The sequence below is a fragment of the Lycorma delicatula genome, chromosome 3 (genome assembly GCF_047948215.1).
Source record: "Lycorma delicatula isolate Av1 chromosome 3, ASM4794821v1, whole genome shotgun sequence".
Taxonomy (NCBI): domain Eukaryota; kingdom Metazoa; phylum Arthropoda; class Insecta; order Hemiptera; family Fulgoridae; genus Lycorma; species Lycorma delicatula.
Window position 1 is genome coordinate 91988481 of NC_134457.1, and position 72089 is coordinate 92060569.

General features: G+C 31.3%; 2 protein-coding genes across 2 annotated transcripts in view; both read right to left on the bottom strand.

Annotated features, from left to right (window-relative positions):
- Positions 1 to 1267: 1267 nt before the first annotated feature.
- Positions 1268 to 40955, bottom strand: LOC142321792 (rac GTPase-activating protein 1-like). The gene is made up of 13 exons (XM_075360187.1): positions 40860 to 40955; positions 36274 to 36382; positions 33473 to 33720; positions 31847 to 31991; positions 29746 to 29900; positions 24565 to 24739; positions 22733 to 22919; positions 19093 to 19222; positions 15502 to 15648; positions 14374 to 14627; positions 10108 to 10246; positions 6016 to 6158; positions 1268 to 5588 (listed from the first exon to the last, which is right to left on the bottom strand). The coding sequence occupies exons 1-13, from the start codon at positions 40884 to 40886 to the stop codon at positions 5558 to 5560; spliced, it is 1890 nt and encodes a 629-aa protein (XP_075216302.1). The 5' UTR covers positions 40887 to 40955; the 3' UTR covers positions 1268 to 5557.
- Positions 40956 to 45951: 4996 nt separating this feature from the next.
- LOC142321794 (pyruvate dehydrogenase E1 component subunit alpha, mitochondrial-like) overlaps positions 45952 to 72089 on the bottom strand; it is a 29504-nt gene continuing 3366 nt past the window's right edge. Inside the window, exons 2-7 of the mRNA XM_075360188.1 lie at positions 70227 to 70298; positions 68317 to 68490; positions 54577 to 54795; positions 50481 to 50729; positions 49050 to 49298; positions 45952 to 48114 (exon numbers count right to left, since the gene is read on the bottom strand). Of these exons, the coding sequence (XP_075216303.1) occupies positions 47929 to 48114; positions 49050 to 49298; positions 50481 to 50729; positions 54577 to 54795; positions 68317 to 68490; positions 70227 to 70298 (1149 nt within the window). The 3' untranslated portion in view covers positions 45952 to 47928. The remainder of the gene's footprint in view (positions 48115 to 49049; positions 49299 to 50480; positions 50730 to 54576; positions 54796 to 68316; positions 68491 to 70226; positions 70299 to 72089) is intronic.

The window sequence follows — 72089 nt, forward strand, 5'->3', positions numbered from 1 at the left end:
ATCTTTCAGATGAGGTTCATTTTGGCTTGATGCTTTAAACAAAATTGCCATATTTGGTTTGATTCCAGTCCTCAAATGATTCAACAGCAACTATTACATTTGAAAAAATCCCATTTTGGTGTAGATAATGGGCTGATAACATCATTGGGCCTATTTTTTTCTTGGAAAATGAGTAGATTCTGTTACAGTATATGGTGAATGCTATCGAGCTAAGATCTGTAATTTCTTGTTTACATGACATGTGGTTTCAACCAAATGGTGTCGCATGCCAAAAAGCTATTTAAAAAATTCAGTTATTGCATCAGAAGTTTGACAATTCAATTATCTCACCATGAAATGGTAATGAAAATTGACCAAAAATATCATGTGATTTGACATGATTTTATATATATATATACACACATATAAAATAAAATAAATTTCACACACACATGAAATAATAAATTCCAGTAAAACCCCCTAATTTGAACCGGCAAATTTTATAACTTTCCCAGATTTAAATATATATATATATCCTGATTTACAAACTTAAGAAATATCTCAAAACTAAAGGAAGCTGTTCACAAATTTCAGTTACAAACCACTTCGTAATCTTCCCAAGCATTTACACTTATAAGCTATGAATGAAAAAATTAGGTTCTATCCACAAAATTATACTCCTCAATACTTAAATATGTAAATAGTGTCTACACGTTGATTTCTGTGATTTGAAAAAGATGGCCAACACGTACAGCACAAAATAAATTGAGTTGTGTTTTTATGTAATTTTAGTTGTATGCCATCATCCTAATCTGTTTATGAATTTTTATCTTAAAGAAATATTTTCACAAGTTATGATGTTTACTGTCAAGTTAATAATAAAAATAATCTCAGGAGATTTATCTAAGCACAATCCCATCTGTTCTTTTCTGATCTTGAAAAGTTAATGAGCTTTTATTATTTTATAAATGTTTATTTGGTTATGATATTTTAATTTCTCCTGAAAAAAATATATGCCTACGTGAGAAGAAATACTAACCAGGCATTTCATTTAAAATGTTTTGGAAGGTTATTTTCTCAGTCCTCAATAATGATAAAAGGTAGAGTTGTGACATTCTTTAGTGTAGGAAGTTGTATTTTACTTAAACATAATAAGCTGATTTAAACACTGTTTCATACTCAATTAAGACAAAATATTTGTTTTTTAAAAATTAGATTTATTTTCAAAAAGTTCATTTAAATAAAAATTACTAATATCAGCAAACAGAAAAAAAATGGTAGCTACATTTTGAACATTGTCAAAAAAGCATATATAACGTATTATTATAAAGCAAACTTTTTAAATTAAATTCATTGAGAATGTAGGTTAAATTAATTTCAAGCTGACAATCATGCAAATTTAAACTTTGTGAACACTTGAAACACTGTGAATCATTGAAAATAAAATATGAAAAAATAACCATACGTTGAAAGTAAGGTTTAAAAAATATCAGTAAACAATCATTTTATGATAACCATGCACATTTAAAATAATTAAAATAAATACTGTATTTCATAATTCTAATAACATGCTTATATGAGGCATCTGGAACACAAAGTGTATATATATAAGTGACACTTTAAAAAAAATCAGGAGTTGAGTGCTTAGGTTAAAGTGATTTGTTTGTCCTGTGCTGCATTATGTCTGTGTTTCACTTAACCTCTAACTGAAATGTGTGTTTTTATCAGAGGGAAAGAGGTACAAGAACACTTTTATCCCTTTTCTACTAAAAGCAATCAGCTGTGGATCTACTTATACCCCTTTACTTCCAAGCTTTATTTTATTTCACATTACAAGGTTAATTGTTTACAAAATTCACAGTGCTCTATATTGAGACTAAACTGTTATTATTTTGATGGTTATTGTTTATGGACTGTTTTTCTGTATATTTTAACATCTAACAATGTACAAATGTTATATTTTGTTGGATATCATCAAAACAAACGATGAAAATGACCCCCTTAACCTAAGCACGTTTTGAGTACTTTTAGTAGTTATTTGCTCTATATTTAGTATTATTGATTATTGCTGAAATATTCAAGACAAAGTTAAAACCTTTTGACAGTGGTTATTTTTATATTAATTTTTATTGATTTTACAATAAAAATAATTTTGATAGAAGTTTGCTTAATTTTATAACGGTTTATTGTTTTTCTCAAAATATTATTTAGCATAAATTAAATTTATTCAATTTCAGATGAACATCTGCTGTTCGCTGAAGGTTAGACAGTGATGCTCGCAAAGATTACAACCTAAATGAAGACAACATCAAATGCAAGTGATTGTTGATTGCAATTAACTTTTTCTACGTATTCATAACACTCTTGTAATATTAATGAAAACTAGCTAAAAATTTACTTGGAACAAAGTATAATTTTACTTTATCCTCAATCAGATGTTTTTGACCAGAAAAAAATAACTAACCTAAATGTTAACAAAATATAATAATAACATACCTTTATTTCATCATGTCACATACAAAAATTAAAAAATCGTTTCCTTCAAAATACTACACATCAAATTGGATGGCTAATCAAGAAAAATTGAAAATAAAAGAATGCTGTTCAGATAAAAGTATTATAGGCCGAATTTAAATGTTTTTTATTCATTTCAACACAGTTCATAATCAGTAAAAAGGTGAAATAGATATTATAATGAACACTCTGATAAAATATTTTGTTTAAAGTTGACTTCAGATTAATTTTGTTTATTGTAATTCACCTTATACTTATCTGGTCTTGCAAAATATGATAAATCATATGAAACTGTATTTAGTAATATCCGAAGAATGAATCGCCATTTAAATCACTAAAATGTTTGAGTTTCTTAAAATCCTGTTCACTTTTGTTTTGTTTCAGAAATAATAAGATTTACAAAGTAATGCCATACGTCCAGGCCCAACTTCTAAAAAGAAAGTCAGAAGTGTTGAAATATGTTAAAAACGAAGAGCAAAAAAGCTAAGAAATAAGGGTGAAGGATACATAGACCATAGAGGAAAGATTCAAGAGTGAAATAAATTACTTCAATATGATTCATCAATGCAGGTATAACTGTAACATTCCAGCATTTCATTGCCGAGAAATCTTTGATAAATACTGGAATCTTGGAAAATGGAAATTACAATCGTCTTTTTTGAATGGTGCAATTGAGAAAAAGTAATGTCGCTGAAAAAAAAAAATTGTTTCGTGTACTTGCGAGATTCAGTGACAAATTTTTTAAGAAAACTCTGCGTCTTAATAAATTATACAAAATAAGAACATCTGTTTTTGGTATTTCTCCTCATAAAAATAGGAATAAGAAAGTCCCAACACACAAAATTCCACTAGAAAAAATAGATCTCATAAAAGAGCATATAAAAAAGTTTCCCAAATACACTACACTATTAGGGCTAAAACTCCTAATCACAAATACAACTTTGTGTAGAAAAGGTAAACCCTAAAAAATTCATGAATATATAATATAATACTAATATGATATATAATATCATTGACCATGGGTACACCTGAACAAAAATGACAGAGATAAAGAAAGAGCTCATCTTTGAAATCTATTTTACAACTTCCTTCAAATGTAAAGCATATTACAGCTTTTAGAGACAATTGCAGAGGCCAGAATAAAAGCCATCTAACCATAAAGTTCTGGAAGTATATTATTAAGAACGCAAATGTTGAAAGTGTTGATCATCAGTTCTTTTTAAGTGGCCACTCTTTTAATAAATGTAACAGATTTTGGATAAATTGAATTTAAGAAAAAGAATTTCAAACAGCATTTTTGTGCCAGAACCCTGGGTGCAACTTGTCGGTTTAACAAACAGAAAGTTTATTGTGGTACAAATGACTTCGTAAATTTTGATATCTTATCCCTAATTTAGGAAAGCAGTTATGTAATTGTAATCCGTACAGAGGCTACACTTTGAAAAGGCCTCTCAAGATATACTATTCTACAAGAAATATTCAGGTGGCAATCTGGAAAAATGAGCTGAATATGAAGAGTAAACATTCCGAAGAGAAGCAAACTTATTGCCACACCTGCCAAAAGTTACTGAAAATAACTACTTGAAAAATGCAAAGTAACACAGACATGATAGAACAACTGGTTTTCATACCTCCAGTTTATCATGCTTTCTTTCAACATCTGTCTAATTCAAATAATACAACCAGTTGCAAGTACTGACAAAGAACAAGAAGATGAAATTAGTAGAGTAGACCACATCTATGATACACTTATGATTAAAATAAATCCTCAATTGTAAAGTGGTACATCTTTTTATGTCACAGATTTCCAAAGTAGTTGTTGCAAATTGAAATTACTTTTTTTAAACAAAGGCTTTCTTCAATATTACACTTATATCTGTGTGATTTATTTACATGCTTTAGAAATGAAGGGGAATATAAGTGAATTGTGCCTCTTGATTTTCTCTCTTTATAAATACCAAATTTTTTGCAGACTTTAATGAAATTTTGCAAAAAAAAAACACACTCAAGGTGCAATACGCATAAGAATGTGCAAATAAGTTTCATAATGTCTTGTTTCTATTTATACGAAGCTGAAACTTTGAGCCTAAATATCTCAAAACTTAAAAATGTCACTTATACCACTTTGTGTTCTCAACAGCTCATATAATTTTAAAACTTTGAACTAGTAACATTTTTTTTTTTTATTATAAACAACAATAACAGAGTAAAACAAAAGAACCACATTTATCAAAATTAAATACATTAAAATCACAATTCAATTAAAATGTTATCTAATTTTTTCTATTATTTAATAGAAAAAAAAAACAATTGTGTAACATGAACATCATGGAATGTTAGGAAGAACGTCATGGAATGCTTTATAACCTACCATTTAAATAGTAGATACGTAAATAATCAGTTAAATAATGAAAGAAAAGTTACAACATTTCTAGAAGTTAGAGAAGTTAGTGTAGAAGTTTCTAGCCAAAGAAATTTTTAATACATTTTTCTAGGAGCAATAAGTCTAACAAACTGATTTTACTTACACAGATTTCTTTATAAATGTATCTATATATTAAATTAACCAGAAAAATCTTTAAGAGAACTTCACTTTTAATCAGCTCAATTGAGCTGTCACTGAAAATAAAATTAAAATATAAAATTCATGGACTATATAATTTTGTTTGGCATCAATTATTACCTTACAACCTTCTATTTTCAATAACCTACTCTCTGAGACTAGAGATCTGGGTCTCCTACAAAACAATCAGGGTTACAGATTATACAATCAGCAATGAAGTTTAGATTTTCACAGAATCAACATTTTTTGATGCTACTAATAAACTACTATACAAACAAAAAGTTTGCTCCCTTTCCCCCCCATAATTCACAAATATTAGAAATACACAATATAGAATAAAATTATTATTTGAAAGGACTACAAAATAAAAAAAAAACAAAATGTATTATTAGAAAAAAAGAAACTGAATGGAACAGTAAAATTCTAATTTTATGGCTCCAACAGTTTTCATTTAAAAATACTACACACTTCTTCCATATAAAAATATATGCAAATCAAAAGTTAGCAAGTTTTCTTCTTTCGAACTGTGTACCTATAAAAAAACAAATTATAAAAAAAATAATTAAACAACAATTTCATTGCAACTGATCATTTTATAACACATTATTAATAAATTAAAAAACACTTTTCTTTATTATCCTGAACATGTGATTTTAAAAATTTAGCATATTTTATGAAAGAACTAACAACAGATATATATTTAAAATACATCGTTTAATGTTAAGAATACCTTCCTTAATATTACTGCTAAATGAACTCATTTCATTTAGAATGCTCTAAAAAAAATTTCTTACTCTCACCAAAACATAAAATAGACAAAAACTCTCATCATATTGTTAAAAAGGGAATTTTCAATAAAAACAAAAAATTTATTAAAAAAAAAATTAAAACATATCTATGACAATACTTCAGATAAAAGTTATTTTCAGAGTTCATTGCCAACATAAAATTTTTCTTACCATCCAGAACACATAGGAGAATCAAGAAAACCACATTGGTCCCTAAGACTGCTGGTAGATGGAGTGCAAGGCTTAGCAGGAGTGGAACGAACCAAAAAATTCTTCCAGTATTCAGATGGAATTGACAAAAGCTCTTCCATTACCTGCAGAAATAAGAATCATTGAAGTAAAAAGATCAAAAGAGTTGGTTTATTGTAGCTGAAAGGTATTTAAATAAATTTGGGAAAAGATTATTAAGAAGCATTATGCACATGTTACTTTTATGAGCAACATAAGTTGATATTTTAATTTAAAAAATTAGGAATTACAGAAATAATAATTTTGACAGGTGTATCTTACAGACATATAAGCTATAAAAGACTCAAATCATTCATATGGAAATAAAGTTAACACTAAGTATAAAATGATTAAAAGAACAGTCACAAATAGGAAATCTTATTAAGAAATAAAAACACATTAAATTTAGAGCAAACCAAAACTGCTAGACGAAAGATTACAATAATACACAAATAACTTCAAATAAGAAAAAATACCAGAGTAATGAAAGTTAGCGTAATGTCTTTTTTTCTTCCTGTTTAGCCTCCAGGAATTAAAATATTCAGGTACTACTTCAGAGGATGAATGAGGATGATATGTATGAGTGTAAATGAAGTGTAGTCTTGTACAGTCTCAGTTTAACCATTCCTAAGATGTGTGGTTAATTGAAACCCAACCACCAAAGAACACCGGCATCCCCAATCTAGTATTCAAATCCATTTAAAAGTAACTGTATTTACTAGGATTTGATCGCTGGAACTCTTAACTACCAAATCAGCTGATTTGGGAAGACACGTTCACCAATAGACCAACCTGGTGGGTTAGCGTAGACGTTTATATTAAACTAACTTTCAGGCATTAATATGTCACAGCATAATAGATGCAACTAGTAATTTAAAGGAGATGGAGGGGGGAATTATATATTTCCAAATATTTTTAAAGTTTACCGAATTTTCTTTCAATCTGGTCTTTAGTTACAACTCAAAAATTTACAGTAATATGTTTTCAAACATGCTTTTTTATTCCTTTTCTGAATTTACTAAAAATAAAATTTCCTTCATAAAAGATCTTTGTAATACAGCTGATACAGTTAATACTTAGAAAAACTAAAAACCATATGATATATAAAGGAAATAGATTTTTTCAATTTGTAGTAGAAGAATCTAGCTAGAAAAACTACAAAGTTAGAATTTTATAAACAAACTTTATGAGCTTTAAATATATCATTTATCATCCATTAGGCTACTTCCAACCTATTCCTTTCTAGAATTAAAATCGAACAATTAAGTGTAAAAATTTTTAACTTTAAAGTAAATGTAAGTCTATAGCATTCATTCTCAAAGTTGGCGATAACACCTCCTTGTGAGCACTAGAGGCTCACAGAAAATTGTGGGCGTTCTAGCAGTCTAGTCATTTCCTTCAGGAGGCAAAAATTATGTTTTCCTAATATTTCAAACTAAAATTAAATACATACTACAATAGTACAAAAAATTAAAGGGACACCTTATATTTTATGATAAAAAAAAATTTTTTCAAACTATTACAACAAAGAGGCTTAGAAAGAGAAATAAAAAAAGATTAGCTTGAATATTCTACTTTTGACAGTATACTGTCATGTACCAATTGCTCTCAGCTTAACCCAAGATCATGTTACAGTCTCAATCATTAGATTTCAATATCTCTGCACAAAATGAACAAAATCCAAAAACTACAACACTACGTTAAAGACCTCACAATCTATCATTAAAACTAGATCAAAACCATTTAATTTCCATATTTATTTGTATCAATGCCTGGCTTAGATCGAGAGATATGCAGCATTAAAGACAAAACTGGCCTTTTCTCTTTAAAGTAGAATATTTCAGTTCAGAAAAATCATAGACATACAAAAAAGGAAGTAAAAAATGCTAGTCTTAAGCTTTCAAACGATTTTAATGCAGTTTACTGAAAAAATTTTGTTTACCCCACGCTCGATCAAACACAAAGAAAAACATTAAAATTTAAAAAAATTTTCTTCTCGCCAACTTTTTTTTTAATTTGATGATTTTTGAAATCTGAAGTGCACTTCTAAAAAGTAGAGTATTCAAGCTTTAATTTCTTTTTTTATTCATCTCTAAGTTCCTTGGTTGCAAAGTTAAAACAGTTTGAATACAATCATTTTTTATCATAATATAGATCTCCCTTTAATTTTCTGTACCAGTGTAAAAAGCAGCAGTAGTACGAAATAAAAAAATAAAACCAATTAATAATCTTTGTTATAAGCCACTTTACTAACCTTTACTAAGTTCAAACCTTTCTTTGTTCTATGTAGCTCCAATGTTGTCACCAATTATGTCATTTTGATGACTATGATAAATAAGTCAAAACAAATGAGTATTTATTATATACAAAGCATTGTTATTCAATCAACAACGAAATGAAGAAAAAGCAACAGGAAATATATACACAACACAAAATAAGATTGAAGTAGAAAAAACAAACATATTTTTAATTTTTGAACATGAATTTTAAACAAACCAGTTATTGGATATTATGTTTTTATACCAAATTACAGCTTACATGATCCTATTTAAAATGCCATTTAGTTTACAATTTAGTTTATGCCATTTAGTTTAAGTCATCAATGCTCAAGTCAATTTTTATATGAATTTAGGTCTGTAAGAGTTAAACATGATTTGTCCAATCCTGCATGAATTAACAGGATTATCAGTGCTTGTTTAACTTGCTCAGGACAAATTCTGTCACATGCAGTAAACGAGTAATTGCACGTTTATTCCTGTCTGTGCATGTTGCATTTCAAACCTATATAAAAGCAGTAATTGTTTCTTTTATTTTCATAAGCATTTTTCCGTGCAATCAATAGCAGGTTTTTTAAAGTCGATCTTTTACTCACGTTATTTGTGAAGTCAAAACCATATCGGAAGCAAAAAAAGAAGAAACAACAGTACAGTGCGGAATATATTAAATATGGATTTATCAAAAAGCCCAAAAATCTATCAATGCCAATGTACTTTTTTGACAAAAAACATTTTTAAATGAAGCGATCAAGCCTTCCAGGCTACAAGATAATTTTAATAAAATGCACTCACTCATGTTAGAAAGACAAAGATGTGGCCTATTTTTAAGACCTGGAAAAGAAGTATGTAGGTAGCTTAGCCAACTATATCAAAACTATTTTCAGCGGCTTCCAAACAAGATTGACAGACTGAGCTTCATACAATATCTCATTGTTAATTGCTAAAACAGGCAAACCAAACACTATTGGAAAAGATTCATTTTACTGGCAGTAAAATAAATAATAACTACAGTGCTCCATAAACCAGCGGCTGATATCTGAAAAATTCCTTTCAGTAATAGTTCTGTGCAAAGATGAATTGATGAGATGGCGGAAAACGTTGAACAATCATTATGCAATCATCTGAAGACTTCCCAATTTTCAATTCAGTTGGACGAGTCCATTTTACCAACTAATGAAGCACTGTTGTTGTCACGTGTGAGGTTTATATCAAAGATGAGTAAATATGACAAGAACTATTATTTACTAGAAATTTAGAGACAAATACAAAGGGAGAAACCATTATTATACACTGGTAACCTTTTGTGACTAAAAAGAAATTCTTTTGAAGATTATGTCAATTGCCACTGATTGCACTCTGGCATGACAGGGCATCATAAAGGCTTCACAGTGTACTTAAATAAAGTTCCAGACATACTTGCTGTACATTGCGTCATTCATCGCCAACATTTAGTTGTGAGAAACCTGTGTGAATGCCTACATACACTGCAGTCTGTACTACATTATTTATTTAATATTCTATAGAATTTGAATACAATTTAACAATACAGAGGAATAACAAGAATCTCAAAGATTAATGTCAAAATATATTTATATGTAACTAGTTTAAAATGAGTTGTGACTATGAAGATTTTTATCAACAATATAAACACAATGTCGCTTAAAGTTAAGTTCTTATTTTATTTTACTGCCAAAGTAATTGCCTGATTAGAATAGCCTAAATTAAATGTTAATAAATTACAGAAATTAGAAATGTTTACCTGTACATCTTCTTCAGTTTCTTCAAACATATGCATTTTTATCATTTCAGGATCAGCACGTGAATAACCAATTACTGTTGGTCCCATGATTTTACTTAAGCTGCTGAGACTCATTCTGCATTCTTTTACTTCACTTATTCTGTAATTGGATTAATAAAACAGTCTGTAATGAACAATTAATTAACTGCTTAAGTTACTATAAAACGTAATCTAGTCAAAGTCTCTTAATTTTTCAATCTCTGTGAGTGAAATTGCTATAACCATATGCAAACATTCAGACACAAACATAAATCCCAGAAAATAAGTCATACTCGCAACACAACAATCTTGATGCTGACCCTACCAACTGCAGGTGACACAATCATCCATAGACTGGTTTTATAACAAATGTTATGACTCAAGGAAAACAACTCTGACTGGTACCGCTTGTCTTAATATGACTAAGAAAATGGAGGAAACAAAGAAATTAATTTAATACAATTAAATATATTCCATATTGTCATAAAATGTTTCTTTAAATAGATAGCAACTTCAAACTAAATGTAATTTCACTTTTCTAAAAGTGACCCTGCACAAAATAGTAATCTCAACTCTTTCAACAATACTCCCAAAGTTTTCCCAGTTTTGCAAGCAATGCTGTTTGTGAGTTACAGCCAGTGAATTATTTGGATATTTTACTCGAATTAAAATCCTTGGTGAATTTCCAACTTGATATACAAATACAAGTTTGAGAACTGATACCTTAAAATAGTAAATCACAAATTAGTGTAGCCTAATACTTGCTAAAACTCAACCACGAAACGAAATGTCATCATGGTAAAACAAAAGTTTTTCTCCCAACACGAACATCATTTATTTGTAATTAAAAAATATGAATAATATTTTGGATGATACACTTAACAGTTTTCCAATTCAAGTGGGAGAAATTGCAAATTTCATTATTTTGTAGGGTTTGTAGTTCAGTCATAATATACTGTTTCTCAACAGAAAGAGTCATATTAATTTTATTCCTTCCTAATACTTGTCTAAATCTTTTACAAGTGTGACATCTGAATTATGAATAAGCAAAGCATTCTTCAATATATTATCTTTATGTAAATTATCAGGTCTCAATTCTCTCCCTAACGATTATCTTATATCTAAACATTTGATATTACATTTTGGTTTCCCAAACTATTCTTTATGCTCCACATATAAAAAAAGAATGTTTCCTGTAATTATTTTCTTTTCTACATTATTACATATTTCCTTCAATCAAACCAATTTCCCCACTTGGCTACACTGCAATTTTCTATAATATTAATTATAACAACTTTCTTCATCAACTTCTACTTTTTTTTTTACTTTCTACAGTCATTTATCAGTTCATATATTTCTCAATATCAAAGGTTTTCTAACAATTTTTACCTTTTAACCTAAACTGTTACTTGCATTTTTTTTAAATTTATCCACTCATTTTCTTCTATATCCTCTTTACAGTAACTTTTAGGCGTAAGCTATTGTTTTGTTGTTCATTTTAAATCACATCAGTCTCTTTTAGTCTGTCTGTATCTCATCTCTGTTTTTAGATTATTTTTATTTCTTTAATGTAATTATACTTCATTGTAAAATTTTGTCAAAACTAATGCTGCTAATGTTTCACAGTCACATTTTGATTTCAAAATTTCTGTCAAGCCATTATGTAATTAGTCATACCTGATACACTACAGTTAACTCTTGATCTCAGTTATGTGAATTTTTTGTTTTATGATGTTTAAACAGAATTCTGGATTACTGGTTCACAGCTAGTTCTCTGGATGTAAAAGCTAGTTCTTGTTCAATTTGTTTAACGTAGTCAACACGCCCAGACTACTTTTTCTCAGACTCCCATTACCACTACTACTACTACTCTGTATAAAGTAGTGCACTGACTTTTCCTTTTAATAACACACACTGTCCTGTTTCTTATTCATTACTTTTCTTTATCATGTTTCAGTTTTATAATTTTGTGTTAACTATTATCCATAATTCTCCAAACTAAAATCCTACTCATCCCTGCACCTTATCTACTTCATCAAGCAGTTATCTAACCTACCCACTTTAATTTAAATTTCTAACTTTCAAGGCCACTTAAAGAATCTACTGATTTCTTCACCAGGTATCTGAAAAATAACTCCAAGGTTTCAAGAACAATTATAGTTTTTATTTTGCAACACTCAGTAGTTTTATGCATAATTTTGAAGCAATAATTGACTTTTAATTTACACATTCTCAGTCAGATAGCAGTTGCATTAGACTGTTGCATCAGATCAAGCTCTTATCACCCCAGGTTTCAGTACCATGGTGTCACAAGAAAAAGCACTGTGTAGAACCAATTTGCAGAAACAAAATCAGTGACTGTTGTACAAAGAAATTATACACAAGTCTATCTTATAAATTTTTCAAGTGACAGAATCATATTTAAGTGATGTGTATAGTTTTTTGGCAGCCAGTAGTCTTTTAGTAGGTAGGCCTAAAAAAAAAGTAACAAAAACATAGAAAGAATTAAACTATCTATCCAATGTTCATATTTTATGAACATCCAGTTCATAATTTAATCGTCAAAAAACATTCCTGAAAGTTCTATCAATGATGTACACAATTGAAATTTTGTGCTCCAATTCATGAAATTAAACCAAAAAATAAGCCACAAACAGTTCAATGTATAACAACAATGTTAGGCTTCATTCCTGCTGATTTAAACGACCTCATTTCAGTTTCTTATGAAGCAACACTTCATGTAGCTTGGAATTTTGATTCACCATAATTGTTGAGCATGGGGATCGTAAAATCCATCCAAATTCATCTGTAACTGTCCAAAAGTGAATGTCTGGTGAGGTTATCATCAACAATCAAAATTTTGGGTCATTTTTTCCACAAGCAAGCTATTATGGGCACAGTGTACTCAGTTTGTGAACTTTGTGTTTCTGCAGATTGAGAATATGGAGAGCCTAATTTCCCAACAGAAAGAAGCCCCTCTACATAATGCAGAAGTTGTGCAGATTTCGCTCAAAAGCAGGTTCCCAAAAGGCTAGTAGGCAGAGAAACTTCCATCACTTGGCCACCACCAAGTTATAATTTGACATTATTGGATTTCTACTTTTGGAGCTATGTAAAAGACATCATACACCAAGGAAACAGCCATTCACTTGACCAACTACACCAAAGAATAACAGCATCTATCAAAGTAATTCCTGCAGGCATGCTCAATAGTGTGTGGAATGATAGATTTTCAATTTGACGTCTGCAAGATGTAAATGGTGCTTATATTGAATTAGAGGTAAAAAAATTTAGACTTTTTACTTTCATGTAATAAAATACATACATTTTTAATTCTTAAATATCATTGTAAATTTAATTTAAAACTCCGGAGTTCTTTTTCAGACACCTGGTATTTTTTTGACCTCTTGATTAGTCCTTTTGACCTGATATTTTTTTTACCTCTTCCCAGAGACCTCTTCCCTCTGGGGAACTTTAAGCAGACAGAACATTGTACTGAGGAGAGTAGAGAACATATACAGAATTTAATTAATTTTATGGTTATAAAATAAAAATTTTGATTGCCTATATAAAAAAAGTTAAAAATAAATAAATGAAATGAACTCAACTAAATGAAATGATAATGCAACTCAAAAGGATTTACTTCTAGTAAGATAATTGTTACTTATTTGTAAATTCAAATTTGCTTTAAAAAAAAAAAAAAATAAGCGCTTTCTTTTGTTCTTTATCCATTAAAAAATTTTATTCAGGAATCACAAAAATATTAAGGCTATAAATATATTTACAAGCTATCTAATAAGAGAAAAAAAGTTCTTTAATTTTGTACGAATTTAAATTTAAAATGTACTTTCCCCATACAAAAACTGGTTTGTTGAATTTTTGAGAAATAGATTAAAAGTATTCTTTTGGGAGTTTTTAAAAATATTTCTATTACAAATAAAACTTGTCGTAGTATAAATGAATTTAGAAAGAACTTCATTCTCTAAGAGCATGTATAATTTTTGTGTTTCTTTCAAACATTACAATTTACATCATGATCATTAAAATGCTAACAGTCATATAGGTGAAAAACTAAATTGTAAAAAATTAACAACTATTTTGTGTATGTTACCTGTATGGAAGACTGAAGGGAATGGAGGTCCTGATCTTTATATTTTGGGTCTTTAACCTGCTCTTGAGGTTTTTTTCTCACTTAACTCACTCTTTGCTCACTTAGCTCATAAATTTATAAGAAAACAAAATTGGTACCTCTGAAGATGTAGTATCAGGTATGCTAATGTGTCTCTGTTCGGCTGAGGCAATTCAGTAAATGCTTGATATAATGCTGCACGTCTTGTCTCTAAATCACCAATCTGCATAGCTTCTACAAACTTTGGCCTCTGAGAAAAAGTGGTAAGCGGCTCTCTTAAAGAACGTAAGAAATCTTTTAAGCAACCAGTAATTACATTTATATCAGATATATTAGACAGATTTGGAACAGCTCTTCCTCGCAAGAACCTTTCCTGTTTTAACATAAAACATTTCAGATTAGTAATATTTTTTCACCTTCAATTGAAATTTTATAATATAAGAATTAAAATATAATTCTATTGATTTCTAATGGCCTTACAAAATTGTTTTTTAAATCTCACTATCTACATTTCTAAAATCATTTCTTTAGCTTTCTGAGGTCTGAACTAGGCATGTTCAAACCTACGCACCTGGAGAACCCTCAAAACACAATCTCATGCGTGGGTATTCTGTGTTTGAGATTGCTCATACAACTACATATCCAACTGATCAAATAGACTATTTTATATTTGTTGCAATATTTGTTTCATGATGTTTAAATGTGAAGAAAGAAAACATAATTTTTCTGAATTCTAATAAATAATGAAACTTCTAAACTGACAGACTGAATAAAGTGTAATTTTTCTTTTTGAATTTTACTGTAGGCAAAAGTTTGTACATTTCAGAATCCATATGAGTTCTCAAGATGCCATGAACACAATTTAATAATGTAAACATACACATGCATTGCATGTATAAATAAAACACAATATTCAAAACTGGTTTTCATTGATTTTACAAATAAATAAAAATTCCAAAACAAAATATCATGGCTTCTAGAAAATTAAAAAAAAGTAAAAACACAGTTTACATATACCTTCCTTTTTTTTGCTTTTTATTTTAGGGAGAAAGTTAATCTATACAAGTTTCGATATCATGTATATATAAAAACAGCCTCCATGAACAACTTGAGATCATTTCCTACCTGATGATTGCATAAAAATCTAATGATTATAAATAATACCTATTAAGTAAACCCAGTCCTAATTCTTCCTAAAATGCAAATACACAACACATGAAATAAATAAAGTATTTATCAGCAGTCACCCTAAGAGCTTTAACTTCTTTGTCTGATCCTGAAACACGATACAGGCCAACTTCATTAAATCCTCTTTCTTCTATTTCAGTAATGCAATGTACTATAATTGCTGGCACCATTGGAGAATTTGGTGGCGCATAATCAGCAATAAATCCCTGAAAGATTAAAAATTAAAACATACAATTAATCTAACAACTTTAATTTACAAAAGAATAAGAAATATTCATATTATATACATTTTTTTAATTAAGAGAAAAGTTGACTAAAAATATACCTAATAAAATTTATTCAAAATTACATTTTTAAAATAATTTATAAAATAAAACCTGTAAAACAAATAAAAATCATTAAAGTTACAGTGTTATTAATATTAGTCATTACGAGTCATTCTGTTATGAGTGTTTCTGTTATACAAACACAAATTATATTAAATAACTAATAGGTGACGTTCCCCAAAACTACATACTAATCCAACCTGCATACATGCTGTATTCCTTGACTAGCAGTCATTTCATGCTAAATTAGAAAACATGGATCTGTTTAAAAAAAAGACCAATATTACAGAAATACACTAAAAATATTATTCTTACAATTTAATTTTTTTTTTAGTGTTAAGAAAATATGAAAACGCTTAATAACTTTTTAACAATTTAACATAGGAATGAAATTTAACAGATACTCCTATCTCAAAATGATCTATTCTTGGTTAACACCCTATCTCACACCCCAATCCACTGTGAGGAGATAACTCAACAATTTTAAACAGAAAGGGCGGAATTGTGAACACTTTGATTTTAAAGGACATTAATAAATTTAATAAATAAAAACTTAAGGCTATGGCACCCCTAACCAAAATGGTGGCCCCATTTAATGCTTTTTACAGCTATTTTCAAACATGGTCAACATTTTTGTTAGGGATGTTATAGCCTGATGTTATTTTACATTTTACATACAAATTTTTGAGTTGCTGTCCCTCCATGGGAGACACTGGGTGTTTGGAGTGTGGTGGTTTCATACAAAAAAATTGATCATTTTGAGGTAGGAGCAACTGTTTTTCTATATTTAATTGTTGAAAAATTATTATATCAAAATAATTATTATTATTATTATGTGTGTGTGTGTGTGTGTGTGTGTGTGTGTGTGCGCGCGCGCGCATAAATATAAATTCCAACATAGATAAAATTATATTTACTTGCTCATGTAAATGTATCTTTTAAATATCATAATCAATATTCTTAAAATTATTACAAACATTCTTGAGCGGCCCAAAAGATGAAAGTTGGGAGGGAGCAAGATATAGGGAGGGCTATATATCCTGTAGTGCTGGAGACTCTATATAGGGACGGTGTTTCAAAACCTCAAAATTCAGCTTGTTTACAGTTTGAAAGGATGTTGCAAGCCATGTGCAGGTGGGTGTTGTCATTCAACAACAACACTTTCGTCAACAATAGACACCTCACTGTTCATTGTGAATTGCTGGCTTCAGCTTATTTTCCAACATTTCACTGTAAATCGGGCTGTTGATCATAGTCCTCTTTTCCATGCAGTCTTCTAGTAAAGTACCTTTTGCACACCAAAAAACTGTTAGCATAACCTTTCCTGCTTATGGCTTATCATTATATTTTTCTTTATCAGAAATTCCAGGTGTTTCCACTCTATTCTCTGGCGTTTCGATTCTGGCTCATAGTGATAAACCTACATTTTATCACTGGTGACTATTCCATTCAAAATTTGTCACCTTCCTTGTTGAAGCAATCTAGTAAATAATGGTAGATATCTACACATTTGAGCTTGTAATCTGCAGTAAGCTGCCTTGGTACCAATCACTCACAGACATTACGTGCTCTTGTGGATGATTTGATGGACAGAACCATGACTGATATTAAAAGAAAATGCTACCTCATCAATAGTAGTAATCCGTCTATTCACCAGAACAATCTCTCAAGATTGAGAGTTTAAACTGAGGTGGAGACTGACAGGCACTTTACTCCCTCTTCATGTGTAACACTCATCTGGCCACTTTTAAAGTTCTCAACCCATGAAAAAAATTTTACATGATAAAGCCCTGTCCCCATATTAAAAGTTGTATATGAATTTCAGCCCCTTTCACACCCTCGAACCAGAGAAATCAGATCAATGCTAGTTCCTCCTCAGTGCAAACTAATATAGCGGAGACAAGTTTACACAGTGATAACCCGCAAGGCAAATGAGGCGATCGGGATCAAATTCCGCAACTGTGACCACAGTCATACCAACTCTAAGCAACCATGCGCAGAAGACAATATGACAACCTTCAAGGTGTGTACTAGCAAATTGTAGTGTAGATAATTTTTGACTCACCTTCACACATCATTTAAACATTTCTGCTATTTTACAGAACAGTTCACTTCTAGTTTTCTTGTGAACTTTTTTACAAGCTTTTAAACTTTAATACTGATGTTTTCACTACCAATTAAGTTTAGTTTTTAAGAGTCATTTAATATATTTTATTCATTTTTGTGAAATTCTTGATGAATAAAAGGAAACTCAACAAATTCATTCTTGTTGGATAATATTTATGTTGCATACATTTATAAATACTTTCTCAAAAAGATTCATAGTTAAAAAAAGAAATTTCCATTTCTTTTTTAACCCAAGTAAATTCCTTATATTTCTGACACAATCTTCTTTGGTTTTTATTTATTTATCTTTAAATAAAAGTAACATCTTTTTTTTACCTACAAATCATGTCCTAATAGTACAACATCTCTAATAGTATGAATAATACGATGTATAAAAATACACTTAATCCTTTTTTGTAAAGTATCTGTTTTAAAATGATCATACTCGTTTCAGATATGAACATTTTAAAAAGAAGAATCATCCTTTTCAAAAACAATTTGAAAGAGGTCTAACAACTAAATTTGAAAGAGATACATCACAACTGCTAACAAACTATTTTATGGACTGTACATTAACAATGCCAGGTTGAACATTATCTCAATCAGAGTAAATTATTTTCACAAAAGGATTAATAGATTATTTTAAGGTTATCTACACTACAAAATATAAAAAAATTTCTACTCCAGGATGTAAATATTAAATTTGTTTCACAGGAACATGTTTCTATATTATCATTTAACATAATTTTTTTTTTAAGTGCAGAAATGAAATTTAGTCAGTAGGGCTTTTAATTGTGAAGGTACAAATGAATAACCCTTGATTCACAACTAATTAAGATATCTTCTCTATAGTAGTAAATAAATTATTCTTAAAACAAAGAGACCAATAACAAAAACAATTATATTAACAAAATCAAAAAAAGCTAAATAAACAAATTTTTAGATGCAAAACTAAATCAGTTAATTTAATCACATCTTCTATGGGTAATTTCTGTTTACCTGCGTGCTGAATCATCATAAATAACTTATCATTAAGATGGGTCTTTTATGAACATAACTTCAAAAAAAAGTTAATATAACAAAACTACTTTAAATTTATTTTTGATTTCATCTTTTTTTTTCAAGATAGTCCTACATAATCTTTAAAAAAACAAACGTTTGATTTTGTAATTAAACAACTGTAATATAAAACCTATTAAAATAATGTGTTTCACTTACAAAATTATCTTTTGAAGTTGGTGTACCACTACCAAGAGGAATACATGGAGTCCTAAGTTTATCTTTACATTCAACATGACATAATGACTTACAATCTGTACATTTGTATGCAATTTTTCCAAACTTTATTCTGAAAGAAAATAAAAAAATATTATAAATTGAACCATGGTAAATAAAAAGCTAAAGTCTTCATATTTTTCATAATTCAACTAATTCTAAACAGACATCAACAACCTAAACAAAAACTGAAAGAAATTCAAATTCATAGATTTATAAAAATTTCAACATTTCTATGACTTTGTAAAGCGTTAAGAATAATCCTGAAGCATTTTAATTACAGGGACATTTATTTTTCATTGCAATACTAAAAGTAGAATTTTATAATCCATTTGTCATCTTTTACTCTTCAAATCAGATAAATATTTAGTTGTAACACTGTAATTGTAACACTGAGGAACAATTGTGGAAAAGAGGCAAAATACTTGAATATGAATTACTTGGTGCCATATAGACACGATATAGAAAACGCCACTTTCATCTCCACCACCATGGGCAATGAAATTCATAATGTTGTAGTTAAAATCGGAAGTATAACAGTGTCTAATATCTATAAACCACCAGCTATCTCATGGCCAACGTCAATAATCCAAATACAACCTCACCCTGCGGTCTACTTGGGTGATTTTAATAGCCACCATGAGCAGTGGAAATATAAGGATTGTGATGCGAACGGTGAGGCTCTGGTGAGATGGGCTGAGGATGAGAATCTTAATCTTGTCATTGATGCTATAAACCGATTTACTTTTAAATCAGCGGGTTGGAGCCAGGAGTATAACCCAGATCTATGTTTCACCTCAACTGACAGCAAAAGCCAGCCGCTGCTAGTCACCCAAAAAGTTCTTTCCAACTTTCCACACAGCCACCACCGTCCAGTTATTATAGATGCGGTTAGCCAAATTTCACTTGTGACCTCTGTACCCCGCCCTAGCTGGAACTTCAAAACGGCTAATTGGGAAAATTTTTCTAGAGATCTGGATAAATGCCTAGGCTGGATATCACCAATCAGCAAAAACTATAGCAGATTTATTGGAGCAGTAAAAAGTACCGCTAAGAAGTACATCCATAGAGGGTTTTGCAGAGAATATATCCCAGGGTGGTCCCAAAACAGCGAAGTTCTCTACCGAAGCTTCCTTGAGACAGGCGATCAAAAAGTGGCAGATGAGCTTCTCCACAGCCTTGATGCTGCAAGACAACAGAAATGGTCAGAAACGGTGGAAGCCTGAACTTTCAGACCTCGAGTCGTCATGCATAGACTCTGCTAAGAAAATTAGGAAACGGAGCTCCTATTCAGAGACAAAAAGCAAATGTCTTCCCAAACACCGTAGCATTCCACATAGTGACAATGTCCAGGGCACCAAGAGACAGGGCGCACACAATTGAGATAAAACACAAACTATGAAACTTGAAGAGAAAGGCGGTAGAGACTGAGTACTCTCACCCTTTTACACTTGAAATTAAGTTGGCGCTCAAAGATGTCGCTCCAGGAAAAGCACCAGCATTAGATGGCATCAATGCGGATTTTTATTAAACTGCGGAAAATACGCAAAATTTTGGCTGGCCAGATTCTTCACTGATATAATGCAGACCGGTAGCGTACTCAAGAGAGTTCAAGCAATCAAAGCTAGTAGCCATTTTAAAACCAGGGAAACTGGCAAACTTACCTAAGAGCTACAGGCCTATAGAATTGCTATCAGTGACATAAATTACTAGAAAGACTTATCTACAACAGAATCTGTCAGAGAATATTTGATGTTATATTGACTGAACAAGCAGGCGTTAGGCCAAAACGAAGTTGCACCGACCAAGTTCTTTCACTCACAACGTACATTGAAGCAGGGTTCCAAAGAAGTCTTAAAACCTTGGCTGTATTCATTGATTTATCAGCCGCTTACGACACTATCTGGAGAGAAGGCATGATTTGTAAGGTCCTCCTTGTAATCCCATGCAAATTAACACCTCACCTTCATAATAACATGTTGAACGACAGAATGTTCCAAGTTATAATGGGATCCGATATAAGCTCACAAAGGAAACTCAAGAATGGCCTGCCACAAGGGTCGGTACTTGCACCTCTCCTTTTCAGCCTCTATGTTGCAAACATGCCAGAGACAAGATCTAAAAAGCATGGCTACACCAATGACTGGGTGCTAACAACAAAATGTAGATCATTTGAAGTCGGAGGAGGTCCTGATAGCAGACCTGGAGAAACTGGGAAAATACTTCCAAAGATCGCGCCTCCAACCAAATGCTAGTAAAACAGAGGTGTCATGCTTCCATCTAAGTAACAAATTTGCTAATAGGGAGAATTATATTAGAGAATACATGCATGGCTCTTTCACATAAGACACCAAAATACCTAGGCATGACACTTGATAGAATTCTTTCATTTAAGGAGCACCTAGTGAAAACTGCAGAGAAATTGAAAGTGAGAAACAACATTATACATAAACTCTGTGGAACAATGCGGGCAGCATCGGCTTCCACTTTGCACACATCGGCTCTGAACCTCGTCTTCTTGGCTGCAGAATATTGTGCGCCAGTGTGGCTTAACAGCCCTTATGTTCATAGAATTGATGCTCAACTTAACACTATGAGAATAATTGCCGGAGTTATCAGGTCTAGTCCTGTGGAATGGCTTCCAGTATTGAGCCACATACCACCCCTAAACCTGCGCCATATGAACGATCTTATAAGAGAGTACAAGGAGATTATGGATAATCAAAACCTGCCAATACATGAGGACATTGAGGATGCCAATTATGGTCGCCTTGAACCTAGAAAGCCACCTATCAAAATAGCAATTGCTGCCATAGAGGAAGGATTTAACCTAACTGAAACCTGGCATCAAGAATGGACCACAAAGCAGAATAACCAAATCCCATGTATTACCCAAAAGCCACCAGGTTTTAACTTGCCACATAAAACATGGTCAACGCTAAACAGAATACAAACTCAGCATGGTGGTGCGCCTATCTCCTGTATAAATGGGATAAAACACAGACGCCCCTTTGCAAGTGTAGTGAAAATCAAACTGTTAAATACATCACAGAAGTTTGCCCTAGGACAGCTTATGAAGGGACTCCTGAAGATTTCCTGATAGCGAATAAAAAATCAGTAGTTTATATTAATTTGTTAGTGTCTGTAATTTTTGACTGTAATTGGTATTGTATCTTGGTGCCATACTCTAAATAAATAAATAAGTTGAACTGTTAGAAAAATCTTCAATTATCCAATTATAATTAGTGAAAAGGTTAATTTATTATAATATAATATAAAAAAATAAAATTTTAATTATGTTTATTATATTCTGAATACTAACTTTAATTTCAGTAAAAAATTCACAAGCCTTGTTAGACCATATCAAGAACAATTTCTTTCTTCACAAAGGATATTAGTCAGAAATAGATAAAATCTGAAGATCTAAAGATTTCTTTCTTAGTAAATTCTGTTCAATTTGACTCAATGACTCGATTTTTAGAATGTATTCAGACTTTTATAATAATTTCATAATTAAAGAACAAAGCAATGTCTAAAAAATCCATAAAATGTTGATAAAATTGATACAACATTAACTACTTACTTTTTTCCACATGGATAACAAGCCTCAGGTTTAATTATTGTTTTGCTGATCAATGAGTGAGTTCTGGTGTTCACCATGTTCATGTTAAATGGAAACAAATTACTGCCTGGACTCTGAAGCCCAACATTATTTTTACCATGTTCTGAATTGAATTTCTGATTCTCATCATTTTCAGATTCCCCAGAATCTGCAAGAAGTCAAAATTATTAGTAACCCCAGGAAAAAACAGACTAATAATAAGATCAATAAATTAAAAGAAAAATTACCTAAAAATGAAGCGTAATCCTGGTTAAATTAACCGTGGGGGTTCAAAGACATTTTTTGTTTTCTAGTTAGTGAACATTGATTTACTAAATTATTGATAGACAATTTATGAAATTTTATTATCATAAATATAAAATGAATAGTTTTTAAAAATGACCTTCAATACAGCCAAAACTAAACATTTTAAAATGAAAAATTTGTTAATTTCACACTTAAGTATGGCTCCAAACAGGTAACAAAGGATCCAAATCATTTTAGAACTAAAATATCATAAATGAGAAGAGAGCTTATGAAAAAAATAAAATAATTACCTAAGTTTTAAGAATAATTAGAAATAAATATTAAATTACAGGTAATAAATCTATTTCATAAATTGATTATAATATGAAAATTTCACTGAAGAGTTTCTAATTAATTAACTCTGATAATTTCTCGCATTTTTTCTATGACCTTTGGAATAGAATTTTATAGAACCTGAAATCTCTAAGAATTCTTTATGTATCTCTTAAAAGTTTTCTCAAATTTTGAATTTCTCAATATTGGGACCATGGATGTGGTAGATTTTTAGAATAAAAAATCTAATAAGAATATATAATATCTGGACACCCCTCCACAACATTTATTTGGCTGAAATCAGTTGTAGAAAATAGAAATTCCCAATTTATCACAATTTTCTTCACTTTTTTCAAGTAAGTTTACCTACTAAATAAAAATTTAAATAAAATATGAAGCAAATTTGTACAAATTTACATAATTACTACAGCACTAAAATTTACTTTTGCTTGTTGATAGTAAATGTTTTAATTTCAATAAGCAATTAGGAACCAATATTTCCTGTCTGGTCTCACATCTTAAAATCTCATATGTTATAAACTCTTAGATATCAGATGCTTCTGCAAAGCTCAAATTAAACTCCAAGCAGTAGTAGATCTAGAATTTGAAGTACATAAATGATTTGTATCTAATAGAATTCATCATATTTTGGTATGGAAACAGAAAAAAAAAACAGTTTTCTTGAAAGTGTAGGTTCTACATCGACAAATAAATAAAGATATATTATTCATTTGCATCATATTTTATAAACCTTGCACTTATCCTGCTCAGAACAACAGCAGAATTAAAAAATCTCAGCATAAATAAATAAATAGCTACGTAAAAATAACATGTTAATCTTGTAATTACATTTCATTTTATAAAATCTATAGAACCCAATACCTTCACTGATAATGAAATTGATTTATCAATTCAACCCAGAGCATGGTGTATTGTTTCTGAGATTTGTTTCACTTTCATCAAAATTTCTTTCATAACAGGACTGTATAATTAGTCATTATTTATGCTTTGTTTGGAAAAATACATGACATTTGAGATAAAGATTTTGGTACAAAAAAACAAATTCTGGTTTTATAACTTTGTTTTAGAAAAAATCAGTACATATGAGTATTGCATTAAAATAATTTCCTTGTAAATAAAATCCCCTATCCCAGATTTGAATAAAGATTACTTGCAAAATGTTGAATCATATACAATAATATAAAACTAGAAAAAACAAATAGAATATTACCTACCTGTGGACATTTGTGGAGCAGATGGTGTAACTGGCTTTAAAGGTGGAATAATTGATGTAGATGATGGATATGTTTCAATGACAGATGAAGCTGTTGGCACACCACCACCATCCAAATCCACCCTTGTTGTTGCTACCAGACATTCACCAGGACCAGCCGTCAAAATTTCACTTCTCTGAAAAAATGTTATTTCTTATCAGGAAAGATATGACCAAAATTGTTTTCTTCATAAATTTTACGAATTGATATACTTCTTTATTGTAAAATTTTGTTATTTGTTTTTAATTATATTTCAGCTTAACTACATTTTTTTATGGGGTAGGGAATTTCAAAGTGATAAATTTTATATATCCATCTTCATTTGTTGCTTTTCATTTTTTTTTTCAATATACATTTATAACCACTTTATATTTATAGTTTCCTTTTTGTTTTGCTTCCAATCTTTTTTTGCACTCTTCATGGCTACTTCCTTATATTTTGTTAAAAACGTTATAACCTTTTTATTAAATCTATAAAATGACTTATACATTCTAATTTTGCGAGCAATTATAATATTTCTGTTATTGATCATACAAGCTACAATGTATATAAAATACAATACTTAGAATAAAATAAAAATAACATAATCAGTTAAAAATATTTTAGTAACATAGTTATCAATAACTCCTCTATGAAAAATAATAAAACTTAAGTGTTTAAAGTAAACTTTCTTTGCCTAGATGAATTTAGTGAAATTATTGTTCAAGGTAAAAATCTACATTTTTGAACATGATTTTTGTGTTCTGCCCACACATTTTTACTCTGCAAAAAAACCTAGAAACAAATTGTGCCTTCATGAGGATGCAAACTTGTTAAATGTTGAATAGTCATCAATCTTCACTATCACCAACAGTAGAGTAATATATTCATACCTGAAGAAACATTCTTAAACCAAGTAGTAATTTATCTGCTGTTTATGCTTCATGTTTCTTGTTTACCTTATTTTTCTTATCCTGTAACATGGGTTAGGAAATAGAGGAGAGGCCACTACCTTGTTCTACTGCTCCTCACCTGTAATCCTTTCTACCTCCTCCGCCATAATTAAATAGCCTCCTTAACTTTACTCATATTTTACTTGGTCAACTTTTCCTACTTATTTCCTAATTCAAAGTTTCCACCACTTTTCTTTCTTCCCTCATTTTTTTAACAAACTCTAAATATATTAATCTTGTTTTTTCTATACAATCCTATACATTGCCTACATTTGCACAATTTCCTAAAATCTATGAGGCTCAGCTGATAAATTTTGCACACTAGCACTCTACACAAAAACAAAAGGTACTATAGAGTTGGGCGTGACAGCACATGATAGGTGAAATACCCCTCTACAAACCTGCAAATAATGCACTGAAATCCGTTCTTCAGTTTGTTTTCAGTAGCAGTTAAAATGGAGTTGAGTACAATCAATATGTCAACACTTAAAACAGCGCGTTGAAGTTACATGAATGTGAAGCTGGTAAAGTGAGAATTGAGGAGCAGACTGGTCTCGCAGCAGACAACCAGTTTGTCACGAGAAACATCGAAAAGAGGTGTAAGATTTGCTTCAAAGTGACCGGCAAATCACCCAGCAACGCATCGCTATTCAGTTAGACATATCTAAAGAATGAGTAGGCCACATTATTGAGCAACTGGGTTACCGTAAAATCTGTGCACGATGGGTATCACGCAAACTGGCAGACAAACACAAGCAGTGTCATGTTAAATGTTGCGAAGAACTTTTACAGCACTATCATGCCGAAGGAAACAACTTCCTTTTCAATATTGTGACTGAGGATGAGAGTTGAATACACATCATTACTATCCAGAAGAAAAAATGTAAAGCATGGAATACAGACATTACAAATCAACAAAACTCACGCCTTGGCGAAGAAACTCGTTTTGACGATGATTTGGGACACCAAACATGTTTATGTGACTGACTACCTCGAACATGGGATGACTGAACTCCAAACGGTACACTGAGATGTTAAAGATCTCAGACGAGTTTGTCGGGTTTGAAAGACCACCATGCACATAATCATGCAACATGACAATGTGTGGCCTCACATATCGCAGGCCTCTAGAGAGGCTCTCTGCAAGCTGAAGTCTGAGCCTATTTCGCATCCGCCATACTCGCCAGATCTGGCTCTGTATGACTTCCACTTCTTCCCTCATCACAAGAGGATCTCAAAGTTAATCATTACACCACAGACGATGAGGTGAAGGAAACTGTGGTCATGTGAATCTAAGAAAGATCACCAGAATGTTTCAGTGACTGAATGCTAAAATTTGGCACATGTTGGGAAGAGTGTATCAGTGTAAATGGGGATTATATTGAAAAATAAATACTGCATTTTGTAGCTAAGTTATTGTACTTTCAATCATTTTTTTTATTTCATTCAATATCTCTTTTTATTCCTGTGCTACGCATGGAAATTATCAGCTGAGCATCATACATTCAAAATAAAATTCCTCTGTTTGTTTTGTCTATCATCTTTCTTGCAATTTCATTTTCATAGCTTGTAGTTTACTTTCCACCTCTCCTTTAGTAATCTAGATCCTAAAACAATATTTAATCTTATAGTTTTGTTCTCCTCTTTTTTCTTTCTTACACCAATGACATTGTTTTTCTTTATTTACTTTTACACCTTATGCTGCAATCTTTCATATCAAACATTCTAAACTTCTTTTCACTTTTACCTATATAACATCATTAGCAAACATTTTTTCTTCCTTCCTCTTTCCCCAATTTTACTTTTATCACTTAACAAACACAACCAATCATTATTACAATCAAAAATGGTGACTGTTATTATTGGTGAATATTATTTATGATAAAACTTGTAACATACACCTACATATAAAAAAATAATTCAAACTGTGTATGCCATTCTCTCTGCCTCTTGAAAAAAATTACCAAAAGTGAAATTTCACATTTTTCATATTAAACTTTATTGGTAATTTTCTCATAGAAAGAAGAGAGATGGGTAAATAAACTGATGGAGCAGTCTTTTACCTTGAGAAAATATGAATAAATTCCTTTTTGTTTCATCCTTCCAAGACCAATTTTAGCTATGATTTTTTTCTGTAAACCTTTACAATCACCAAAATAGGTGCACACACCATAACAAAAATGGCTGCCACAGGTAAAAATGTTTGATCAAAACATTTTTAAAAATATTTTACGGTCCTGAAACATGTAGGAAACAAGTGGGTGGGTAAGTTAAATTTTTTTTTTAATTGGCCAAGCAACCAGCTTGATTTTTTATGGGACACTTCAAATGGACTGACCTTAAAATGAGTATTAACAGTTAATGAAAAAGAATCTTAAAAGATAAATATAATTTCTATTTAACAATAAAATTTTACTAGAGGCTAGAATTATGGAATAGCAACCCCTTAAAATTTGATGGCTTTTCAATACCATGATCATGGAAAAGCACACTGTTAAAAAAGAGAATTAAAGATAAATGTTAGTAGTCTCAAAAGACATAATAAACTGATTTCTACAGGTCACAAATTTTGACTTCTAGGTCTCTTAAAACATGAATATTTCATTGTTACTTATGTTTTAAGAGACCTTTTAAGAGGTAGAGGAACCCCATTCACAGGCATCTAAGCAGTGTCAGGCTCACTAACAGATTCTACAGGATTTTATTACGTGTGTTTATACACCTGTGCACTACCAACTAAACATCCATCCCCTGGAACAGTTAGTAAAGCATTACTTCAGGGGGGGGGGAGGTTAATGCCACCACACACACAACTGGTCACTACAAGGAAACATCAAAGCCATATCATCACACACATCACAAAAGGATATCAAACACAGTTCCAATCAAGCACAAACACTCCCACAGGGACATGAGACCTCCTCAAACACACATACCACACGCCCACATACTTGGATACAGACCCTGCCAATGCAGAAACACAGACATCGCAAGAACTCAAGTGGAGAGAAACACGAAGCTCAAAAGGCAATCTTGGTAGAGGCGCCCATTACCCACACATGTACTTGCTGCATGCACACACTCACATACACCTAGCAAAACATGCACTCAACTCACATACCCATAACAGTCATTGGTAGTTTGGCAATACACTCAGGCACCTGGAATGGAGTGTCCACAGCCTCAACACATCAAAGTGATCCCTGTATACTCGCAGGGTCCCCCCTGCCCAGGCACTCAGATGTAGACCTACCCAGCTCGGCACCTCCGATATCTTCTTCTCTGTCTGATCTCCTCCCATAGACAGAGTTTGTCTGTCACCTTCCTAACATATCGATTCACTGCAGTCCACTCTTCCTCTCCGCTCATTAATATTCACTAAGTGTCTTCCAGCTGGAATATATTTCCATAGCCCAGGGTAGCTAATAACTCCTTTCACTCTTCCCTGAAACATGGACATCTGAAGTAGACATGCAAGGGGCTTTCCTTCTCTCCACACTCAGAAGTGACACAGAACAGAAGTGGGTGTGGTCTAAACCAAATCAGAACAGGTATGCCCTAAATCCGCCTCAGGCTGCCAGAAACTGAGTGAGACTGTAACCAAGTGAGCCAAGTGATCTATACCAACCCTTGACATGGCCTTGGCATCCGTGCAAAGATCAGCTTGAGAAGTGAATTTTCTTGAATGACAGGAATCAGTTTATATAAAACATACCTTTGACTGCTGTGATTTTTTTCTTTAGTTCATATCTTCAATTTTCAGACTGCTATTCTCAGTTATTCCAAGTGTTGTGGGAAAATCACTTTTGTAAGGAATGTATTTTACCAACTTTCCCACAACCCTAATTAATTATATTAATCCACTAGAAAAGCTCAAAAAATTTAAAGTACTCTGTCATAAAATTCATGGCATGCTATACTAATAAAACCAGCTAATGGATTAAAGCAATCTATTTAATAACCAAGTATTTGTAATTCTCTTCAAACGTTTTTGAGATATGTTTGAATTTCTCATATTTGACGTTCAATTCTTTAAATATCCTAAATTTTTAATAATTAAAAAACATAATTATCACTAATGAAGTATATAGTATATACTACAAAAGCCTCTGATATAAAATTTAAAACAATGTTATAAAGATTATCTTTTAATAAATTTATAGATATTAAACAATAAAATAATTATTAAAAGAATATATGCAATCCTCACAGCAGTATTTAAAGCAGAACGCCTCCTCTTTGGACTAGTATGATGTCCATCAGATATTGCAGCACGTGACTTTCTTATCTTTCTAGTAAGCCGTATTGAATCAATATCTAAATCATCCTCAGATCGAGAATAGCTCAAATCAGATAAGAAAGACCCTGAAATAAAAAAGTACTTGAATTTTATTTATAAAATAAATGTTTATAATTGAAGAAATAAAAAATATGATATAAACAGATCCAAAAATTAATTCTTTTGAGAGTATAATGCAAATTCTGTTTAATCCCAGTATTTCCATTAAAAATATCACAAGTTTCAAGCACACCAATTAATTTTAATTCTCTTTGGGCGCTAATTAAAATTAGACCATCATGATTTTTACATTTAATATCATGGAGCACATAATAAAAATGTATTAATGTATTATTATTATATAGGTATAAATGCTGAGTAATCTACAAATTCAGTTCAGGTGAATTTAGGCTTTTGCCCACTGGGCTTTGAAACCTGTTTCAGGTTCTCCATAAAAAATTAAAGGGGACATCTTTCAGGAAATTTCAATTGAATCAATGGACCTTCCAGAGGTTCGAAGTTTAAAAATGACATATTTAATGCTGAAAATACATATAAGAATAGTATTTGCCACATATATTTATAAAGGAGCTCCAGTTCTGCTGATTCACACAACTTGAAAATGAGAGAGCTGAGTAGGGGTGAGAAAGGGAGAGGGTGTGAGAGGGAGATAAAAATATGCTCATTTGAAATGGTAGATTACTCAATCACCCATCTACAACATCTTAAAACAAAACATTTTCAAATAATTAGTACCCACCATCAGAGTTCTTGACCAATATTTGTAAAAAGTAATTTTTAAATTTTCCTTCAGTTCCTGCAGAAGCATAACATTACTAGCCAATTACATTTAATAAAGTTACTTTTAAGTAATATATTACCTATTGTAATTTTAAAATGTTCTGAACTTGGTCATGATTAATTTCAGAAATTATCTTTCATACCAAAACCATAATACATAATCATAAAGCAACCAGCTGGTGTAACAAAGTGCTACCACAAAAATGGAAATTTTTAAAATTAATTTAATAAAATTAGATGGGATATGTTAAGTGCTTGTCTGTCTTTCACAATTTTCATCCAAAAAATTTATAGTGCTTTTATTAAGGCCTGATAACAGTACGTCCACAATATTCAGATGAATAGTTGAAATTTCTTTTGAAATTTATCAAAAAATATTGTATTACATTATATTACTTATAATATACTGTTAACTACAGCACTGTCCTAAACCCCCACATATCTATAATCAATCAGTTTATCTTCAGTTTTGAAGAATTGTTTCTTCAGATTAACAGACTCCTTGACAGTTTACAATTTTTTTTTTGTTTCTGCAGTTTAGGCTATTGTTGACAGGTATAATAAACTATTGACAGTTGCCATAACCAAATGAGTATGGATAACCTTAAAGGAGACAAATCACTTATCAGCATTTTCAAGCCTAACAAGCACCAAATACCAGTGTTAAAAGAGAAACTGATTGAAGTGGTTTCGTGTAGCCTTCTTCACTGAACCAAATGTAATGTTCAAATCGCCATACTGAGCTTCCTTTCAGCAGCTAAAAAAGGATGATCATAACAGTGTGTACAGCATTTGTTCTTACATTAGCTGCAAGTCTGTAAAAAACCCATAATATCTCTATCGCTAGCATGCTATACCAGATATATTAGTAGCTCTGACATCAGAGGTTGGAATTTCTTAGAATTCTACCACTCAGGTTGGCGAAGAATTTAAAAATTCATCTTTCCATATTCAAACCATATTTCTTCATTAATTAAAACGCAAGGCTGGCATTTAGAGGGAAATAAGTTAAACCAAATGACCACACATGAAAAAGTAGTCTACTATACTTAGAGAAGTTTACAAGATACTTTAATGAAGCTGTCACTTAATAGTCCAAATAGCAAAACAGTCCTCATACTACACCATCAACCACTCACTATCTTAGAAGACTGATATACCACATCATGCCAAAATATGAATTAAACATATAAAATACAGCATTATGAAAATAAAAATTAGATGTACACACCAGTTGTATCATGGTACATTGATTCATTTATTGTACTCAGCCTCTGATCAATTGTACTCAGATACTGCAGTTTCTCCTTTGTTTCATCATGTAATTTATTACGGTTATCTTGTAAAAGATTACGGATAAGCTGCATCTGTTGCTCCTATAAAATTAAAATTAACAGATTAAGGGCAAAACAAAACTTTTTTAATGACTTTACTATACATTAAGAGAATGTTTTTGTAATATTAACTAGAAAATAAAAATAACTTACATGAATCTGATCAGAAAAATATCTTTAGAAAAACCTATCCTAATATCCCAAACCCATAAAATAATTTGGAAATTCTATGGATAAAATATTATCTATTTTTTTCTCCTATCATATAAAGAATTATTTTTCTTTAAAGCTTTAACGAGTCATTAAATCAATGCTCAAATCAAAACATGTTTCTTCTTCATAAACATAACGGAATAAAATATTTATAAATCAATCTAACATATTCATCACTATAATATATCACAGCTTAGCAGTAAGATAAATGTTAGGGTTGACATACTACAGAATAACTGCTGAATATGAATATCTGAACAAACAATTCCATTCCATTTAAATGGTACACCTAAAACTTATAAACAACAGAATATAATGAGTTTTGATAATAATGATTTTTTAAAACATTCATCTAGTTTAAACAAATGGTTACAAAATTCATAAACGTAACTTCACAAATATAAATAATATGTATGTAGAAAACTTTACTACAATATACATTATATGCTCTCCTCAACAAACTTCACATAAAATCATAGAGGATACATATGTTTTATTCAGTCAACTATATGTTCTGATGCTAGCATAAATGTTTGTTTAGATGCTAGCTTTAAGTAAAGTTGGATTATTTATTGTTAATCCAAACATATAGCTAGCGGAATTTAAATGTTAAAAGTCACTTTAGCTACTTTTATTAAAAGAATATACAAAATTATGACATGAATCACATTTAAATCTTAAAAAAAAGAATAGAAATAAATCTTAAAAAACAAGCAATAATAATAATAATATAGCATTTAAAAGGTTACAACAATACTATTAATAACAAATCATTTCCACACATAATCTTATATATACTTACACAAAAAAAAACCATAAATTATAAAAATCATTGCCTTTTTCCATTACATATAATTTGTAACTGATAAATATTTTATTTTAAAGTAAATCATATTGAATATACCAAATCAAACTTTCCAATTGCAGGTGATTACTCATCATTTTTCTCCACACAAATTGTGTAAAACATGATATGGTTAAACCTGATCATGTATATGATCCAGATTAAGTAATTTAAAAACAAAAGCCTTAATGGTTTCTCAGATTTACACTTTTAACAGATAAGGAAGAAAAATCATCAAGGAAGATTTTTTCTATTTTTATTCAAATCTCTATAAAATGAGACATATATGTATATATATAAATATCAACTATGATGTAATTTAAGTATTATTACTGTTTTAACAGCTGCAAAAATGGGAAAGCCAGACTTATCAGTAATCACCCTCACAATTAAATTTTTTTATAAATAAATTAATAAAAACTAAAAGAATGTATGTATGTGTAAATGTTTTCTTTATAATTCTAACCATGGTAATTATATCTTCTTCAGCCCTCTTACGCTGCATTTTTTCTTCATCTATGAATCTTCGAGAAAGTTTTAGTTTAGTTTCCAAATTATCTCTCTCCTTTGTTAAAGATTTCAGTTGTTTTTCTTTATTTTTAATTATTTCCTGAAAATCTTTTTCTTTATTTTTAACTATTTCCTGAAAATCTTTTTCTTTATTTTTCAATTCTGATATGCACCTTTCATGGACCTCAACGTATGACATGAATGCTGAAACAAAATTTATACATTCATGATAAAGAACATCATAAATGAAAATAAAATCTTTTTCAATTTTCAACTAGTAGTAGTTCAACTATTACTAATATAAATAATAAATTACTATTACAATATTAATTATTATTGTTATTTGTGTTCAATTTAACAGTATTCTACCTTAGATGTACTCTGATCCATTAAACAGGCGATTAAATGTACTTCAAATGCAATTAAATATAATTATGGGCTACTAGTCACTTAGTGCAAATCCTCAATATGGGCTTTTTAGTAAAGATTAAAGTGAAAAGAAACATCTGAAAAGAATCCGTGTTTTTATTGCAAGGGTAAAGACACCAAAAATCATTAAAAAGAATATTAAAATGATTCCAAAATAGTTGCTGCATGGTCACACAACTATCTTTTTATAATGTACTTTAAACAGCAAAATCACAGTGTGCACACACTCCATATGACTCCATTGTGACTGAATGGTACAACAAGAGTTACAAGATAGTAATACTTTCATTCTTACATGCCATTACTTTTCAAAATATGCAAGATTTAAAATTTAAATGAGGTAAGTGAGCTTAATAAATAAGAAGCACAGTGATATTTCCATGTCTGATAATGCATATGTACAACAATAGAGAAATCCCATAGTGGTTCAATAAAATAATTAGTTTTATACATGTTACAAATAATATATTTCCAGGCAATTTTAGTTATCCACTGTTGAACCAAATAATAAATAGATCAGTTTACTGACAGAATCAACTTTCAATGTACTTTCCTAATTCATTTGTACTGTCCTAATAAAGTGGTTGTCCCAAACAATCAGAATCCACTCATTTAGAAATATCATTGTATTTTTTTAAAATACTTTTGTATTATACAATATGAAAATGTTAATTTTTTAACTGATGTCTATTAGCATAAAATCTACATGATTCTATTATGGTACCAGTCAGGAGCTTACATGCTGTTGTTTCATGTGTCAATATTATAACAATGCAAGTCATCACTGCTTTTGCAAATCAATTTCTCAGATTTGTTATCTTGTTACTGCTTAGTTGGTTTTAATTAGACTAATTATATATTTATAAACAATTATAAACCACACACATGTATGAAAACATATGTACATTTTAGTTTTGTAATATTTTGAAAATAATAAGTCACATTAAATAAAATTAAAAGCTATATACATTAATCTTTACTTCCTTGTACAAAGTAAAGAAAGTATTGTGTGATCACAAAAATTTCAGTTTTCAGATTTCAACAGAAATATCCACTTTAACCATCCCTGAATCCATTTTGACTAGTTTCGGCATGACATCTGTATGTATGTATATATCTCGCATAACTAAAAAACAATTAGCCGTAGGATGTTGAAATTTTGGATTTAGGACTGTACAACATCTAGTTGTACACTTCCCCCTTTTGATTGCAATCAACTAAAAACTAAAACTGTCCAACTAAGCCCAAAATTCAAAAAAAAAAATTGAATTTTGGACTTTTTATAGTAATAAGCCCTCATTGAGAGCTTTTCAACAATCTATCATAAGTGGTACTTATTTTCATTGGTTCCAGATCTATAGTCAAACGAAATTTTAATTAATGAAATATTTAGATTTCATTTTGATCGCCTTTTTTATTTATTTATTTTTTTAAATTAAATATATTGATTTATTAATAATTATTAACCCGTGATTGTAAAAAAACTTTTACAATAAATAATAATTCAATAATAACAGTAAAATAAATATGAAAAAATTCAGAAGTTATTAGTGAAATAAAATTTTATTAACTTTTAAAAATGTATATGTAATTTAATAGGCATTATTACATATGTGTATATGTAATAGTTTGTAAAACATTGACTATTTAATATTAATTGAAAATTATAATTTAGAATCTTATTATTTTTAGATTTTCTTAGCAAATTCTTATAAAAATGGTATATTTATTTTTAAAAAAAATCATATTTAACTATTTGACAGAAAAATTAAAATACATTTTTGAATTGTATTCAATTTAAAGTAATTATTAAAACTTTTTTTCACTTGTGTGTAATATGCAAAATATTTCTGGTGTCGTATAAATAAACGTTAATAATTACAATATTCTGTTTAGTGAACTCGTGTATACTGGTTACAAATATTAATTTTGACTTACGTTGTAGAATAATCAAGGGACTTTTACCCTAACCAAATGTTTCAGGTAAGATTGTCGAATTAATAATTGGATAAATATTTGATGTTACATTATTTAAATACGTACATTATTTTTTAAACATTAATTTTCTTTGGAATAAAGAATTACTTTAAGTCAATAATATTTTTTTTCAATATTAATTCCTTACCAACCTCTCAAAACAAATTAATATGATACAAATTTATTTAAAAAATTAAATTTATAAATTTTTATAAATTAATGCATGTAAAATGTATTTAAAACAGCTAGTAATCAACAGTTCAAGGGTTGGAGTTATAGTCAAAATGTAAGAGGTGCTCTTTACACAAAATAACTAAAAAAAAAGGTGGTACCAAAAATCTTTTAATTTACCTTGAAGGCAATCCTCATTATTTATTTTTAATGTGATGAGTCTCATCAACTCATCAAAATCAGCCAATAAATTCCCAACTGTAACGTGGTTTTCATTCATCATTGAGCACTGTAAAAATAAAAAAATGTAGATGAGAAGAAAATTATATAATAAAAATCTATTATAAAGTTTTAATAATGAAACAATTATCTTGTTTCTATTATACTATCTTGCTTCCATTTTTATCAGTCAAAATAAGTTATCTATTAATATATTAAAAATAAAAAAAGAAGAGGAAAGAATAACAGAAGAGAAAGTAACAAGATACCATTTAATCATGCAAACTCATAAAATTAAACAGTCAAATTTGTATGACCAACTGTAAATTGTTCTATTACACACAATTGTAAAAACTGCCACATCTAATTTACTTTCAATTTTTATTCTTAAGTGCAGTATTTTATTTATAAATATAAAAGCTTCAAATTTATGATAAAATCAGTTAGCTTATGCTTTGGAAGCTGTAAAAGAGTTCACCAATGCTATCAACTTCATTTCTTTGTTTGAGCTGGAAGCAGCATTAAAGGCAGTAAGAAATAGGAAAGTAGGGGAGATCAGTATAATGAGAATTTTTTAAATAAGGTTTCCTACTGAAGCGAATGTTATATTTTATAAGATTTTGTACAAATAATATACTTCCAGACAATTTTAGGTATCCACTGCTGAATCCAATAATAGTTAGCATCTGTGAAAATTGTAATTGCTCTACTCTGATTACACAATATATTTCAAGATTTTAACATAAGAGCAAGTGCAATAGCAGAGGTTAAATTGCTGTTGGAACAGAAATTCTGTAAAGGTCTTTCTTCCATAGATCTTTTCACCCTGCAGCTAATTATGGAGAAAAGAAGAGAGTATATAATTTGGAATCACATATTGTAATAACTGCTTAGAAATGGCTTTTGATCATGTCAACAGAAAACTATTTTGGAAGAGTATTAATGAGTAATGATTAATCTTCATTTAGTTAAATTTAAATGTATGATGAAATGTATGATGATTTAGTTAGATTTTATGTATGATGAAAAAATATATTACAACTAAAAATTTATTCATTAATGTGTTCAACAAGAGTGTTCATTATTATCCATTTTGTTTAATTTATATCTTAAAAATATAATTTATTTATGGGAGTTACAAGCATTCTTTGGTATTTTAATAACTGATATATAAATAGTATATTAATTGTTTATTATTTTCAAATGATACGATTATTGCAGACAACAGCAAAAGTGAATTGTAGTAAAGTACATTTAAATTTTGTAAGTTGATAGAACAATTTTCTTGAATCATAATCTCTAAAATGAAATTTATAAGTTTTAAAGGAAAAGAACCTGTTAAGATTAAGAACTGAAATTAAAAATATTACCACTGAAGATGTATGTTTCATTGATGTTTATGTTTCTTTAAGATACAAGTTCACTGCTAGAAATTATATAAACAGGACTTCCTCCTTATGCAAATTGTTTTGCACGCAGTTTGCACACTTGTGTAATCTTACCCCTCAGATAATCAAACAAATACTTATGGATGATTTTCTCAAATACTTTGTGTAAATACTAATGCTATAGATAGTTTTAAAACTCCAGTAGTGAGACTACCAATGAAAACCAAACATAAAAGTAGTACAAAAAAAATCCCTTTCGGCACGCCAGAAGGCAGAGGTAGATTTCATCAGTGCTAAGGAGGGGATAAAACCAGCATTTAGAGGTCCCGGGTTTGAATCCCAGTCAGGCATGGCATTTTCACACACACTACAAATCATTCATCTCATCCTCTGAAGCAATACCAAACAGTAGACCTGGAGGTTAAAAAAAGGTAGAGGATAAAAAAGATTTCCACCTTAAAGTAAAGAAAAACTTCAAATTTACTCAATACGACAATGGTTGCATGTGAAAAAAGTTTCATATGTTTAGCATACAACAAGCCCCATCTTCTTACAATTCCAGCAACATTTTGGTCATCCCTTGCCACAAGGGTTGGTCATATCCAAAATTGTTTCAGAGAAATGTTTTAGGTAATGTTTAGAGAACTAACAATCACTAAATAGATTAAATACTGTGCCTATTAAGGGAGGTATGATTTTTTTTTTGTCTTCAAAACCCCATTTTTTCCACCCCCTGGGCCAATGGTTAGTGATATTAAAAAACTTTACTTTCATAAGTTTTAGGCCCTTATGCAAAAAAAATAGTAGGAACTTTAAAGTGAATTCAATATTTTACTTAATAAGAAATATATAGCGGTGGTTTTGGGGTCTGGAGGATGTGAAACGCAAAGATATGTCAAAATTTTCCAGAAGTCAAATCATGGTACCCATACAATAGGTAGCTTTCTCATGAAATCTACTAAAAGAGCACTTAATCCTGTAATAATTAGAGATGCCATTAAAATTGGTCAGTGTTATTAACAGTTTACAAGTCTGTGTAAAGAAAATGAAAGATTTTCAGTGACCACTTTTACTAGGTGGGCAAATAAGCTCATAAGGGATCCTGAGGCCTATGAGTAAATGACTGGTTCCATCTAATCTTATCTGATGGTACCTATCTATGGATTCTGATGGATTTGAATTAGAAAAGTTTCAACTTTGAGTAAGAAACATTAAGTTTTTAATTAATTTTACTGTGCTTGATAATTAAAAAGAGAAAAGAAGAAAAATGTAATATCAGCTTCCTTCTGTCAGGAAGATCTTTGAAGCTTTTGTGAATAACTGTAAGGCATTATTCAGTAAGGCTGCAGGTAAATTAATTAAATAATGGTGGTGTTAAGGGTAGATGTGATTTAAAACAACACATAGCCTCAAATTTGAAACCTGCAGAATAAAAATATACTAATTAGGCATTACAAAGATGTATTAAGTTTTAAATCTATAGAAAGATACAGCCTAAAGGCTCATATACAATGGGAAAAAAATCAGATGTAGCAAAAAGAGTATCTCACTGGAAGTGAGCTACCAACCATTCAAGTTCACTAGTAGAGATGTACAGAAAGTAGAGGTACAGTACAGCAGAGTAATAGTACAGCCAATAAAGGTTTAGTAATTAAGAATCTTGTTGGGAGAATGGGTACTATTTCCAAAGCAAGGATTGACAAAATCTGGCTAATGATGTCTGATTTTCTACAATGAATGTGGCTAGATCAATGTTAATAATTATAGTAACAGACAATTAACAAATAGAAGAATGTTTCTTAAACAGCTATTGAGCGAGTTTGTGGAACTCGCTAGGAAGAGTATAAATCAAGTATAGCAATTCTAATCACCACACCAACAGGCAGCAAAATCCTCAGTAAATGACCACCAAAAATTATGCATTATATACCAAAAATACCCTTAGTATTTTTTCTTGGAGAATGCTATAAAATAATGTTCAGTACTTAAACAAGATGACTGAATACGGAAAATAAAATTTTACATAACTTTTAATAGTTTCTCACTCTCCATGAAAAATTTACTTTAAATAAATCGCACATTATATGCTGCTATATATGAGCAATAATTTATTAAAATGTTTCTATCTAATTATTTTTTTAAATTTATAAACTGCATCCGACAAAGGAGGTTAAGTTATAACTGGAAGATACTTATGGGATACAATATAGCAGTTAAAAATAAGAACGAAACTGATTCTAGAGAACCTAAATACCACTTAATAAAGATAATATACCCTATAGAATATTTAATTAATGTATGTTGAATTTTATGAACTGACAAACACTATGTAAAACTATGTAGTTAAAATTACTAACAGTAAAAAAATAATCCCATTTAACAGTTTTCCTTGTCAATCAATGCAATTATAATATTGTTTTAACTTCTAGAAAGTACCCTATAGAAAATTAGATTCATCTATCAAAAAAAATTAAATATAAGACATTCAAAGTTGCTAAAAGCTACTTTGCTTTTATACAGATTTGAATACTACAGTAGATACCAGAGCACTTTGGTGGTTGCAGTTCAATTAACCACACATCTTAGGAATGGTTGGTCTGAGTCTATGCCACTATCTCACTGGGCCACAGAGCAGTTGCTTACTGTGTATTAGTCAGCAGATTGCAAGATACACAATAGGAAAATAAATAACGCTTGAAAATCCTTTATACCTAAAACCTAAACCACTAAATAGAAAACTGGAAAAGGATCGTTTACATCAAAGCAACATTTGTTTGAAGCATGTCAGACCATACAGTTCTATAAATTGTTCAGTAAATAATTGTTTCTTTGATACTTACAATTAATATGTGTATTAATTATGTATTATGAATAATAGATGGATTATTATTCAAACCAATTAATCAAAATAAACATATTTATGCGAACAACATAATAAAAGCTCGTTTCACGTATTTTGAATTTCAAAACAACGAATGTGATAAATCATTTACCTGGACACCTTTTTCAACAGTTTTTTAACAAATGAAAGAGACGTGAAAAAATGATTACCAAACTTGACTATTTTCGTGATCGCGGTAAAACGTTTGTTACAGTTACTCATTACATTCATTAACTGGAAATAATATTAACTAATTGAAAGATGAATTAATTTACTACCTGGTTTTTTTTAATAAATATGCACATATATAATTGACTACCACGTTTAATAGTAGAATTATTCAACTATTATACAAAAAACACAACTAACACTCATCTCAACAAACGAAAACATGCAGCAAATAACGTTCTCAGTAGTTCAAAATAATCATAACTGCCAACCTTTAGATTTCGAATAAAAAGAGGAAGATGATATTTCATTAACTTTCTACAGATGGCTACATCTAAAAATTTAATTTTAAAAGTCTAATAATTGAATTTGTAGCTTATAATTACAATAAACAATTTTAAATTACACTAAGAAATAGGCAGTACGTTACGATTATAAATTATATGTACTCATGGAATTACTATATTAAGTACAATTGGAAAATAACACAGATTTCAACATCCTGAATTTTAATTACCTCTGACTTGCACGAACAAAAGTTTTTACAATCTGTAAACCTGTAATTTTGGTATCCATGTTTAAAAAATACAATTTCTTTTTAATTAGTGATTATATATTTAATTATAAGGTAATAGATATAAAAACTTTACATTCATCTAAGCAAAAAGTTTTCACTCTAAATTAAATTTCTAATTTGGAGTGCTGGAAACGGTGATTGTCGTGGCGTTGCATGTAGCGCTGCCGAGTTTTTCTTTATTAGCCTTCGGGACCACCGTTAGATATTGCTTCAGAGGAGATTAAATGCCAGTTTTGTGAAACTGCCATTCCTAACCGGGACCTCCAAATGAATGACCGAGACGCTACCATTCGTGCCACGGAGGCCGGCAGCGCTGATGTTTTAAGTTTTAATTTTTTTTATGTATTCAAAGAGTATTTCTGATTTAAACTGTGTTTTCCATTTACATTGAATCACAGTTAATGAACTGCGTTTGATTTTCACATTGTTGACGTTTGTGTATTTTTCACTTTAAATATGGTGTTTTGTTCTTTTATGTTAATGTTATTAATAAAAGTTACATCCTGTTTGTCCTAAGGAGAACCTCTTCTTCTTTCTTTCCTCTGGCAACTACCGTTCCAATACTTCAGAGGATGATATGTATGAGTGTAAATGAAGTGTAGTCTTGTACATTCTCAGTTCGACCATTCCTGAGATGTGTGGTTAATTGAAACCCAACCAACAAAGAACACCGGTATCCACGATCTAGTATTCAAATCCGTGTAAAAATAGCTGGCTTTACTAGGATTTGAACGCTGAAACTCTCGACTTCCAAATCAGCTGATTTGGGAAGACGTGTTCACCACTAGACCAACCCGGTGGGTCGTCCTAAGGAGAACCTATTTCAGCTACAGCGGCCAAGTTTGTTTTTTCAAACAATCACATTGTTTTATTAATGGCCCTGTGTACATAATTGTATTGGTTTTTAAAACAATTTTCTCAGTGTGGATGTAATTGCATCATGAATTTGTTGTTTATGTATTGAAATTTGTCTATCTGGATTCTTTAGTATTAATTTGCTTCAGATAAATAGTTTTATTATGAGAAGTTTGTCCTCATAAACATTTTTGTAAAAGGGAAACACTGTGTTGCCAGTACACTTTTTGAACCTGACATTTTCTATAGATTTTGAATGTTTCTGTATATATTTCATGGTTGTAATGTTTGTTTCAAAAGTTCATAATTTTGCCTTATTTGAATTGGCAGTAAAGGTTATATTTACCTTTGAATGTGAAAGGCAAGACCTTTTACCTATATAATTGATTAAGTAGTTTATTAAAATATACATCTAATATATATTTAATAATTTGTCTGCTAACTTAATGTACATATATTTATGTATGCTAAATATATATATATATGTATGTATGCTAAATTCTCTTTCCCCCTGGCAATTTAAATTCTGTAATAAGTGGGACATCTTGGTTTTGCAGTTTGAGATAAATAGCTGATAAAACTTAATTACCTACTGTTCTGTTCATTTTGTATGTTGAATGATTGCATTTAAGTACATAATGATTTTTTACTTATTGTCGATGGAAAAATAAAAAAAAATGCCTGCTAAACATGAAAACTCCACAAAAATTTAATTAATTCTCCACTACCAACCTGTCTACATTTATACAAGCTAAACGTAAAACGTTAAAATAATGGAGGTGTTGCAGATGGTCCATTATCAGGTAAACCTTGAACTAGTTACTCTTAACTAAAACAAATAACTTATTGCAGAAACAGTAGTTAAGAGCTTTAAATATCATCCAGAAATGCTTCTGTTTGGCTGGAAACATCCACAATTATTTATTAAGGAATTGAAGTTTAAATTTTATTAATTAGGATTTCTTAATGCAATTCAGGAAGATAAGTTTGATGGAAGGAATTTATTATTTGTTGTAAAGCAAACACTAATTTTCTAGCTTAGTGATACAATCTGATGAAGCATATTTCAAATTGTGGTAAACTAGAGCACGGTTGTATTTATTAGTCCAATGAAAATTCTTGAATAATAAAGAAAATTAATGTTTGGTATATTTCAACAAAAGTGTAAAAATATGATTCATATGGGTAAATGTTACAAGAAGTTGTTATTTTTGAGCTATTAAACTCACTATTTTGTTATTGGCCATATCTTTGCCTAGCAGCAAGATTGCCTTCAAATTATGACTGCTTTGATCAACTTTTCCTTAATAAATAGGATTCTGAATAACAATTGAATGGCCATCACATTCACATCAATTTTTCATTCTGGATAATTGACAGTCATGTAGTTTATTAATTTTGTTATTCACTTGGATAGGTGATGTATTCACAGGTTACTTACTTGTGACAGTTGACAACACTATGAACAACTTCTTATTTATATTAAACATGTAATGAAAGTTTTTTTATTATAAACTGGAGGAACTTGTCTTTTAGCAAACTGGTTCATATGCACAACATTGGTGGTTATCCTGATTCGAACACCTGCCACTAACAAAATTCAAAAATATTTTTTTTGCAATGTTCTTTCTAAATCACAGTTCTCTTCTTAAGTTTTCATATATGGTATTTATTTACAGGAAAACACAAAATAATATTTGTAGGTTTTACAAAAAATATAGTGTACAATAGTATTTAGTGATTATGTTTTCTTTTGATTTTTCTCAGTACTATCAATTTTTAACTTTATATTATGGAATACACAAACGAATTTAATTTTTTAATCTTTAGATTAAATGATGTTTATGATGATTAAATAAATGTTTAGAATTATATTAATTATTTTTGTTTATGTAGCAGGTCTTCATATACTATTGTCTCGTTTAAACTTAGTTAAGTTTGATTAGAAACTGTATGAATATGCATTACCAGTTTGAGGGACCTGGATATAAAGCCAATTTACAGCAGCTTTAAAATATACTAACATTCTAAACACATAGAATCTCTTTATTTCAAAAAATTACATGCTAGTAGTTGAAAAAGTTAATTGAGGCACATGCAGAAACATTTAGGTTGAGCTTGAATATCAGTTATAATAATGTAAAAGTAAACAACAGTAGTCATTGTAAAAACTACATTAACTGTTTTGCTTATCATAATAAGCAGCCATTGTAAAAACTATTTAAAACAATAAACAATGCTGTCTAGGAAAATGATATGGTTCAGTACAACAATGATGCTTCAACCCGTATATAGGAAATAATAAAACTTCAAGTTTGAAATTGACAACTATTTTGCTGGAAATTAACTTCGTATAGCCCTCAACTTAATTCAAGTGATTACCACCATTTTTTGCATCCTAAAACAACATTCACATCAATCTGAAATTATAAATGAAAAAATGATGTTGAAATCACATAACGATTGCCAAAAATGATTATTGAAATCACAGAGAGAAATCTTCTAAGATATAATGTTTTTACTACTTTTTAAGCATCTCTGGTCAGAAATTAATTACAAACTGGCAAACGGAGCAGGAAAAAATATTTAAAAAAATTCTTTCTCCATTTTAAACTCATTTATGTACTTATAGAAGAACGTTTGGTCTTCACTGGGTGTGAAATAAATTAATTGTTCTTTCCAATACATTTATTTTCATATATTACATAATATCTCTTCTTGTAGTATAAGAAGCTATCTTGGTTAACAAAAGTGTGTAGCTGGATTTAAAAAAGGACTATAAACTAATAACAATATTTACTTTTTTCAATTTTAACAAAACATTAAAATTTAAAGATGTTGGTGATAAGCTTGTTAAATATGTAGTCACTTTTTTATAAGATGTTGGTGATAAGCTTGTTAAATATGTAGTCACTTTTTTATAATGTGCTAACATGACTGACTGTGATAAACAAAAGCTACAAACATAAGCTACAATTGGAAAAGGCAAGGTATTTTAAAGATAAGAAACATCTTATTAATTATGGATGACCTGGATTGATTGTTTGCTCTCTAACCTTATTGAATACAATCGACTGCTTGCTTGATGAAACTGTTTTGGAAGCTGAAATCAGTATGAAGTGCCCTTTCTATTACCACAAAGCACCTAGGATTATATATTTGACAGAGGTGGGGTTCCAGAAGTTTTGATTCAAAATCAGAAAGAGGTTTAACAGGGAATTTGCCAAAGGCTCTTAAATAAATCAACACTAGAGATAAAATTTGAATATTCACGTGCTGAAATTGGCGAGTGGTGTAGGAATAGAAAGCCTTGATCTGTATAAACAAAAATGCATCAACTGGAAAAGTACTCCCAACTGTCATTACTCTTCAGTTTTCATAATTACTGTCACATTGTGGAAGTTGTGAAAGCTGCCTACATACATAAAAGGTGTCGTCAATCAATTAGAGATGTGATTCTCCTTAATGACAATAAAAGTTTTATTACTTTTAGCAACTGGTAATTTTAAATTTAATATGGAAAACTCCACAAAAAATGCTTACTTCAAAATTACCATATTCTACACAATTACAGAAATGGCAATACAAAACTGTTTAAAAAAAAAACAGTATTTAGATGACAGTAATTCAAAAACTATTTTTTTATTTTTATGAACTGGGCAAATAAGTAACACACTATGAGCGTAAGTGTGTGTACAATTCATACACAAATGGAGATAGGAGTGAGAGAACAGGACAAAGGAAAACAAGAAAAATTATATGCTCATGGATACAATTAAAAATGAAAAATCAAAATAATATTTATTGAAATTCTTCATATAATAAGCCTTTATAAGAAACAAAGAATTAATGACCCTTGATATTGGATCCTTCACACTTGCTAAGTCTCGTAACAATGTAATATGTACTGCAACTGAAACCATTTTTACAACTTTTTATTTGCTGTTACAAATTATAATTAATATAACTTGATATAATATTTTAAAATTAGGTACAGTATGAATAAGGAAGGTATCTATTTATAATACAATTATAACTATTTTTTTAGTTTAAAAAGAAGAGTTGTCACAAAACTTATAGTTTTTTAGTAGTAATCTTTTCTGACTTTTATATAAAGGAAATATTGTTTAACAAAAAGGCATTTTCATACAATAAAATCTTTTTACACTTACTGAAGTTTATTTAAAATAAAAAACTTTTGTGACATGATAACAATATGTAGCAAGCACAATTACAACAAAAAAAAGACTTTTGAACACATAATTTTAGACACCACAGATTAACCATGCCAGATACAAGTATAAACTCTCTCAATCATAAAATTAATATATAATTTAATAATAGTTATTTTAACTATAACACAAAAAAATATCAAAATATAATGCAGCAAAAATGTTAATGATCACTTAAAGTTATCAGATGTTAAAAAGATTTAAAGATTTTTTCATATAAATGCAGCCCTAGTTACAAAGATCAATTATTTCATAGATATAAACAAATTAATGGAATGTTAAAAGACAGCATTCTCTAAAACTTAAACATCATTACAACTATAGATATATTAGTCAAAATCTTATAAACATTCTTCTTCATCACATAATTAACAATAATTATGCTAAAGAAATGTTATTGCTGCAACATTCCAAACACACAATTAATGGTAACATTCATTAACTGGTAACCAAAAAATACAACACTATTACAATAATTTAATGTTAAAAAGTAAAATCATGTTGTATATATAAAAAAGAGAGAGACTAATGGTTTTTGGAAAAATAATGTAAGCAGAGAAGCAAACCAATAAGAAGGAAGATGGCTTTTATAAAGCACTGAAAGAAGGAAAATATAGAACATAAAATGAGGTATTAAAGTAAGGAATTAAGAGGTGTAAACATGAGAGGAAAGATTTACCATAAACAAAAACAATAAAGATAACTAGAAAAAAAACTGATATGAATTGGATTGAAGGCAAGAAAGGAGGAAAAAGAAAGAAGGAGAAAAAGATGGTATGTTGAGTGATATTTGAATAAATATCTTCTTCATTGTTGGTAACTTCAATGAAAATTATCATTGAAGTTACCAACAATGAAGAAGAATTCACAAGACAGAGAGAACTGGTAGAAATATCATAAATACATAATAACTTTCTAATAGTAATTAAACTAAGATAAATGGCCATAAATTCATTTTATAAATGGCATTTTTTATGCCATTTATAAAATGTAAAAACAGTGTGTACAATAGACAAAAAGACCTTCTTAATAGTATAATATTCTGAATAAATTACAACTGCAAATTTTAAGTTCATACTACATAAAAATATTTGCAATATAACAATTAAATCAATTAGAATACCTAATCATGATTAATTATTTTACTGTCTTATACAAATTTCAAACACACTACACAATAACAAACAATTTGTGTACAAAAGAATAAATACAAAAAAGAATCTAAAATGTTAAATTTTACCCTGTAAACAAAATTCATTACAAAAACTTCATAATTTTGTCACCTTTATGTTTCATATAACTGAGCTGAATTGCAAAAAAAATTAAATAAAAGTATTTATACCTAACACTTAGTACTTCATTCTATTCAATTTACATACTACTAAATTAAATATAATGATGAAAACAATAAATTAAATCTTGATAAATTTTACTTAATTCAATTTCATACCTGAAATTATAACCTGAATTGTTACAAAAACAAATTATACCGATATTTTTTCAGTTATAATTAATTTATAAATTTACAGCCTTTCCTATTCGTTTATGTTTATAAGTAACCCAAGGAGTAGTGCCTCTAACATTACTTTCTAATTCATTTGCATAGATATCAGCAGTTAATTCATCCATACCAACTTCTACATCAGCTTTTGCTAACTTCACAGCTTCATCTATCTTTCCTTTAATTTCACCATCCATTTTCTAAAAAGAAAATTTAATAATAAAAATTAAAAATAATAATACAGTAAACAGTAAAACACACAGGTAATACGCAACCTGCATACCATTTTACTTAACCAAAATACACTTACATTAAGATTAAGAAGGAGATGTCACATTAACTAATAATTTTATAAAGAAAATCAAAATCTTGTAGTAGAAAAAAAAAGAAGAGAAGCTTTTTACCTCTCTCTTTGATAAAATCATTCAGTAACTTATCATGAACTGATTACAATTGAAAATTCAATTTTATCAGATGATTTTCAACAATTTTACACATCTATAAAGTTGTATTCAGCCTCTACAATTAGAAAATTTTCTTATCTTTTTTTAGATTTACTTTTTAAATACGTGTTATATGTAATAACTGTTATATTACAAATATTTTACACAATGTTATAGGTTTAAGAAATGTTTAACTAAATTTCCAGTGATTTAAAAATAATAATTATTAAGTGGATAAAAAAAGAAAAAAACGTTTTACTTATAGGAGCAGAAAAGAATACAAAGATTTGATTTAAAAAAATGTTTAGGGTCAACTGATGGTAACATGGCAAATAAAAAAGCACACTACATTAATATAAAATTTAAATTAGCAGTATGCAGTTCAACTAAGTTTTGGAAAGAAATATGATGGTGGGCACAAATCTGCAGCCACAAGATTAGCTGAGGAACTTGCCCAGATGCTAATTCAGCTTCTTCCTGAACATGTTATAATTCTCACACTAGGTTAAATATGCCCACTTTAGTACAAAAATGTTTGCTAAACAACTGTTTCATCACATATTAAATTGTTACGGGAGTGGTCTGGAAGTAAACATAATTTTGGTAAGAAAACCAATATTTCATTTATTTTTATCTAGATCTCCTTATACAATAGTACAGAAAACAAAATACCATTATTCTGTATTATATACCTTTAATTCTTCTGCTGATACTAAACCAGCATTGATAATTTTTTCTCGGAATGATGTAATGGGATCTCTACTCTGTCTAACTTCTTGGATTTCATCTCTTGTTCTGTATGAAGTACCAGGATCAGACATCGAATGACCACTGTATCTATATGTTGCTGTCTCTAATACCAATGGACCTTTCCCTGCATTAATATAATCAATTGCAAATCGAGATGCTTCTCGAACTGCAAGTACATCCATGCCATCGACCTACCACATAAAAATTACAATAAAAAATATAACTACTACTACATATTGTTAGCACAGATTTCATATACAGAGTGGTGCAGTAAATATTTAAACAATAATCTTAGATTTAGAATCACTTCTACCTTATAAAGTAGAAATATTACAAATAGAATTATAGCATTTCAGCTACTTATAATTTTAGAAGTGTACAATTGGTCTAGGTGCTGTAAAAGACATGATTCTGTAGATCCTTAACTTTCATACAAAATTCTCTAATGATGACTTATTTAAAAAATCAAATTTTAATAATTTAGCAGGAAGTATCCCTTAATACTGATCAACAGTCAAAGCATGTTGAAAAATATACTAGTTTGCCATTCCATCATATCATATTTAACACAATTTATGATTCAATAATAGAACCATAATGTGAATGTGGCAAAATCTCCAAACTAAATTATGAATTTCAAATACTCTGGAAGCTAGACCTTTTTGAGCAGTATGGGGTGGGCATGATTTTCAGTCAACTGTCTTGGAACCCACCTTGAAAATGTTTTGCACTAATTCACGTTATCATGAATAATTGAATAGACATGAACTAAATACTGACAATACTTGTACTACCAATTTCAGCAATTTCCCAAATTTGTATGCATCTACACTTGTGAATAAGTTCATTAAGCAATTTTGCAAAGCATCAGTTAGAATTTACACCAGTCTTGCCCTAAGATGAAAATCAGTAACATTTGTTCTGCCTGGTTTAAGCTGTTCAATCCAGTTATAAAAATTTGCATGGTTAATACACTTTTGTTTTAAGATACTTTCTATAATAGGGATGCTAACCTGAATGTCATACAGTTTCAATTTATTTTATTAAATAATTTTTCCACTGTTGCCTCTCGTATCTTTAATTATAGAAAACACTTGTATTTATATTTTATATTGCAGATAACAATTTTATGTTAATTTTAAACAAAAATTTTTATGTATCCAAAGGACAGTAATTTTTGAACACAAAAAAAAACTACTATATTTATGAAAAAGTTATATTTTAGTATGTCTGGCTTTTTTCTCATATTTCCATCTCATTTCCTCATTAAACATATATATAGACAACATATCTCAGGTCATCATAATATTTAAATTGAAAATCTTAACAGCAAATTCTGATCAGATTTAAATAGTCATCTTAACATAACTTACCCAAATACCAGGTATATAATCTCCACGTGAGTAGTAATTTGTACTGGCAGATGCTCTTTCAGAACTGGTACCCATTCCATAACCATTATTTTCACAAACAAATATTACAGGAACATCCCATAACTTTGCCATATTATAGACTTCAAATACCTGACCTTGATTAGCTGCTCCATCACCATATAAAGCGAAACATACTCCATCAGAATTATTATATTTATAAGCAAATGCAACTCCAACACCTAAAGGAACCTGTAACAAAATAACATAAATACACACACAGCCACATTTTAAAAGGCTAATTAATAACACAGAAAGCTGATATTATTTGAAGGAGCTTTTCATTCAATTAATACAGTATAAACCACAGTGAGTATTTTTTAAAAATACATTATTATTTATTATTATCTTAAAAATTAAATTAAAGTAGTTTAATTTTTCAAACGTCTAAATTTATTGTACTAAAAAAAAAAAATAGCTACAAATAACAAATAATTTCCAGTAAATGTTTGAAAATTCTACCGCTGAATCTATGCACTTTTTAACTCATGTTTTCAACAAACATTGTAAGGAAATTATCTGTTGCACACCTAACGATTCTACTTTTTGCTTTTATACCTCGCATTTCATCTATCCCCATAAATAGAGTAATTAAAGGAATAAGGTCCAGTAATTTAGGTGGCCAATTTACCGGCCCTCTATATCCAATCCATTCATCAGTAAATTATTCATCTAAGAATTAATTGCCTTGCTTCATTTGTGAAATGTGTTTGTGTTCCATCAAGTTAATAGTACATTTCAATTAATTTTGCCAATGAGAAATTTTCAAGTACTGTAAGAAATTCATTGTTTAAAAATTCCACATTATAAAATTAAAGGGCCAATTAATTAATTTATTTTTAATTTTTACAAATTCATAACATTTTTCTGTTAAGTTTTGGATTTAATAAAAGTTGATTTTTTTGTTTTTCATAGACTTTACATCAATTGTTTAAATTAAATTTTCTACAAGTATATTTATAAAAAACTTATGCACTTATTTGTCATTTAACAAAGTTATTGTACAGGATGACTTCGGGAAACAGATGGTTTTTAAATGAGAAGTACAAAGTTAATTTACAAAATAATATTATTTTATTATTACATGTTCAACTTTATTAATAAAGTGGACAGTTACACAATTGAATTCTGGTATACACCACATTGCATCACATTTTTTTGTGGTGTCCATATCAGCATTTTATATTAGATTATATATTAATTTTGTTTCACGTCGCTCAAGTAGTTATGTGTTGTAAGTGAGAACATGCCAGATCCATAACCATGGACACATCGGTTCGCATCCAACTTCATATACATATATTTTTTTTAAATTTAAATATATTGATTTATTAATAATTATTAACCTCTGTAAAAAATTTGAACTAAATGAAAAGTACAGAAAATTTTATTTCACCAGTAACTTATGAGTTTTTCATTTTTTTAATAGTTATTATTGAATTATTATTTACTGTTAATATCGTTTTACAACAAGAGTTTAATAATTATTAATAAATCAATATACTTAAATTAAAAAAAAATATGTGTATATGAAGTGGGATTTGAATCGATGTGCCTTCTCCTTGTAAGTTGCAAATATATCAATTAAAATTTCATTTGGCTATAACTCTGGAACGAATGAAAATAAGTACCACTTATCATTGGAAAGCTCTCAATGAGGGCTTATTACTGCAGTTAAGAAAAAGTCCAAATTCTTTTTGGATTTTTGGCTTAGTTGGACACTTTTTGTCCAGTCAATTGCTATCAAAAGGAGAGGTGCACAACTAGATGTTACAACAGTCCTAAATCTAAAATTTCAACATTCTACGGCTAATCGTTTTTTGAGCTAATGCGAGATACATATGTACATACAGATATTATGCTAAAACTAGTCAAAATGGATTCAGGAATGATCAAAATGAATATTAATGTTGAAATCTGAAAATTGAAATTTTTCGGGATCACAATTCTTATTTTTATTTCGTACAAGGAAGTAAACAGTGCCTTGTCAATAACACCAACAGTCACAGAATACAGTTCAGAGTGGAGAACTTAAATGATTAATTAATTGAAACATTAAAAGGAAAGAAATAAGGCTTGCAGCTGGATAAAGCCACTAATAATAATAATGATGATGCTTACCTGATTTTCTATGTATCGTTTATAGATGGAAATAACACTATAGAAGACTTCTCTTCTGTAAAAGTATCACTGCCAGTATAAAGGCTTAAGATTTGTTCAAGATCCTTAATACTTTTATTTCCAAAAACAATTTGGAGTGGACTAACTGTGTTGATGTCTGTACGGATGGTGTTTATTCTATATGGGGCTTAATTCAAACCAAAGTTCCTGAAGCACCTTAATTAAACACATTGCTTTACTCACAGGAAAGCACTTGTGTCAAAATAGAGTTCTACATTGAACCAGGTCTTAGAATAAGTAGTGAATTTTGTAACTTTATATTGAAGGCAAGATTTTTCAAAAAAGATTATTTGCAGATATGGGATCCAAACACATGACTTTGTTGTATTACAACACTTAAAGATAGCTTTCTCATGGTACTGTATTATCTCATATGTTTGAACTGTGACAAGAAATTTATATTTCTCTTAAAGAGGAGGATTTTATATTTTTCTTGTGAATGAGAATTTTTTGGTAAACTAGCATATTTATGACAATTGTAAAAAACAGAGTCTATTCCTGTAGAAAAACAATGCACCTTTAAAAGCCGTTTGAGAAAATAAAAAGTTTTTATATAAAAAAAAAATACTGCTATGAAAAAAAAATTAATGATGGAGGCAAGGAATATTTCCCCTACTGCAACAATTTTTAATCTCCAACGGAGTTTCTCTTGAGGAATGAAATCCATTTCTGAAGAACACTTATGACAGCTTATCACCTGCTTTGAGGAAATATTTTCAAATTGATATTCTTTGATGGATAAATTTGTATGGATTCAAGATTTATTTAATATCATTGCTCCATCTGAATTTATTAGTGTAGAAGAATAAAATCTGATCAAGTTGTCTTATGACAATACTTTGAAAACAAAAATTTAGCAACATAAAATTAAATGACTCTGAATGTCACTAAATGATGAACATCCTAACTGGTAATGCTCAGAGAATTTCAATTCATTTGCAACTTATTTTTGTGAAGCTGGGTTTTCAGCAGTTGGTATGATAAATCTATTATCATGTGAAAATAAATTGGAACAGGAAATGAGGGCGGCTGCATCCAGTTTTATTTTGAAAAATTAGTGGTAATAAATACGTTCATCCAACCCACTAATTATTATAATTATTTGAATTTGTTAATTACATTTCCTTCTGACCTAAAATGGTTTTTTATCTAATCCTTGCAAAACAATTATTGGCTTTTTCACAAATGTACTTGTTAGAATTTGATGTAGGTACCTTGGAAAAATCTGGATTTAGCAACGATGCCGAGAATCAAAAAAGTTTTGAGTACCACCACTGATACAGAATTCTAGATGTTACTGGAAATGTCAGTGCCATTTAAAATGGTACTTTGTCATATTGAAAAAACTGTTAGATGTCCAAGCTCAACGTAAATGTTAAAATTTTTACTTTAAAGATTAGGATTAAATTTCAAACATTATTTTTCTCCATCTTTCTTATGAGACAGAACTTTACACAATAAATATTTAAAATCAAAATTAGATAAATAGTAAATAATTTTATCTTTATTTGATTATTTGGCTAAATACTTGTTTTAAAACAGTGCTTAATATCTGCTCATATACAGTAACTGGTTGTATACTATTCTGTTTACTGGATGGTATTATTGTTTTGCCATTAATAATTCATTACGACCATTAAGAATTACTAAAGTCATTCATTTCAGTTCGCTAAAAATTACACTTTATTAACACAAATCAACTTAAGAAAAATTTCACTGCTGTTAGTTTTTTTAAAAGAAAATAATAAATATTATTTTGGGTATAATATTGTTATGAGTGCATTATTTTTATTTTCAATCTCCAACCATTTTTCATAAAAACCCATTAAATATGAAGAACAATTAATTATAAACCTACCTGAGCTCCAACAATTCCATTACCACCATAGAAGTGTTTGGAGTACATATGCATAGATCCTCCCTTGCCCCTAGCACAACCTGATTTACGACCTGTGAGTTCGGCCAAAACACAAACAGGTTCTACATTCATTAGATAAGTCAGTCCATGAACTCTGTACGCTGATATAATACTGTCGTAAGGTCTCATTACAGCTTTCATACCAACTGCACATGCCTCCTACAAATAAATAAAATCAAAATCAAATTGTCATGTCTTTAAAGTCAGAAAAAATGTGGAATTTGAAAAAATTAAAAACCAAATTAAATATTTTTTTTTTGTCTTCAGTCATTTGACTGGTTGGATGCAGCTCTCCAAGATTCCCTGTCTAGTGCCAGTCATTTCATTTCAGTATACCCCCTATATCCTACATCCCTAACAATTTGTATTACATATTACAAATGTTGTCTGCCTGCACAATTTTTCCCATCTACCTGTCCCTCCAATATCAAAGCACCTATTCCAGGAGGATGCTTTAAATGTGGCCTATAAGTCTGTCTCTTCTTTTAACTATATTTTTTCAAATGCTTCTTTCTTCATCAATTTGCCACCACCCATTTGAAACATTTTATCTTTAACATTCTCCTACAGCACCACATTTCAAAAGCTAATCTTTTTTCTCAAGTACTCTGATTTTCCAAGTTTCACTTCAATATAAAGCTACACTCCAAACATATACTTTCAAAATCTTTTCCTGACATTTAAATTAATTTTTGATGTAAGCAAATCATATTTCTGACTGAAAGGTCATATTGCCTGTGCTATTCAGTATTTTATATCGCTCCTGCTTTGTCCATCTTTAGTAATTCTACTTCCCAAATAACAAAATTCTTCTACCTCCATAATCTTTTCTCTTCCTATTTTTATATTCAGTGGTCCATCTCTACATTATTTCTAGTGCATTTCATTACTTTCGTTTTGTTCATGTTCATTTCATGTGATTGTTCTTGCATAGGACTTCATTCATGCCCATTCACTGTTTCTTCTAAATCTTTTTTACTCTCAGCTAGAATTACTATATCATCAGCAAATCGTAGCATCTTTATCTTTTCATCTTACACTGTTACTCCGGATCTAAATTGTTATTTAACATCATTAACTGTTCTATGTAAAGATTAAAAAGTAATGGGATGGAAACACCCTTGTTGAACTCACTTTTTTATTACGGTTTCTTTCTTAGATTCTTCAATTATTACAGTTGCAGTTTGGTTCTTGTAAATATTAGCAATTGTTCTTCTATCTCTATACTTGAACCCTAATTTTTTTTAAATGCTGAACATTCTATTCCAATTACGTTATCAAATGCCTTTTCTAAGTCTATAAATGCAAAGGATGTTAGTTTGTTTTTCTTTCCTTCTACTATTAATCTGAGCAATAAAATTGCTACCCTTATCCCTAGACTTTTCCTGAGACCAAATTGGTCTTCTCCTAACACTTCTACTCTCCTATCAATTTTTCTGTGCACAATTCTAGTTAAGATTTTTGATGCATGAGTAGTTAAGCTAATTGTTCTGTATTCTTCACATTTATCTGCTCCTGCTTTCTTTGGTATCATAACAATAACACTTTTTGAAGTCTGATGGAACTTTTCCTTTTTCATAAATATTACACACAAGTTTGTATAATCTATCTATCGCTTCCTCTCCTGCACTGCACAGTAATACTGCAGGTATCCCGTCCATCCCAGGAGCTTTTCTGCCATTTAAACCATTTAAATATTTTAATGCTGTATTGAATTCAGATCTCACTACTGTTTCTCCCTTTTCATCATCCATAACATCAGTTTCTAATTCATTTCCTCCATATAACTGTGCAACATATTCCATCCACCTATCGACTCTTTCTTTCATATTATAAATTGGTGTACCATTTTTATTTAACACATTATTAGATTTTAATTTATGTACCCCAAAATTTTCCTTAGCTTTCCTGTATGCTCCGCCTATTTTACCAACGTTCATTTCTCTTTCCACTTCTGAACACTTTTCTTTAATCCACACTTCTTTCACTAGTTTGCACTTCCTGTTTATAGTATTTCCTAATTGTCAATAGTTCCTTTTACCTTCTTCATCACTAGTATTCTTATACTTTCTATGTTCATCCATCAGATGCAATATATCCTCTTTTGATATTTCTAACTATTCTCTTTGTTCTGCTTAAGTTCACTTCAGCTGATTTAAAAATTTCCTTTTTAACAGTCTCCCATTCTTCTTCTATGTTTTCTACCTTCCTTTCTTTTTCCTGTTTAGCCTCCGGTAACTACAGTTTTAGATAATACTTCAGAGGATGATATGTATGAGTGTAAATGAAGTGTTAGTCTTGTACATTCTCAGTTCGACCATTCCTGAGATGTGTGGTTAATTGAAACCCAACCACCAAAGAACACCGGTATCCACGATCTAGTATTCAAATCTGTGTAAAAATATCTGGCTTTACTAGGACTTGAACGCTGTAACTCTCGACTTCCAAATCAGCTGATTTGGGAAGACCACTAGACCAACCCGGTGGGTTCTATGTTTTCTACCTAATCTTTTTTACTCAGACCTTTTGTGAAGTCCTCCTCAGAAATCTTCTTTACCTCCTCTTCCTCAAGCTTTTCTAAACTCTACCGATTCACCTAAGATGAAACACTACTGCTCCTTTTGGACAGAAGAGCTTCAGCACAAATTTTTTTTTTGACAGTGAAATTTCCGGCGCATTTCACTTACGAGCATGTCTTCTAATATGTATGAAAAAATGCTACTTTCTAGACTTCAGGCGAAAATAGAAAATAAGCAGCTTCTGTCTGACTGGCAATCAAAAAAAAAAAAAAAGAAGCGGGACTTAGCAAAAGGGCAAGCAGAAAGAAAGGGATCCAAGGAAGATAGGCTTATACTAAAACACAAAACTGCAGTCATCAAAAGGCAAATAATTCACTGTAAACGTAAACATACAGAAAGTTTTTGAGTGATATCGATTTCAAGAAAGACGGAGTAAAGGCACACAAGTTCATTTCTAAGCTCAGTAATGATCCTTGTTCAAAAAAGAAAAAACCTTCCTCTAAGGGAGGCAAGCTGTTCACCACTGATGTTGGCGTAGCAAACTACTTTTGCAAGCATTATGCCAAAATAAGTAATTTTACTCTACACAAAGAGAATGGATCACCAAAAACAAATGTTATGCTTGGGTGACCAAATGATGATGAGGAAAGGAGGAGCCTCATGTATAAAGATTCTGATATTTGTGAGTTAAATTACGATTTCAAGAAACAAAATTCAGAAAAACTCTAGGTCCGGATGGAATTAGAACTGAATTTTTAATACACCTTGGGGATAAAGCTCACATGACCATCCTGAAATTTCTCAATAACACTTGAAGAAAGCACTATCCTGTGAATGGCACAAAGCTGAGGCGATTCCTATCCCCAAAAAAGATAAAGAACCAAATTCGCCAGCAAATTTTCGGCGCATTTCACTTATGAGCATGTCTTCTAGTATGTATGAAAAAATGCTGCTTACTAGACTGCAAGCAAAAATAGAAAATAACCAGCTTCTGTCTGACCAGCAATCAGGATTCAGGAGATGTAGAGATGCTGTTGGGCAGGGAGCCAGACTGACTCAAGGGATAAAGGACGACTTTCAAAAACAGCAAAGCAAGAAATCTGAACAGCTGTCATTAGTATACGATATGAGAACCTTGAAGGAAACAAAAACAGCTACATACTTAGGGGTACGACTTGATAGGAAGCTAACATGTTGACCAGCTAGCGCACAAAGAAAGCAAGCAGCTTGGCTTGCTAAAGCAATTAGCTGGAATCAAATGGGGAGCCACTGAAAGTGTTCTAACTCAAGCCTAAACAACTATTGAGAAACCTGTTATGAAGAATGGAAGTGAGCTTATCTCAACATCATCTAGCACCAACTTGGAAAAATTAAATAAAATCCAAAATCAAGCTTTGTGATTCTTAACCGGGGGCCCTTAGTCCTCTCCAATAGGTGCAATGGAACTGCAAACTGGTGTAGATCCACTGTAAATTAGAAGTCATTGCAGCCATAAAGTTCAATCAACGACTAAGGTGCCTCGGCATAGAATATTGGGAACATTATAAGCTACCTCAAAGGCAAAAGAATCAAACAGGGCATATGAATTAGATATAGAAGAGAGGGAAATTTTTCCAGTACGACTATTAGGCAATATCACTTTACCTAGAGCCATAGGGAGGAAGTTGGACCTGGTCCAATCCATGAACAAGAGTTAGATGCTGCCAACAGAATTAAAAGCTATTGCCCTACAAATGATTAATAAGAGGTACCCTGCTGTAGACTGTCTTCACGTTTACACCGACGGATCTGCTAGAGACACATATGGCAACAGTGGTGCCAAAGTTTTCTCTAAAAAATTCCAGATATCGGAACTGGTGGGAACGATGCCATCAAACTATTGACAGTGAAATCTGAGCAATCATACTGGCCTTAAAACAACTACAGTTTGCCTCTGAAAATAGAGCAGTTATTTTTGTAGATTCGCAAGCAGCAGTGTGAGTATTTATTTCCTTAGAAGTAGGTATGTCTGTCGACGTCCAGCGAAGAAGAGAAATGATGGTGGAGCTGCTACAGGTTGGTTGGGCAGTGATGCTGCAATGGATTCCCAGTCATCATGGTGTCTGGGGTAATGAGAGGGCAGACAGACTGGCGAAAGAAGTTCCATGAAACTGCAACCACAGGAACAGGAAATGTTGCGGAGACCCAAGTCAGATGAATAACGTGGTTAAGGAACTACAGAAACGTTTTTCTTTGCCAAAAACTCATTAACTGAGAGTGCAGTGTGACAAGGTGCACTGTCATGATGCAGCATCCAATTGTCTTTGATGGCTGGTGTCATGCAGGCAACTCTTTTCTACAGTCTTTCAAGAATTTTTCAGTTGATTTACAGTCAATCCTGTAGGCAAAAACTTCTTAAGGGCAATGCCATTACTATCAAAGAAACAAATTAGCATGGTTTTGATTTGCTCATTTTTGCTTTTTTGGGATGTGATGAGTTTGTAATGTGCCACTCCTTGCTTTGGTGTTTTGTTTCTAGGTCGTACTAAAATATCCAAGATTCATCACCAGTTATAACATTTTTTAGAAAATAATTCCAGAGCGTGGATGGTCCGCAATTAATTCCCAGCCATCTGAAAATGATATAACCACCTAAAAACTTGGGATCGTGGCACATGTCATCTGCATACGCCCTTTTCATTTTGAATAAGTTTCAGTAGCATTCTTACAGAGTTTAACACAAAACTTGATTACACAACATTGCTCATAATTAGTACCATTCATTTTTGTAAAGCACAACAAAAACTTGTTTCACAAATTTCTGTTTACATCTCACGTGGCAACAATTGACTAAAAATATTACCTAATACAAATCAGCTGTTCATATACCCATATGTTTACTAGTAACTTTATAGTGCTGCCACTTTGGCTGCCAAAAAACACTAGTCTCATTACTTTAGTTACAGACCTTATATATATTTTACAAACTAACAATTATGTTTCCTCTAGTATGCATTTCATTAAATATAAATTTTTCACTAGAATCTACATTATTTTATTTTTATTTAATGCCTTCATTTAATCATTATGTAATTAGCACTTAACAATTAATTAACTATCATGTAAAATGATAGCTGTTGGTATTATAGCATATAAAATATTGTAATTTAAAAAAATATGCACTTCATGTATTAGTGGATATTTTATGCAAAGGTAGTCATTATTTGAATCCAAAAAAAAAGAATGGTAAAGTAAAAATAAATTAAAATGCTGGAAACAAAAACTGAATTATAACGCAACAACACAAACATTTTGCTAAACTAAAAACAATAACTTTGCTTAACAAAAGTAGATTGAAAGCAATGCGAGTAAGGTTTACTGCAACATACTGCAAAATTAAGGAATATAAACTGCAGTTAGTTTTAATTTTATAACTGTTAGTATAAAATCTGTTCTCTGATATTTTAAGTATAAAATATTAATTTTATTTACTTAATCATAATTTACTACATATTTCCTACAGGTTTTTTCTGAATTGGTCAACTCTGAACCACATGAACAAACTTCATTTTTCCTTTGACTACTTTAACTTTCTGCCATCTTTTAAACTTACGTATGTTTTTCTTAAAAATTACCCTACCTAAAATCTCTTCTTCTCTTATCACAGATCTCTTCTTCACAGATCTCTTGGAGATACTTTCCTTCTCTACAAGCCAACTGATTTTATTTTTGAGATTATCAAAGAAACTGAAAATCTTTCTTGACAATATTTCTTTATTCATTCTTTCAAATGATTAGAATATTATTCTCAGCATTTTAATTGTCAATTGTTTTCAAATTCTCTATAAATTTCCTTGCTTGATCCAAAAACATTTTTTATTATTTTCACTCTTTGGAGCTAATATTTTTGCTTAGAATTTCTCTTTCCTTTTTCAAAATATTCTCTAGTGTTCCTTGTTTATTTACAGAAGTTTTTGCTGTGTAGACTTTTAGGTTTTATAACCATGCTGTAATATCTGAATTTTGCATTTCCAACAGGTTTATTTTTATTTATTTATTTTTAAACGCCCACAACTGTCTATAGGAAATTCTAAATATTCTAAGATTAAAAAAAATTAAAGATAATCAGTTTAAACTTCTATTTCTCAAAAATTACAATAAGTACTGATAAAAGTGATAAGAAACCTACTCTTATTAGTTTAATTATAATATCATGTCTCAAATCCTAATTAGGTTTACTTATATTATAATCATGTCTCAGAATATGTCCAATTAATTCATTCCTCAATTTCTGTTAACATTTTTCAAGATTTCTTTTCTTTCCTTGTTCATCTAACTAGCTTCCTCATAAGTCTTACCACATTGTGATAACAATCTTTTCTGTATGATTTTTCTTAGATGAAAAATGTTACTCATGAAAATAGCACAACCATTCTCAAGAATACCTACAGCCAGAAATTACATTTACTCAAGCCTGAAGTTTTATAAAATAAAAACCACCCAGCCAATTTCAAAAGTCATACTACCTTTTAGATAATTTTGTTGTGCAATTAATGACAGTAATTTTCTACTACTTTTAGCACAGCTTTGTAATGAAAACAAAAAGAGAAATATTTTGGCCTTGTCACATAGCTTGATTTTGGTCACTTGCAATTAAATAATTACTGCACCAATTTTGATAAAAGTTTTACACAAGATAGCCCATTCCATTTTTTTTTTTTTTTTTATAAAGAGGTAGAGGAATCCCATTTACAGGAGCCTAAGCAGTGCTGGGCTCACTAACAGGTTCTGCCAGTTATAAACAAGGGCACGTGTATACCTGCGCACTACCGACTAAACCTCCATCCCTGGCTTCCTCTTTCCTAGGACTGTTTTTATAAACATTTTCATCAGAAGAAGGGGGAATCGCCCACACACACACAGTCATAACAATCCAGCAATGTCACACACCATAGAAACAACACTGCTGGAAGCAACACATATAGCATGTCAAATACATACGCCGACAACAACAACACACAAGAACCTGTAGAAAACAGGACATGCTACTGACATCCACAACACCCACACGTTACACACCTACACAGCTGTCAAGACAGAAATCTTAAATAGTCACACCACTTACCAGTAGCCACCTTCAGACACACGAGCTGAGTGTCTCCGGCCTCATCGCACCCGGGCAACCCCCACACGTACAGGGGCCCCTGTAGGCACTCAGCCAAGGACTTGTCTGCCCCTGCGCCCTCCAGCACATTCTCCTCTGCAGGACTACTCATATAATTGGAGCTTCCTGATGACCGTCCTCACGAATCTTTCCACAGTCTTCCACTGTGCCTCACCTTGTAATAGGACTTGTAGGGTATCTTCAGGGCGAAACGTGCTCATATCTCAGGTTGCCAAGTATCTCTCTATACTCTATGGTGAATTACAGACACAAGAAGAAAACATATTGGGGGGGGGGGGGGGGGGTCTCTTCCACCTCAAACTCCGAACAATTTTCAGATTGATCGAGCCTGAATATATACAAATAAGACCTGAATCCCCATGACCTGCCAGGAATTGCGTTAACTTAAAACTAAGCGTACCATGAGTCCTCCGGCACCATACCCTGATGTCCCCAATAAGGTGGTGGGTCCATCTACCCTTTGTGGCCCGATCCCATCACTCCTGCCATGTTAGTGCGATCTCTTCTTCTTCTAGTTCTTCAGCAGAACGCTTCCTAGTTCTGCTATGCTGCAGTATCAAGTCTACAGGCGGGAATCCAGCAATCACCTCAACCGCCTGCCTGGACACCGTCCTATAGGCGGCCACTACTCTGATGCAACAATTCCTATGGATGGATTCCAATTTACCCCTGTTCTTGGCAAATCTAACAATGTCTGCCCACAACTCGGCGCCATATAGCAGGGCTGAATAGACCACAAAAGTAAGCAATTGCCTCCTATGTTGGGAGGGCCCTCTTGTATAGAAGGCTAGCAATAAGCCTCCTCATTTTCTCCGCCTTCTCACAAGCCCGCAGTACGTGTATTAAATCTTAGTCTGAAATCAACTCAGATTCCCAAGTATTTTATAGCCATCTGATACTCAATTTCTCTGCTATCAAGGATCAGATGTAAAGTTGGCCTCCTCCTGGCAGAAGAGATCGCCACCATCTCTGTCTTTTCAGGAGCCAACTCCAGTCCTACCCCAGCCATTCACTCACTAATCCTTGTATACGACACAATTATTTTGCCTACAGCCTCATACCTTGTTTCCGCCTCCACCAGCAACGCTATATCATCTGCGTAGCCAAATAATGTACCCATTTGTGGGAGAACCTGAAACACTCCATTATAAGTCATGTTCCAGAGGGTACCGACCCCAGTAGCACCCGTCAATCAAGGTTCTTCTCAACATAACCATCATGCAGTCTAAAGGTCATTTGATGCCCAATGAGGTAATTTCGCACTATCCGTTGCAGGTAAGAAGGGACACAAAGGTGAAGACCTTTGTGACCTCCCATTATTGCTGAGTGGCGAATGCAATTAAACGTGTTTTGTACGTCCAGTGTAACTAGGATGCAGATCCTACTATCACCTCTCCTCAAGGCTCTTCCCGCCAAGTCGCAGACAACAGCCACAGCGTCAAGGGTGAACTTACCCCAGCGAAATCCATACTGATTTGCAGAGAGCCTGCCCTGCTCTTCCAGAACACCAACTAGCCTTTGCTGAAGCATACATTCCAGTACCTTCACTAGCGCATCAATCATCGCCAACGGCCGGTACAAGGAGGGAAGTGCTAAATCCATCCCCAGTTTAGGAACCAGCACCAGCTGCTGACACTTCCTTCTGCCAGGAAAAACTGTCTCGTTAAGACAGGCTTTGTATGTCTCTAAAAACGCCTCTGGCTCAGCCCAAGCTGCCACCTTGATAACCATATTAGGCAGGAGATCCAGGCCAGGCGCCCTGGCTGACAATATTCGTGTGATTGCAGTCCCCAGTTTTGCATCGGTAAACAGCAGTGCAGCCCAGCCACGCCTCTTACCTCTGAGAGTAATTCATCCTCCGAGGGGAAGAGCCCATCAACTATGTTCAGCACTTCTTGCGGACACCTCAAACTGTAGCTCTAGGTCTTGCTGCTTTCTTCACTAGAACCGCATAGGGCCTCCCCCACAGGTTCGTCTCCACTTCCTCAATTAAGTGAGCCTAACATTTTCTCTTTGACTGTATGATGAGCTTAGCAAGCTCTCTCCTCTTTTTCTTAGCTCAGTGTACACAACTTTAACCGAATGCAAGTACGCCCTAGTCATACACCTTCTAGCCTGGTGGTATTCTTCTCTCTTCCTTGCTATATTGGCAGTCCACTAGTATTCAGGCAGACAACCCCTGCAGACATACTTACATGGGAGAACTTTGCAGGCTTCTTCAAGACAATCGGCAAGACATGTGGCCTTCCCCTCTGCCACGGAGACCCGACGTACTGCACGTAGGTCAAGCCATTCAGTAAAATAACCAGGGTCAAAGTCTCTGGTGCTCCAGCCCGTGAATATAGGTGGTCCATCACTACCAGCTTCGGTGCTAGTGATCGTCATCAAGATCAATTGATGATCGCTGGCCGTGTAGCCTTCCTACACTCTCCAGTCTGCAATGCGGGCAGCAAGCTCAGGGGGAGGCAAAAGTAACGTCGATTATAGAGCCCAAGGGCCCTCTCCGAAATGTATATGCATCGCCAACATTTAGCACTACTAAATCCAGTGCCGCAGTTATGTCCATAAGCACCGAGCCTCTTGTGTTTGTTCTGGCAGATCCCCACTCGGTCAACCAGGCCTTAAAATCCCTGCCAACAACACTGGCCGATGTGTAGACACATCCCTCACCATAGTAGTTAAAATCTCTTTATAACACTCCATGCTGACGTTGGGTGAAAGATAGGAGGAGTAGTAGGTCACTCCTCCCACCCTCGCCCTTACAAAGCCCCGTACTAGCCACACATCACAGGCAGGGAGTCCTGTACAGCACGAGATCTCCGCAGTCCTATCCTCAGATATCAGCCAAACAGGACGTAGTCAAGAAGCGCATGGTTCTGAGATGAGCGCAACGTCTACGCCCACCTCCGCCGCATAACTGACCAGAAGGTTCTGTGCCAGCACTGCACGGTTCAGGTTCACCTGCAGTATCCTCATCGACAGGTTGGAATGTGTCCAGTCCTCCCCTGGCTTATAATCTCTCCATATTAGCCTCTCCATGGCGTGCTGCCGCTCCAGTATGGTGTCCCTCTAAGCCACATTTAATGCATTTTTCACTATTCCTGCACTTTGCAGTTTGGTGGCCTTCACCACTCACAGTTGAATCACACGCAGCTGACCTACCAGCACCTTTGCAGTTTCTGGTTGTATGGCCAAACTCCAAGCATTGATAACACTTCATAGGTAGGTCTAAAACATCTACTCTGCATGACACGAAGCCTATCTTTACTCTTCTTCTCTGCACCAGTGATTAGACGATTGGCAAAGGCAGTTGACACATCGCCACTGTAGTTTCTCCATATCCAGATATGATGGTCACTATGAGATCTTCCGGCATTTCCTGACCACAGGCCTCAGACAGCCCTTGTTGAACTTCAGGTGGCTGTATGCCGCTCTCTAAGTCTCGCACCTGGAGAACAACCATCCTGGTCTTAATGTGTACCACTCCCTCCTTAATAGTATTTGTTAATAACTGCTTTAATTTGCCCAAGGTTTCCTTTTTCTCCTTCACCCTTATTTCCATGTTCTCTCCAGTCTTACGTATGAAGAGAATCTCTGACGTCTGCGATACAACAACCTGTGTCTTAAGGGATATGAGTAAATTGGCATAAATCCCTGTAGTTTTAAACATCATAGTCTGCATCTTGTGGGAGGCATCAGTACTCCAAGCAGATGGAAATCTGGTATCCGGCACGATTATGTGTAAACAGCGCCCAGACGCTCTGCCCTCTCACATTCTAGTATCTTTCGTATGTATGTCGCAGTATTCTGCCCATAGATCTCCGTCTGTATTTGCCCCATGCAGTCGCCACTATTTATCCAGATTCTGTTAAAGACGTCCACAAGAGCCCCAGTAAGATCCCTTCCATCATCAGAATCAACGCAGGCAACATGAAACATCTCTGAGACTGGCGTCACATCTCCTCCAATTTGTCCAATAAGTCGTGCCTCCAACGTAACCTAAACAACACTTCCAGCTCTAATATCTGATTTCCCCAGAAGCCAGGCCACCTGCAAGTGTGTCCAAGGCCCTGCCTTCCTTCACAGCATGCATATCCAATATAGCAACAGTGTCCAATGCGCCCATTCTTCTATCCGGAGCACCAATTTTAATGTTACGAAATGCACTCCAAGGCCAATCTTCCTTAATAAAATCAGTCATTTGCGCTGTGGGTACCCCTTAACCAGAGGATCCATAATTGGGCAGCTGGTAGTGACCCCACGTCTGAGTGGTTGCCTCCATAGTCTGTCTCTTGGACCTACGGTCAGGAGCACTGTTAACCACTCTTTGCAGCTAGCTCCTTAACCGCAGCAGTAATATCTACCTCCAGTTTTTTTATCTTTTTTTGACATTTTTATCTACACTTTTGCAGAGTGTCTTGGCCAGGCGCTCTAATTTACTCACCAAGTCCTCAATCTTTGTAGGCGCCTCCTCCTCTGTCGAGGATTGTCTCGCCTTCCATCTCTTTTGACTCCCCTCCTGATGTCCGTAGTTGGTCTAGGGGGGAGCCCCTCAGGTAGTACTTCTGCCAAATGCAGTACAGCAGTATTTTGCACAGGGTACCTCCATGTCTGCTGCACGTGAAGTCATCGGCTCCAAAGTGGTCTCATTCATGCCTTCCCATGATTCCTCCATATCAGTAATCGGGCAAGAAAAAAAAAACATAGAAACACAGTTTCTAATAAAATTATTTTAAATTGATGGATATGATATTTTACAAAAGTTTTTGCTAACCTGAACATTTTTAAAGCGATTTTCATATAAGAAGAAATAAATAGTTTTATGGGAACTGATAATAGGTAAAAATCAAAATCATATGAGAAAGTCAGTTTTTCCCTTCAGCTGCCATTTATGGATACTTCTTAAACATATATTCCTTTATAACATTCAGGTGGTAGATATCAACTTGGATTTATTATTTTATTTCCCTTCCTTTTAGTGACATCTATTTGTATATTTTAATTTTCCTGGATAATTAATTAAAAGGCTGAAGTCAGTTTTCCTTTCAGCTGTCATCTATGGATACAACTTTTCTCTATTTCTTAAAAACAGGCAAATTGGTGAAATAGTTTTTTTAATGACAAAGAATCAGACAATCTACAAAGCAAACAAAAGATTAAGAAAATAGTATCTTTTTTGTTTTCACTACAACAGCATACTTTTAAAACGCAATAAAAAAGTACTAATTGATATCATTAGATCCAGACAAAATTATCTAAGAGATGGTGTGATTTGTTTTGACATTAGCTCTATATTTTTTATTTTATAAAACTTCAAATTCAATTTTATATTTATTTCTGTACCAATATTTTTACATGTTCAACTTAACAGAAAGGTTAGAAGAAAAGAAGTTTCTAGTTTCTTTCTTCACTGAGCTGAATATACTGCTGTACAAGCACTCAAACCTCTCTAAATTCCAGCTGACGTTCTGACATAAACCAAACACCTCAACAATATCATTATTATAAAGGAAAACACATCTGACAAGTTTCACTGTATCTCAGATACCGGGAAAGACACAATAAAATAAACAACTTTCAAATGCTGAGAATAAACAAAATTAGGATATGCTCATGAAAACTACTATGGTTTATGAACCAATGAAATTAAATTGTTTATCTTAAACAAATTTTTTTATAGTTATTTTAAAACTACTAAAACCCACAATTACTCTTTCCACACTAGTAATGAATAAACCGAGGATAATAAAAATTAATTTAATGCATTTGATAAAAAATTAATTGTTAATTCTGAATTAAAAACTAGACTAAGACATGAAACTTAAAAAAAAAAATTAATTTTCTTGATAACAGTAAGCATTTAATCAATTATGTACATGTAATTAATGAATACTAAATTATGATCTTATTAACAAAATATAAAATCAATTATTACATGAAAACTAAAGATACTAATGAAAACTCAAATTCAATATAAGATTTATAATATTAAAATACCTGGCCAGAATAAAGATGACAAAACCCTCTGATAATCTTTTCTTTATATAAATTACCAGCTGCTGTTTCTATCCTTCGGATTGTTTGCATTTGTTTGTAAAAGGTAATAGCATCATCTTTCGATACAGAAACTTTAGTTTCAGGGCCTTTTTCAAGTTTATGAAGTCGAAAAGGCTGAAATGAAGCACATATATACAATATGCAAATATAAACATTAATACGTTAAATAAACTATATCCTGTATTATAGTGAAAGTGTTACTATGAAATTAACACCTTACTGCATTTTAATTTTTAATCTGATATAGTAGCATCATTATACAAGTGCTGTATAAAGATTAATGAATAAATATACATAATTATAAATCAGTTTATTATTTATAATAAACTTATTATTTAAAATATATTATATATTAAAAAAAATGTTTTTTTCTGAAATCAATCTTTTCAAGACCTGTATCACCTCTGCACTAATTTTTGTATATTTAATTCAACTTGATTCACCCAAGTACAGAATTAAACAAAGTAAAATGACACTCACCTTATTTTTTCATAATGTTTGCAATAGTACTTTCATGGCAACCCACATCCTCAGTTGTAATTGTTCTTTATAAAATGTTTATTATCAAATTGCATATTAAAATCAAAATGATAATTAAAATATGTAATATATAAAATTTAAAAAATTAAGATTAAAAATTAAAAAGTTTCAAGTTTAAAAAATTTTCAAATTAATTTTTTTATTTTTAAATATAATAAATGTTAAAGATTAATATTAAAATTATTGAAATTAAAAGTTACATATATAAAAATTGAACATTTTGGAAAAATGTCCAATTTTCTTATTATTATCACTTTCAATTGTAATTTCAATTACTTTCAAGTTTCTAAGTCAGTACTAGAGTGTTTATTTATTATTGGATAGTCTGCAACATTAGAAAACATTTAAATTTTATTTTCTATAAATTTATCAATTAACAAGGTATTAATCCATTTTTTACTGGAATATCCTTTATAATTTTTATTTCCGTATCTAAATTTTTCTTTGTTAATATTAATTTTGTGTGAACAGGGATGATTTGACATTCTATTAATTACTTTACTTGCTGTAGGCTTCCCATATACTGATATAATTTGATTTTTTAATTGCCCTCAATATTAGCATCTAAAAAACTTATTTTTCTGTATTTATCTGTTTCAAACGTAAATTTTAAACTATCATGACAGGAATTGAGTTTTTTTCAATATTGTAAGATGTTCATCATTTCGTCTTTTTCATTAACTCTTTTGCTTTTCAAGAAAAGTAGCATTTTAAAGGTGTGTGAGAATGTACAGTGCAGCTGCTCAACCAACATGCATCCACTGTCACTGTTACTGTGTGCATCTCAATTGGCTGTTCCTGCCTCTTTTTTTAGAGTGCCTCTGTCACTTTACTAAAAAAAAAACTGAGATGTCATCTCATCGTGTTTGTCAGGTAACACTAAGAACTGTGCAAAATACTTTTTTACCCATACAAAGGATGGAAAACTAACGTAAATATTGTTTTTAAGATGGGGAAAACTATTCTGAACCCTGCATACTTCAGATCACTCAAAGTATCAAGTTCTGTGCTGACCAAACTATTGCTCTTAAGAAATTACAATCACACTCACAGTTATTATAAATTGAACTTATTTTAATTGTTATTTATCAGAATTAATCTAGCAAACATTAAGATAATGAACTCAGAAGGGGTTCTGGCCTCTAACTAGGAGGCTCTGCCCACTGGCTAGACAGAAAGGCTGAGTGAAACGAGCCCTGACCATGTGCTGCACCATCAGCACCACAGTATGTTGAAATTTTACTTTTATTTTGTTATAAAATTTATTCACACTACGTAAAATATAGTTGATTATATTATTTGATACTCACTTTTGTTTCAAAAGTTGCTTCTGTTGCATAGTTTTTCTTTTTTGATGAACCAAAAAAGGAAAATATTTGCCTCTATAAACACAAAATATACGTAAATGAATTAACTAAAAATAATTTTAATCAGTGAAAATAGTAAAATCCTATTAAAAAAAAAAGTAATAATGTCAAAAACTGATAGTATTAACCAAATACAGCCACCTGTTTTCAATTGTATTTTTTTTAAATTAATTTTATTAACCCTTATTTGTCTAATTCTTATACATTTTTTATTAGAAAAAAAAAATATCTGTAAAATTCTAAAACACATACTTATGTGTAAAAAAACACATTATGCTTTTGGTATTCAGACTACATAAACCATGACATCCATCAAAGTTTAAAATACTCAATAAAATCATGCCCACGTATTTTTCTGGAGCAATATAATCAATCATTCAAGTAAAAGAAATAATTTCATCAGAAATAGATGACATCAAAACAATTTGATGTGGTCAAAGGGGCACAGCGCTGATCGGCCAAAACTGGCGCTCTCTCTGATTTCCATTCAGTACAGCTCACAATTTAGATGTGATAGCGCAGTGATTTGTATGTTTGTCAAGTTTGATTGATTTAAATAATAATACGTGTATTTTGGACAATATTTAGATGTAAAAAATTCAAGTAAACATATAAAAAAGTATAAAAATTCAGTATGTCAGCCTCAGCTCGTGCAAAAGCCAGCCGGAAATATAAATTACACATATCGTTGGAAAGGGGAGGTTATGGGCTATGCATGGTACCCCAATGTCTAGTGCTGAGCGAGTGAGACTGTTTCAGGAGTGTCGCAAAGCTGGCACGGCACGCTCAGTGAACGACATCGACAACACGAGCACCTCTACCACTGCTGTACCCAAATTAATGGACATAATGAGTGAACAAAACACCCATACATGATGATGTCCCTGGGCTGATGGATATTAACATAATCGTTTGGTCTATCTTGCAGCATTTGTAATCAACTCTGGTTCAACAGAGATTTAAAGCAGGCAAAAGTCGCAACATTCCAATTCTTCAGACTGCATTCCTGGCAAAAATGTAGCAGCATTTCATTTATGTAGTACCTGTAGCAAGTCGATAGATGCCAATAAAATCCCGACTCTGTCTCATTCAAACCCCAACTCTGAAATTCGACATTGAAATACTTGACATTGAAATTCGACTCTGAAATACTGTCGTATTTCAGTATCCCCGATGGTGGCTCTCCCATTTAACTCCACAGATAAGGTGGTCAGTCTGCAGCTCGAAGGAACTTCATCCAAGGTCTGTAACATTTCACATTAAACCAGTGGTCGTGCGCTCCGACACAGCCCCACCCGATTTTATTTCTTGTTATTGCCTAATTCAATGATCCACCCACTATACGAGTGAAAGTAGATATCTAAACAAGTAGGCTATTTCAAAGGAATGTTCACAATACAGAGTGATACATAAATAGTCCTTGCTGGTTACCATACATATAAAATATATGCAAGCGTGTGTACACAATGTACAAGGTGAAGTTCAATCATATTTGTGAAGAAGCAGAGCACTGTTGTTTTGTTTGGCTGTAGACAGAGATTGAGATATAACACAACAGTAGAGTTTGGGTTTAGTCCTAGTGAACAAAGTGGGATGCTTGTCAATTCATTTTAAACTGGAAATGTTATCAGTCTAAAATAGGTTACTGTATTTTTTTGAATCTGTAATTTCTTTCTGATTATAGTAATAACACAATTAAAAGTATTAATTTACATTACTGTTTTCATAAATGAAATAAATTTAACCAGCAATTAATTAAAATAATTTAATTAAGTAAACATTTTCACTAAAACTGTATCATAGTTC

Excerpts from the sequence above, each read along its gene's own strand:
- LOC142321792 (XM_075360187.1), bottom strand. The coding sequence starts at position 40,886 with ATGTGCATATTTATTAAAAAAAACCAG. Across the intron at positions 33,721-36,273 it reads TAATGAGGATTGCCTTCAAG|CATTCATGTCATACGTTGAG; the intron begins GTAAATTAAAAG and ends ATTTTGTTTCAG. Across the intron at positions 24,740-29,745 it reads GTTCTGCTTTAAATACTGCT|AGAAGTGAAATTTTGACGGC; the intron begins GTGAGGATTGCA and ends ACATTTTTTCAG.